Below are 72089 nucleotides of genomic sequence, written 5' to 3'. Positions count from 1 at the left end.
TCATTTTTTAAAAACAAAAATTATGTACTTGTGCTGTATTAGTGTTGTTTGCTTCTCTCCCAGTGTGCATAGCCCTTAAGTGTAGTTCAGTGGCGTAGCTGTCAGCCATGGGCAAAAATCCTGATCCGTTCTGACACTAGCACCCCCCCCCCCCCCCCCCCAAAAAAAAAAAATCTAGTGGTCTAGGTTAAGGTTTTTCAACACTTCCAAGGTTTTTCCGCAGGGGTCTCACTGGTATGAACACTTAGGGGTTGACATGTATGACATCATATAAACCCTGACAGCCCAGACACAGCTGTTATTTGGCATATAACAAGTCAGCCTTATGCTGGCCCATCATATTATCTTTAGACTGCATTTAGTCTTAAAGCTGAGGGTGAATAGAATGACATTGCTGCTCAGATTACTGTTACAGTTATCAGTTTTTAGCAGCCTTCAGTTTTAGCATTTAAACATGTCATTTATCCCTAATTCTACAAAGTTTGAATCCTTTATTGAACCAGTGGTGGGCATATTTTCTCTACAGTTTTCTTGGAAAAAATAATTGACTTCTTGACATTATAGATGACGTGCCCAAAGTCTGCTCATTGACCGGTTCTGTTAATGCCTGTCTGAAGTGAGTCCTGCTGTCATACAATTTAATGTATTATTACTTAACCAACTGCAGGAGATATCTCAGGACCAAAATGGCTCCTGAAGGATCATATCTAGGGCCTTACCAAATTCATGGTACATTTTCATAAATTTCACGGTCATAACATTTTAAAAATCTTAAATTTCACGGTTTCAGCTATTTAAATCTTAAATTTCACGGTGGTATAAGAAAGTATGTAGTTAAAAATGACAAAATATAAACATTTAAAGCCCTGAAGTTAACAAAAGCATGTGACTAACAAAGCAGAAATGCTAAAAGAAAATAAAACTGAAATTCAGCGGATCGTTTTATGATTTCTGCGTTTATATTATTGTTATTATAAAAAAAATAAAAAAAAACCTAAAAAAAACTTTGGTTTTAAACATCATTGTATGCAACAGTAACTCAAAAACTATTCTGAAATGCTGTTTTCCTTAATTCCCTGCCTCTGCGGTGTAAATGCCTGTCTGTATTTCGACACAGCTCTCTCCGCATCCTCTAAGTTTGTTGAAATTGACAGCCGGTGTCGAGCTAGGGGCAGGTCTGTAGATGGACAATATATCCAGAGGCTAAAAAATCTAAACATAAAATCTCTGAAATTACTAAGATTTATTTTATTGTTCTGTGGTGTTTATGTATTTTTCTGCTCATACTACTATTTAGCATCGTCACAAAAACGGCCGGAGTGGGGGACGTCCGACCAGAAATGGGAAAATGAACAAAGAGGTGGAGTTTGGTTGAGCTGAGTGAATGGCTTCGCTCGGCATTTAATGAGTGAACGCAACAGACAGAATATAAACGATTGTATTAAACAAAAAAAACAAAACACAGGGCACGGCACTGGTAGCCAAAATAAACAGACAAACAAAACGGACCAAACAGACAAAAGAAGGTGAGCTTCTTTTAACGATTATTATTATTATTATTATTATTATTATATTATTATTATTATTATTATTATTCTCTTTACCTCCGTCTCCAATCCCATTCTCCACTCACCGAACACACAACCCCGAGTATGTGAAGACATGTTGCTTTTATGCAGCTGTACCGAGACTCGACTGCTAATCAACCATTCAATTGGAGTCGCGGTACAACTGCACGTGAATTAATAAAGTGCAATTCCCCGTGCTCACAGATTATTGTTTTTTACTTGCATGTGAAGTGCTGTGCAGTCCTCATGCCTAAATACAAATATACATTTTTAAACACTTGTGTTACACAGTCCCGTTTATATCCTGTGTACCAATGACTATACACCAACATTTAACACACCACACGCAACATATAACAGAAAATACACACAGGGGTGGGCACTTTGTCACAAGCATATATTTGGCTTCCAAATTATTTTACATGATCTGCTGCAGTAATGATTGTAACACTTGATTTATTTTGGACACTCATTTTAAAATGTAGGTCTAATGGTACTACCAGTTGAGATCTATAGGAAATACTAAACCCGCCCCGGAAGCCAGTGCCTACAATCAATGAGTAGAGTCCAGTTTATGGCTTTTGTCAAGTGTCAATTAATAAGTCCTGTCCAGTTAATGATGAGCTTTTTTTTCAAAATTGAAACAAGCTAGCAATCCCAAGGTAAAAAGTACACAAAACAGACCAGATTTCACAGTGCTGGATGAATTTCATGGTCAGTGTCTCGTTTTTCATGGCCGTGAAATGGGTAAGGCCCTAATCATATCCCTTGGTCAGGTTGGAGAACATTGTGGTTAAACTCACAGATCATATACACACAATTTCCATAATTTGCTGACAACAGTTGTTCCTTCAGTAGCCACAATCAATTGGAACATCAATTGGAACAGCTAACCAGTGGTGTGTGAATCAAACCATAAGGCACAGCCTTAATAAAAGAATGGTTTGCTTTAAAAAAAAAAAAAAAAAAAAATATATATATATATATATATATATATATATATATATATATATATATATTATATATATATTTATACCGGGTTAATTAACCGGGCACACACTAATTACTTGCTAAGACTAATTTATTTCAATCTTCATAATCTTTAATGTAGTGATTATCTAATCAGCAGCTAGCCTTTCGAGTATAACAGATCTCATTAATTAGTGCTCAATTTCCCACCCTACCCTTCAACCAGCACCTTCCTGTATCCAATTTGGCTTTAGATTTAGCTTTTATCACACATCACATTTTCAGTCAGGCAAATCTTGCGTTAAATAACCACCATTATTATAATACAAAATCTTGCAGATTTCCAAAAACACTGAACCCAAACAATGGGTTAAGAAAAATAAGTAGAATCAAAATAGTTGGAGCACAGCCTCATCCTTCAGAGCACACTGGTGCAGCCTGCTAAAAATAAAATAAAATAAAGTAACATAATAAATCTACGTGACCTGTTCATCCCGGTGAACAAAAAATATTAGGCAAAGAAGCATCATATACTCCCCCAATCTGGACGAGGCTGGGAGCGAGGTGGTGATGGATGGAGAGGAGGTGGTAATTTGAAAGCACGGCAAGACTGAGTCTGCGAAGTAGGTTACATATATACCTTATAGGTTAATGGGAACTTGCCTGTAATAAGCTTGTAGATTAACCAATTAATGTACTAGGCACTTTAAGGAGGCAGTGCGGTCTGGTATTTAAAGTCCAGGGCTTGTAACCAGAAGATCATCAGTTTAAATCCCACCACTGCCACTGACTGACTCATTGTGCGACCCTGAGCAAGTCACTTAACCTCCTTGTGCTCTATCCTGCAGATGAGATGTTTAATCAATGTCCTATTGTAAGTGACTGCATATAATGAATGCACAGTTCACAGCCTATATCTGTAAAGTGCTTTGTGATGGTATATGGGTAATATATATATATATATATATATATATATATATATATATATATATATATATATATATATATATATATATAAGATCCACATATTTAAAAAGAAAAGATATGTATATTGTACTACAGATTTCTTGCTTGAAAACCTTGCAAGTTTTATAGACATGACAAGAGATCTAGAAATAGTGCACTTTCCTTGAACTTACGAACATTTTGGTAGTCATTCAATGGTTTCCACTCAGACAGGTAAATGTGTGTATGGTATCGGTGATATTTCAGTGGCAATATTTTCATAAAAAAATACTGTAATCATTAAAAAAAATCTATAAAAAAGCAATTTAGGTATAAGGTTAAACTCAAGTGTTATTCAAGTTTTTTTGTTGTTTTTTTTCTTGGCATTCCTTAGTTTTAAACATATGCTTTACTAAAAGTTCTGTTGAAATGTGTATTTAGATTCTGTGTAATACATCACCATGCCACAGTTTGCAATGTTAATGTGCAATGTGTTAGCGTGCAGCATCTGACAGATTCCCTGGCATACTAAAGACTCAAAAAATGATCAAAGGAGACGACTGAAGATACTTTCTTTGTGATCTAGCACAGTAGTTTCTCATTAGTTTTACACAAAATAATAGAGGAGAATCTTTCATTTTCTGTATATAATCTATCACTGATTGTACACTGACTAAAACAGCCATGTTAGAAAAAAAAAGGGGAGAGTCATATGATATGATATGGCTGTACTATGCATTTACTATAATGTAACCTGGTTTGGAATGTTTTTCAATATGCTTTAGCATACCCTTCTGCACTTTACAATGTTCACCATGTTTTCACTTCACTGTTAAACTTTGCTATGCTTTTACAGTAACACTTTACATGTCTCTAATTACTGTGCATTTAAATAGTAGTCACTTTGTAAATACATGCCCTGCTTACACATAATGTTATTATGCATAAATACAATGTACTTAATATGTAAATCTTTTTGCACAATATGTGAAGAAGGAAATTGTATCAGAAAAGCGTTAGTTAATGTTAGGATTGGGTTGGGATTAGGGTTATATTGTGCAAAAAGATGTACACATTAAGTACACTGTAATATGCATAATAACATTGTAATTATGTATAAGTGCACATGTATTTACTAAGTAATAACTGTGTATATTTACTAAGTAATAACTATGTAAATACACAGTAATTAGAGACTCTTAGGGATAGATGTACTAAAATGGGCCAGTAGGGGTGCAAGTATACTGCAATTTGCATTTTCATTGCGACAATTTGCAAAGTATACATTTTCACGTATGTACTAAGAGAAAATATGTTAATGAAGAGAGACGCAATATACGCATTTTAAAATTTGTTGCGTTCTCTTAGCGAGATCTTAAGTATTGTGAGAGTCGTGTGAGGGTTAGGGTTAGGGTTAGGGTTAGGGTTAGGGTTAACCTAACCCTAACCCTAACCCTAACCCTAACCCTAAACCCTAACCCTAACCCTAACCCTAACCCTAACCCTTCGAATAAATAATGAAAGTCAGTTTAATCCCATTAGATTCTATAGTGGGCCCCCATCTTCACCCCAAATAGAAAATGTTTTAATATCAAAAAGCTTTTCATAATCATACAGTAGCACCTTGCTAAACCGAACATGTTTGTCCAGCATAAGGAGGTGTCAGGTTTAGCACAACTGGCAACCACAAGAAAAAGTGAGCAACAGCTGCCAGTCCCCTGAAAGCACCCAGAGGCAAGATAATGCATGGTGGACAATAATTTGATCACTGCAGGGATAGCATGGCTTCTCTGGGTGACAGGCTCCAGGTCATCTTATAAATTAGACAGCAGCTCAAGAATTATGTGGCTGCCAAGCCTGTACCTGTGCTTAATTTGGTCTTCATTTAAATCGAAGAGGGTAATGCGGGTACAAAACACCCTTTCTGTTATCATCCTATAAATTATTTGTTCTTGCTGAAGACAGTACCTCCTTCTTACTGCAGTCACAGTTAGGGAATAGTGTTTTTCATACTGCCTTGTAAAGGTTTGCTAATTGCGACTGTTTGAAATGTGCTTTCAAAAGTTCTTAACAAATTAATGCAATTGTAAGTGTCGCAATTGCTTTAGTACATCTAAATATCTATATATCATTGATTTTTCTTTCATATCTTGACTTTTCTCAGGTCCGCGATGTATTAAAGTAATTTTCACTCCCGTAACTTAGTTCTATGCTTGCTGCGGTAATTTAGTTCTGACTGTTCGTTTCAAGCTACTTTCGTATGCAAAGATACGACTCTCATTATAATATCGAAGTTTAGAGCTTACCTTTGATGTATTACCATTTTTTCCTGATTTATGACTTCGGTTTGTGCCTGTTATTTTACTCCTGCCTCTCACTGGCGTAGATTCAACCAGCTGTTTGTATGAGAAACTGCCTGTTTAAACATTTACAGGCTTTTAGTTGCTTTAAAATAAAGCACCTTAAAATATAAAATAAACCAAAAAGAAAAAATAAATAAATGTATTTATTAATAGTCTGTATTAAATAGCAATGCCAATAAATACATTTTGTTTTGGTTCCTTTTATATTTTAAAGTGATTTATTTTCAACTTCACATTAATAATGGAAGGAAAACATGGAAACAAATCTTCATGCAGAGTTCTTTAATCAAACACAAACTGAAATATTTTCTTTTATTTATGTAGTCCATAGACAATTGAAATACCTGCGTAGCCTACTGTATGTATTGTATTTTTTTCCCTTTACACAATTAAAATATACATAGACTCAAACAAAGGTTTTCTGTGATATTCTTAAATTAAAGCACTGAAAGCCGGGGGAGGCATGGTTAGGGTACAGACGAGTACAAACATGGTAAACTGTAGAATTACCATCCATATTTACCATGGTAAACCTTCATATATAGAATCAAGCTTAGTTTTAGTTATACTTTCAGTTTTAGGGGACTGTGACAAAAGTGCCCGCCCCTGTGTGTATTTTCTGATATGTTGTGTGTGGTGTGTTAAATGTTGGTGTATAGTCATTGGTACGCGGGATATAAATGGGTCTGTGTCTCACGTGTGTTTAAAAATGTATATTTGTATTTAAGCACGTGGATTGCACAGCACTTCAAGTGCAAGTAAAAAGTAATACTATGTGAGCACGGGGAATTGCATTTTATTAATTCACGGGCAGTTGTACCGCGACTCCAACTGAATGATTGATTAGCAATCGAGTCACGGTACAGCTGCATAAAAGCTACATGTTTTCACCCACTCGGGGTTGGGTGTTCGGTGAGTGGAGAATGGGATAGGAGACGGAGGTAATAATTGTGATCATTATAATAGCAGTAAAATATCTGCTCACTGTGTTTTTGTTTAGTATTAGTCCGCTTTGTTTGTCTCTTTGTTTTGGCAGCCAGTGCCTTGTCCTGTTTTATGTTGTAATAATAAACTGTGCAGCAGCACATCCATTTATCATTTCCTCTCTGTACTGTGTGTTTCTTCTGGTCTGACGTCCCCACTACAGCCGTCTTTGTGACAGGGACCCTTTCTTTTAGATCTACATTTTGGTTTGTTTTCTCTGTGCCCAGGGTCTGCGCTACGTTTAACACATCACAATGTCCCCTGTTTGTTTTTAATTTTCTGCTGCTTTTTCTCTTTTGTAATCCTCCTAAGGTCATGCCATTTTTTTATGTCAAGTGTTTTATGTCATGGACTATGAAACACAGATTGGAGGGTGGGTGTGTCTGTACAGATTCCAGTAGAAAGGTTACAAAGGAAATATATTTAAATGTGAATTTAAACTCTCCCCAGATCATTCAGTGGTGGTAATAAATAATACAAAAGATCTGTATCATTTAATTCTCTGTCAGTATAAATTTCACAAACTGCTAACTAATATTTCCTGAAATGTATTCATCCAAAATGACTTCCCAAGAAACTGTGACTAATTGCAAATATTTTAACTTGTAATTGTAATTGATTACTTTAAAAAATAAATAACTGGCTCGCCACTACTTATTGCAGAATCATGGTTTCTTAGCCAAACTTTTACATGGTACATTTTCGTTAGTGGAAGATTGGAAAATGAGCTAGTTCTGTTTTCTTTCAAACTTTTTCCTCAGCCACACACAGTTTGTTTGCAATGTAGTACCAAACATTATGAAAAGTGTAACAACATCTCAACCAAAAAGAGGTACAGTCCCAAGATTATGTTTAAAAATTTACCACAGATTAAGGTTCAATGGTTGGATTGTACACAATTAGATATATAATTTAAGAAGCTATGGGAACCCATTAAAAAGTAACGTGCTACATATTATACAGTGTAAATAACACAGTGGCATACAGTAAAGTATATTTTGTTCTTGATATTTTGTTTTGCTAATTGTTTCTTTATTCTTTACAGGCCATAGTTAACATGTGGGATGCCTTTATTGTATTGGCTATAGCTATAAAAAAGCTCAAAGTTGTGGTTTTAATCTAACTAAGTGTTAGGCTTGGCTACAATGAATTTCTTTATGTGAAACACATCAGCTGTGTCTGCAAATACTGGTTTACCCAGTGACTTTTAAAAACAGGAGTAAGCACTCTGTGTGGATGTGAACTGAAAACATTTGCTATAAAGTACATCATTAATCAGAGAATAAAAGCTGCTCACGTAATGTTTTAAACATTTCAAATTTGTCTTTGATACAGCAGAGACATTTCCCCTTCCAGTAATGCAACTTTTGCGATTTGGTAGAGTTACAAAGATTATAATTACATTTTTGAGAATGTTAATTTAGGGAAAACTTTACACACCTTTTATAAACAGATCAAATAATTAGGATAATTTTAAATGTAAATACTACTGTCCATGCAAATTGAGTCTTTGGGTATGTAGCCACTTAATATCACCACTGTAAGCTTCATTGCAGAGCACCATAGACTGCATGATTGGGTGGTTTTTAATGTTTCACAGCAAGTCTTTAATGTACAAGGTGGTCTGGCATCAGCTATAGTAACTTCAAAAGGCCTATGGCGATAGTTCTAGAATCGTGTTGCAAGTTGTTTGATGCCTTCCATAAAAACTACTATAGTGAGTACATTTATAGCATCTTCAGAATACATATGCACAGCAGCAATCTAGAAATGCTAATTGGTTGGCGTAAAAAAAAAAAAACAAGTTTTACATTTCCATGTGCCTTAGGTCTACATTGATGACAATTAGATTTGTTTATTTCTTTAAAATGCTGTGATTACAAATGTGAAAAACACTGCTCAGCTAAAGTAAACACTTTCAAACTTTTTTTGCCTTTCAAACTATCTATTTCCTTAAGTATGGTTCTTTCCCTAAAATAAGCTAAGCTGTATTTCTGTCTTTCAACCACAAGAAGAAAACATGCAAGCCCAATCTACAACTAACAGTACATTTTCCGGAATAGTGTGGCAATACATTATGCAACTCCCAGTATTCTTTGGTCACAGAGTTCAGTCGTAGCTTGTTCCTTAGCTGTCTCATGTTTAATTTACAGAGCCCCTTTTATCTTTAAGTCAGAAGTATCAACCTGGGCCAGATGTATTGCACACAAACAAAGACAAGCATGTGGCTTTCGAGCTTATGGGTTATGTCTGCTATCAGACATCCGTGTAAATGGACCAGCTGGCAGAAAGTGAAACACCCAATACCACATATTTATACATTGTTGATGAATTACGGCTTGCTGTTTCTCTCCATGTGTGATAGAGAGCAGCTACACATCAGATTGACTGCTTGGATGTGATGTCACGTTGGTTATATTTCAAAGTATTTGTGACACAACACTGTGCTCTTGGTGACTCTGTGTTCCATGTTTAAGCTACAGAATAAAATTAATTTGAGAAATTATTTTTTAAAAAATTGCAACAAGGGGTACTATCAATTGAATGTAACAAAACTACATTATTAATAAGTGCTTATAAATTAGCAAATACAGGTTAACCATTTAATTGTAATTTATTAAACCAGCTTATCCTTTGGGATATTATCGGAAACAATGCTCAATTTGCAAAGGAGGTTAACCTAAAAAATGTTTAGGTTATACCTAGAAAGATGAAAATAATTAAATTTTCAGATCTTAAAAAGACATTCAGGGGTAGATGTACTAAAATGTTATGGCTGTCGCAACAAATGCAAACCAGTTGCAAACGAGTCGTAAGTCTAGGGTGAAATGTACTAAACATGCGCAATGCTGTTAGCGATTTTTTAGGGACTGCTTTTTGGCAGCAGTTTTTCTTTGTAGTTCAGCCTTAGATGAACATGCAGAAATTCACAAAAAGAGGGTGGAGATAGTGTAAATGAGGGTTCTCAAATATTTTAATGAGATGTACTAAAGCTGCGTGCAATTGCGACACGTACAGTTGCATCAATTTGTTAAACTTTTGAAATCATGTTTTAAACAGTCACAATTGCTGCTGGCATTTCCCAGTCCACTTTTTCTCGTGTGTTGCCAGTTGTGCTCAATGCAATTTTGAGGCAAACACCCAAATACCTATTTTTCCTAAAAGCAGTGTGTACTTACAAGCCTTGAAAACAAATTTCTATGACACTTCATGTTTCCTCAATGTGTTGGGAGCAATAGACTGCACACATGTGCCACTAACCCATCCAGCTCATTCTGAACATCTATATAGGAACAGGAAACACACCTATTATATTAATGTGCAGGTAGAGTTTGTAATTGTGCACAATTTAGCACTGCACCTCTGAATCATTTAGATAAAAACTGACAGTATACACTTGGCGCTTAGGCTACTCATGATAATACAAATTAGTAGCTTGTCCCTTGAAATTTGTATTAATGAGAATTGACTGTCCTCCTGTAAGTATCATAACTTGTCAGTGTGGCACCATGATCTATCTTCTGTTAATTGTCTAGGCTACTAAATAGCCCAGGTTAATAATAATAATAATAATAATAATAATAATAATAATAATAATAATAATAATAATAATAATAATTAAAAAATGCCAAAATTATTTAGTTTCAATTTAAAATAATCTTTTATTCGCATTGTACACCAATGTATACAATGCAGCAGCATGATTTATTTTGTGCTACCAGTAGTCCACAGGCTAAAGTAAAAAGAAAGTGTGCAAGGTATTCATTTGATTTTATTACTGTACTGTATAAAGTATAGTCGTACTGATTTATATTTGTTTCATGATTTAATTTGTAGCCTACCCAAAACACATTAGTGTTATTGCAGAGCAATGATTTATACATTTAAAATACATTGAGCACTATAAATGTATGTGTGTGCGCTTTTACATATTTTTTTAAACCTGTCACCTCCTTGTGTCGGACAAATATATCTGGTTTAGCGAGGAGCTACTGTCTGATTATGAAAAGATTTTTGATAGAAACACATTTTCTATTTGGGGGTGATGGTGGGGGCCATCTGATGGGATTAAACTGCCTTTCATTATTTATTCGAAAAAATGTTGCACGACTCTCGCAATGCTAGAGATCTTGCTAAGAGGATACAACAAATATTTAAATTTGTATATTGTGTCTCTTTTTATTAACATATTTTATCTTAGTACGTACATCAAAATGTCTACTTTGCGATTTGTTGCAACAGAAATGCAAATTGCTGTATGTTTGCTCTGCGACTGGCCCATCTTAGTACATATACCCCTCAGTGCTATTTGATTTTGCTAAAGTATAATATGATTTATTTGTGGTATAGGGTATAATAAAACAGTAATCTTTTTTTCAGAATGTTTGTTCCAGAAAAATAAATAAATAAATGTAATGTTCACTTCAGTACAGTTACATGCAGATTTAAACAGTTTCAGAAAACATATTGTAATAGTGCTACTGGATTAACTTTTCCAAATTATGTAAACAGAGAAAAGTGCTGTCTTCAGAAAACATTCTGATTTAGTTTTCTGAAGACAGCGCTCTTTAGAAGACCTGAATTGATGTGCACACACTGAGTGTTAGGGAATGTTTTGTTAATATCCCATTATCAACAAAGTGTCAACCTTGCTACTTATTTCTAGCAGACTGCGATTAAGTATGTAATGTTTATAATCTTTAACGTGGCACTAATGCAACTGAGCTAGCGAAGGTCCATGATCAAGCACTTCTGTGTCTTCACTAATCTAACACAACACTAATGCATTATACCAAGGAAAGATCCTCTGATCAAACCCTCCTGTGTGTATGTGTGCGATCCATTCAAGAGGAGCTCTATATAAGGAGGGGCTTGACTTTACTGTTTGACATAGAAGTTAATGTTCAAATAGTGAAATTTCAGTTGCCAGGTGTCAGGGCCAATTTGTCACATACTCATAAAAAGATCAAAAGCCTCAATCAGTCTACAGCTTCAACTGGGATTGCAAAAGGCACACTCACAGCCTTGCATCGTCCAAACAAGTCATACTTAAAAAGCAGAATGTTTATTCTAAGATGAAGGAAAGAGAAAGGGGTCAGGTCAAGCTCACTGAAACAGCAGGTGGTGCTTACATTCTTAATGGCAGAATAGTGAAGAGAATCTTTGTGGTATGGGAGCTATCTAGGGGCCAGGGAGAAGGCTTTAGTCTTGCTTGTGATTCTTAATCTTTTACAACTAACTAAATGTATTACAAACTTAATTGTAATTTAACATTAAACACACTCTGTAATTTTAGAAATCAGAGGGCCATATAAAAACTTGACAAAAACTCTTTGACATATATATATATATATATATATATATATATATATATATATATATATATATATATATATATATATATATATATATATATATACGTGGTGTGTGCGCGTGTGTATGTTTTAAGGAAAACAACTTGCACATTTTACAAAACCAGAACCAAACAACTGAGCAGTAAAATTAAATGTTGTCTACTTTAATGATACAAACAATACCACATTCTAATGACACTGTCCTATAAATTCTAAATCTGATTATTATGAAACAGCAATTCCCTACATTTGTATTTCATGTAGTGATGCAGAAAAATCCTGTTTGATTATATTGATTATTATAAAGATCAGCATATTAGAAATACATAACAAAAACAAAACATACAGCTACAGCATCACATATATTTTAAAATAAATTCAAATAAACAATAGCAAGGCTTTTGCCGTCATTTAAATACATAAATAATAATAATAATAATAATAATAATAATAATAATAATAATAATAATAATAATAATAATAATAATTTGCCCTGCCCCCTTTTCATATACAGGGCTCCTGGCCTGTACATACATTTGTAACATTTTTTTAACCTTTATGTAAAGTCAAGATTGTCTTGACTGGACAGATGGAAACATGGCACAAGTAGTACTAATAGTGTTCTTCTTAAAGGAACATTAGACACACATAAGCTAATTAAAATAGGTTACACTATACACACCTTTTGAATCTGCATACCCCTTTAAATAGAAGAACACTTAACTGAAGCCCTGATTCATGCTGCATATGCTTCCACAAAACCAAGAGGCACTGTGGCCACCTTGTGGTTTGAATACATTTTACACTTAAACAGTTTTACATGATAAAGCTTTCACCACATTGTCTAAAGATGATAGCCAGCGTCAACATAAGACCCCCTACTTTTTAACATTTGTTCATGTTCATGACAATGAAAAACTCAGGCAGTACAAATGACTGAACATTGTGTGAAATAACACCGTGTAACAAATTTTTAATTTTTTTGGTTCCTGGGTAGTAAGTGTTATTTCCTAATTGCTTAAGCCTCAGAAGTATAGAAAATGGCTATTATTCCCCACAAACTTTGCTTTTGTGACCAGGACAGTGATATTTTGAAATTTACCTATTTTCCAGAACATTCCAGATAGATTCAGTGCTGAGTAAACATGGAGTAACTTCTAGAACTTTCTAGAACTTTCCAGTAATATAAATAGTAGTATAAATACAGGGGCCTTAAGCCCACCAGTTCAGTTTAGTTCCAGCTGCCTAAGTGGATACATATCTGCATTTTTCTGAGGTGGCATCAAGAGGCTGCAATGGTGGCATTCCTGATGGGTCTCCAAGGTGGTTTTACCAAGTTTCCCTGCTATCTTTACCTTTGGGACAGCAGGGACACCAAGGTGCATTACCACAGGCGGGACTGGCCACAGCGGACCGAATTCTCTGTGGGGAGGAACAACGTCAAGTGGGAGCCACTGGTGGACCCCCGGAAGGTGCTGATGCCACCACTGCACATCAAATTGGGCCTTATGAAACAACTTGTCAGAGCTCTAGATAAGGAGTCGGCAGCCTTTAAGTACCTTCAAGACTTCTTCCCTAAGCTGTCTGAGGCAAAGGTCAAAGCCGGTGTCTTCGTCGGACCACAGATAAAGAAGATCCTGGAGTGCAATGAATTCCCCAAGAAGCTCAATAGTAAGGAGAAAGCGGCTTGAAACAGCTTTGTCGCAGTGGTTCGGGGCTTCCTTGGCAATCACAAGGCCGAAAACTATGTGGAGCTGGTTGAGACTCTGGTGAAGAACTACGACACAATGGGCTGTAGGATGTCCCTCAAAGTCCATATCCTTGATGCTCATCTTGATAAATTGAAGGAGAACATGTGAGCGTACTCGGAGGAGCAAGGAGAGCGCTTCCACCAGGATATACTGGACTTTGGACTAAAGCATCCCCGAGACACAGTCCTTGTGGTGGCATTTAGCTGCACGTCTACAATCTTTGTATGGCTGGTGTTAGTGAGATAAGGCATATAGATGAAAGACCTGTCCAGGGTAACACCCAGGTATTTTGGGTGGGGTTCATGGGTAAGGTGCCTTCCACAGAAGGAAACATTAAGTTCTTTCCCGACAGAGTTGTTGTTCAAATGGAACGCTGACACAACAGTCCTCTTTGGGTTGGGGTGGAGGCACCAGGTCCAAAAGTAGCATTCCAGTAGGTCCAGGTCGCTTGTGAAAATCGTACTTGCTTCCTCTGGTGTTAATGCTTGCATCAGCAGTGCTATGTCTTTGGCATAGGCAAACTTCAAGGACATGGTGCAGGGCATGTCCGCTGTGTAGATGCTGAAAAAGGCCAGTCCACTGCCCTCTGTGGCAGACCATTTTCAGCTGCTTCTGGGACCCTACCTCAATGTTTAGCGAGAGCAAGGACCTGGTCAGAGCAGTTTCTACCCTCTCTGAAGCCCGTCTGCTCATTTGGGAGTATGGTTTCTAAAGCCAATTTTATCCGGTTAAGGACGAGCCGTCCTTTGTATGGCTAATCGAACAGATATTAATAACAAGCTTTAATAATGTATAGAATAAAGTTAACATACACAAGTACTTAGTACACAAGTACCTTCTGATGATATGTAGCTAGTAACCTATTCTATTACATTAGGCATACAAAATTACAAAGCTTTGAAAATCATTAAATTAATGCAATTCAGTAAAACTTTAACACCTACAGTGAAGATAACTGAATACTGTAATTAAACGTAACATATACCAAACTTTGAAAGTCATCAAAGAATACAATTTAGTACAACTTTGACATATTACAGAACTTTAGGAATCATTGTACTTCAAAAATTCAGTAAAATGCTTCTATACTTTGATACTTGCTGTTAAGACATTGTAAAAACGTGCAATTTAAATTACTAAAATAAAAGTTCTTAGCTGCTCAATATCAAGGTGGCTGTTTTAATTTGCTTAACTGCAACAATTTAAAGAACAATGCTCTGTCTAAGGTTTTGAAGGTCTGAACTAATTCTGGTCCTTTTTTTGGCAGCTAAATCTCATAGCCATTTTAGCAGCAGAAGCTCTGTGCGTAATATACCACATGTAATTCATCACGCGATTACAGGTGCGTTTGGTTGAACAGCAAAGTTTCCCGGTCTCCTGGAACCAGATTTCAAGCCACTATTCCAGAAAAAAATGGCTTTGTGTTCCTTCATCTTTAGTTACCATGACAAATAAACTAGCACATACAGTTACCACAACAAAACACTGGCAAATACAGCGCAGTTCATAATCAGTCACACACACAACAATCTTCAAATACAAAACTTTTGCACTGCAGGTCTGTAGGTAATGGTTATAGGTTATAACATGGGCAAAGTCCATTTTTTTAAGCTACTTTTCAAATCACATCTAAGTGCATGTCTTCCTTGGTAGTAACTATTTTGTCCTAATAACCTTTGCCTCATGTGGGAGTCACACTGTGCAACTGGGTTAATTCACACTGTAGGGTTCAGTATGTCAGTCTATCCTAAAATATAGGCACCATTTAGCAAGCTGGAACAGGCTGATCTTTAAATCATATTCCTATATTTCACCACTGGCTAAACAAATACCCTAGTCACACTATATAAATACTGTAATGCAAAATTAACACATGTTAATAACTTTGCAGTTTGAGTCTGTGCAGGTTTTATTATGTGCTTATAATGAGTTTTCTACTTATACATTTTGGCTAATCAAGCACATTTTTAATGAGTAAGCTTGAAATCACTGGTGGGGTTTCCATGGAAAAATACAAATACGTCTCAACTTTTTCTCGTACTATTTTAGTACTACCTTTCAGGAAATGTGAGTTTCCATGTAGTTTTCTTTTAGGGAGAGTGTGGCAGAGCAGAGCTCTACCCTTTATAAATTGGCAGGGATGGGGTTAAATTCCCCTACCTGCCTGGGTTTATTGTGTTCAGGTGGCTGGGGTTGATTAGAGTAATTAACAATCAATCAGCATCCAGCCACCTGTCATAAAAGGAGGCCTCAGCTTCCCATTAGGGAGAGGAGGGAGCTGAAAAAGCAAGCTGGTGTTTGTGCTTGCTGGTTTTTTGGTTTACTGTTTTGTGTTTTTCTTGTGTTTTATGATTCAGTGAAGGCATTGCCCAGCCTGGAAACCTTTAATTTTGTAAGTCTTGTTTTGTGTTTTGTTATTTGTGTTTAAATATCTTTGTTTTTGCCCTTGTGCCCTTTTATTTTGTGTTTATTTATAATAAGTGTCATTTTTTTGAACTGCAGTCTGTCTCTGTGCCTCTATCCACTCGCCAGCCTGTCACAGAGAGAAATTCTCCTTCCAAATGCAATGTAAATTAATTAATATTAACATATGGGACTACTGATATCATGCAGCTTTCTTAAACTGTATTTCCAGAAAATTTTAGGTCGTATTGAAGAACTGTAAGTGCAGCCTGCCTCATTTGCAGTATCATAAAAAAAGCACATGAAACAAAAAAAAATTCAACCCTTTATACTGCATGATTATTTTTTTCCTATTTGGTCAAATATCTCAGTTGTTAATAAATAACTGCTTGGTACAGCCTTTAGTTATAGTAGACATTTGCACAAGATTATGTCACAAACAAGATGTTCACTGCTGAAGTCTTGTGAACATAACTGTCGGACATGTTTCCATGCAACAAAAATGTATGTTTCGGCTAATTTGCATCTTTTTAGCGTGAGGTGGTGATTTACCCCTTTTTAGCTGTACCATGGTTTGGCCACAAAATTCCTACACCATGAGGAATGTGTAAGGTATGTGAGAGCTAGGTTACATTCTCACAAGAATTAAAAGATCATTTGGAGAGTCTAAACTGCATGGAAACCCTGCCACTGAATACTTACATCTCTCAGGCCTGGCCCATGTCTGCTGCCTGGATCTTGAGATACGAGATTGCTCATCCTCATGCTAGGGTAAGTTTTGTAAAACAGTAGGAAGAGCTTGACAATGGGGGGGGGGGGGGGGGTTAGCTTGAGGTAGCTTGAGGGATGACTGAATAAGCAAGGCCTACACGGTTGTATGATCATGTAATCTGGCACTCAGTTTAGAAAATAAATAATAATTATACCAAGGAAATACTTTTGTGACTTATTGAGAGAAATATTAAGAAATACATTTTTTTTTTCCACCTTGGCATCCTTGGTGTGGTTACACCACCTGTTTTTATAAGATGATTAAAACAAACTAGATATGAGTGAACAAAAACAAAACATCCCAAGTGGCACTGCTTAATGTGTAACAACATTGCCAAAACTATCTTGGCAACAATTTTGTTGCATTTAACTTAAATCCCTGAACTACATAATGGTTTGTGAGATTTTGCTGTTTGACATCCAAAAGAAACATAATGCTAATGGATGCCAAATTGTACAGTTTTTATTAGATAATTCTGTAAACCAATAAGTTAGAGGATCACAATAGTCCAGCCATATTAGATCAAGGTCAAGATTACAAGATTTCTACAGGGATGTATAAAAACCTGCAAATATGAAGTCTGCATCTCAAATGGCTCTAGATTTAACAATAAGCTAACCAATCACTTTTTTATTTTTTGGATTGTGGATTTTGTGTGTTTATAAATAAAATTCAGAATGTTTTCTTAAATTTGGAAGGGATCCCTGAAAAGCAGGTGTGGAATGTGGGCAGCCCTAAATTGATTAGGTGATTGCCAATTAGGCTCTGGCCACATTGATAAAAAGGAAGTGAAAGCCACTCTCCATTGTTCCTCAGCTAGGCTGAGTAGGTTTGGTGAAACTGAAAGACTGCTGAGCCCTTTACCCCAGTAGAGTGGAAAAGAAAGCAAAAGAAAATAAATAATTTATTTTGGCAAATGGTTTATCATGAGCAAGTATATGTTTACTGCAGAGTAGCTTTCCTGTTGGGGGTCCAGCGTAGGTCCCAACTAGACATTCTTTTATATTACAGCTTTGTTTTCAGTGTTTTGTTTTGCATTGTTGTATGCATTTGTAGGTAAAACTGTTGTGTGTAAACCATAGCCCTGCTGAAGGAGCAGCACCACCCTGAGTGGCACCATTGTTGGTAGCTCAGTGGTGGTGCATGGTATTGCACCTGCAACTTTGTGTTGTAAAATAATAAAACCTGGATGCCTGTGCTTCTCCTTCTCTCCCTCACTCTCTATCAGCAAACTACCACAAGCTTTAACAGAGGCATATACCTAAAACCTCAAAGCTGACTTGCTGCCGCTGCAGAGTGAAATATAGGTTTGTTGTTATATACTGCTTTATTTTTAGTCAAGAGCCTAGCCGCAGCATTTTGAAACACACTTATTGTATGAATGGACATTAAAGAGTTCCACAGGCTTGCTCAGTTCATGATCAAAGACAAAAGAAGCTGCATGTTTAAGGAGCTGCCAACAAACATCTCTGACTTACCTGCAGATTTATCCAAGCCTATGTCAGTGCAACAGTCTAGTAGTTTTCCTCTGCCGGCTTTCTAACCTGGCTTGTCACTTCTGTGACTATATATCTCATTTGCACTGAGTGTCTCAAATGACTGTGTATTTACATAGTAGTTAGTAAATACCTGTATATTTACATAATTCAATGTTATTATTCATAATTTCAATGTACTTAATGTCTACATTTTTTTGCATGATATAACCCTCACCCTAACCCTAACCCCAACTCTGAACCTAATCCCTTTCATTTTTTTTGAGAACAATTATTTTTATTAATTTTGAGTTAGCAACAGTTTGCACAATTCGTGCTCGCTTTACTGAATACATTGCAGTTTAGAGAGGTGAGTTACAAAACCTGACCTGCCTTAAAGTGTCTCGAGATTCTGGAGCTTGTTGACAACACTACTCTCAGATCAGGTGACACAGGCTGAAACGTCAGAAAATAGAGGGTTATGGCAAAGATGCAGCTCTCCTTTCTTGTAAAGTTAAAGTAAACGGTTCTGTATTTTGACGTTTCTGTTGTGGGGGGAGGAGGCTAGCGGTAAATTGTGTAAGTATCAAACTGAAATGTTATTCAGGGATATATTTCCATTCAGTAATAAAAATAATATTAACTAAAAGACTCAAAACTATAGATTGCACGCATCCCTTGTAAGTAGTCTTGTAAGAAGTCTGTTTTTCATTCAACAGTTTCCTTCAGTCTTCTTGACAGCTTTTGTAGATTTGGTATTTGGTTTGGTATTCGGCCAAATCTTTTGAGATGGATTCAGTATTTGGGATTCGGTGCATCCCTACTAATTAGAGTACATATTGTTACCAACTATAACATCAACGTCACAGAAATTAACAAAGACATTAATGTCAAGAAACAGCAAGTGAAAATGTGCAAACATGATAGGTCACTGTCAATCATAAAAGCAGCAAAATGTTTCCACTTCCATACAGGGAAAGGAACAAAAAAATGGTAGTCCTTAGCAAAGTTAGTCCATCGATACCGATGTTCCATCTGAGCTAAGGGATGTGAAACGCACGTCGTATCCTGAAAACGCTGAGCAAAGAAAGAAATCGACCTCTTCGGGAGTGGTTAAAGACAGATGCTCTCCTCCATGATTAATCTTCAAAACAGCTGTATACACCAAGAAATTGTCCACTCCCTAGGAGCAAAGCTTTGCTCTCACTTCACCAAAGGACCTCATTGTTGCGGAGGTGATAGCAGAGTAATCCACATAAAAAAAGAGCTTTTGCCCCTGTACGATGACCAGAGCAGATTTTCAAGCAGCCTGGAGGAGTCGTTGTCGATCAGTATAACAAAGGCATTGAAATATCATAATGTGTGATTTATTGGAATCCTGGGGGCCACCTGCGTATATTCAATGCGCTCTATTTAACTGCAGAAAAGGGTGGTCATCAGTGGGTTTCAGGGTCAGATACAATTGCAGAATTTTCTGCTGAAGAAAGTGAATGAAATCATTGTCTTCAGCCCTTTCAGGAAGCCCCACTAGTCTGATGTTACAGCGACGATTTCTATCCTCAAAGTCTGCCATTTTATCTTGCATAGCATCAGTACAAGCACTGAACTGACTGATTTAGTCTTTCTGTTGTCGAAGCTCAGCTCTGGTGATATCCTGCCAGGCAGTTAGCTGTTTCATAGAGACAGCAATATCAAAACACCTCCTGTATAAGAGCGTTGAGGATAGTAGCCGTTTCGGTTGTGTTTTGAATCACAGGCCGCAAAGCCGCATTAATTGCTTCCTGAGTTGATCAACAGAAAGTGCGTGCAACCTCTGCCAAGCGGATTTCCCAATCATCGGGGCCCAGTGACCTCTTCATATGCTTTCCCTTCGGTGTGGATTTAGGGCAAGCAACGGGTCCAATATGTGAAGTAGCCATCCAAAAATGGTAAGTAAACAATGTTTATATCAAAAATAATAAAAAAGATTTGCAAGTACATTAGAACTATGTATAACAACATTGTAATTATGTACATTTACCTGTTTTTACTTTGTAACTACTACTTTGTAACTACACTGTAATTTATTATGATGGCAATATATATTACTTTATGATAGCATTTATCTAACAAAATATTCTTTTAAAGAATGTAATATTTCATTAGGAATAATATGCCATATTTGTAATAGAGTACACCCTTGCTACAGTGGCTCTTAAAAGTATTCATCCCCTTGGACTTTTTCACATTTTATTGTGTTACAACATGGAATCAAAATTGATTTAATTAGGAATTTTTGCCACTGATCAACACAAAAAAGACCATAATGTCAAAGTCAAAAATAAAATCTACAAATTGATCTAAATTCATTACATTTATTAAACAGAAAATAATTGATTGCATAAGTATTCACACCCTTTGCTATGACACACCTAAATAAGCTCTGGTGCAACAAATTGTCTTTAGAAGTCACATAATTAGTTGAATGGAGTCCACCTGTGTGTAATTAAGGTGTTTCACATTATTTCAGGATAAATACACCTGTCTCTGGGAGGTCCTACAGTTGATTAGTACATTTCCTAACATAAACTACATCATGAAGAAACATTCAAATCAAATCCAGAATAAGGTTATTCAAAAGCACTAATCAGGGGGAGGTTATAAGAACATTTCCAAGGCAGTGAATATCCCCGGAACACAATAAAGTCCATTATTAAGAAATGGAGAGAATGTGGCACAACTGTGAATCTGTCTAGAACAGACCATCCTCAAAAACGGAGTATCCGGGCGAGAAGGGCACTAGACAGGGAGGCCACCAAGAGGCTTATGGCAACTCTAAAGGAGTTACAGTATTCCACAACTGAGCTGGGAGACACTGTGCATATTGCAACAATAGCCCAGGTGCTTCACAAAGCTGGCCTTTATGGGAGAGTGGCAAAAAGAAAACCATTGTTGAAAAAAACTCACATCAAATCTCGGCTAGAGTTTGCCAGAAGGCATGTGGGAGACTTTGAAACCAAGTGCAAGAAGATTCTGTGGTCTGATGAGACCAAAATAGAGCTTTTTGGCCTCAACGCTAAGCGTTATTTATGTTTGGCGCAAGCCTAACACCGCACATTATCCTGAGAACACCATCCCTACCATGAAACATGGTGCTTCTCTGCGTCAGGACCTGGAAAGCTTGTTAATATAGAGGGCAAAATGGATGCAGCAAAGTACAGAGAAATCCTGGAGGAAAACCTGCTGAAGTCTGCAAGAGACCTGGGACTTGGGAGAAGATTTATCTTTCAGCAGGACAATGACCCCCAATGTACAGCCAAAGCCACACTGGAGTGGTTTAAAAACAAAAAGGTCAATCTCCTGGAGTGGCCCAGTCAAAGCCCGGACTTCAATTCAATTGAGAATATGTGGAAAGAGTTGAAAATTGCTGTTCACCAAAGGTCCCCATCCAACTTGATGGAGCTTGAGCGATTTTGCAAATGGGCAAATATTGCAGTGTCCAGATGTGCAAAGCTGGTAGAAACTTATCCAAATAGACTCATGGCTGTAATTGCTGTCAAAGGTGCCTCTACCAAATATTGACTCAAGGGGGTAAATACTTATGCAATCAATTATTTTCTGTTTTATAAATGTAATTAATTTAGAACAATTTGTAGATTTTATTTTTCAATTTGACATTATGGACCTTTTTTGTGTTGATCAGTGGCAAAAACTCCTAATTAAATTCATTTTGATTCCATGTTGTAACACAATAAAATGTGGAAAAGTCCAAGAGGGTGAATACTTAAAGCCACTGTATAACGGCTTTCATTATATCTAACATTTGGCTATAACCAACCTGCCCCTGGACCCCAAATAAAATGAAATTTAAAAAAAAACACAGTCAACATCCCGGTCTGTAAGCACGGGATGCCACCTCTTCAGTGGTCAACTCTTGTCTTAATAAAAAGCGCAATGAAAATTATTTTATGTTGCAACAGAGCTGGAAACTATATTGATCGTTTGGAAAAAAAAGTAACGCAGGCATATCTCTGTCGTGAATGTAGGTTGTCAAAAAACACTTTTTTTGTTTCTTCAGCAACCATGTGGCAAAGCAAAATTGACTAAAGAAAAAAAAACTACAACAAAAAAAAAAAAAAAAAAATCTTGAGGATCTGATGAACTTTTCATGTCAGGTTGATTTGGAATAAAAGCTCAGTTTGGGATTCTTGCATGCTGGATTAATGTCTGATTGATTTTGAATAAAAGTTCAGCTTCAATTCAGAATCTTTGCTATTTTGTACTGTGTTTTCATTTTTTAACGAATAGGATAAAGCAAAGGCAGAATAATGTATAAATTAGACGAATATGTACATGTAATTCGACGACTTTCACAATCTCATCTCGTTTTGATTGTCCTTTCACTATAACAAACCTACCCATATAGCAAGGGTGTACTGTATAACAGAACACTACTGGAGTTTGTTATTATTTTGTTAGGGTTCCATTATTTGAACACAGGTAAGGCCTTTTTTATTGAATGTAATGTTTAGGCCTATGTGTAATGCATAATTTCTCAACAAAAAGAAAGACAACAGAATGTTTTTCTCTTCGAATAAACACACAATAATGATGCTAGGGTGAAACTGATAGATTGTAAAAAGGCTAATAAAACTGTCTTAAGTTTTTGTATAAAGGAAGAGAAGTGAAGCAGCTGAATGCAGAAAATAAAAATACATGAAAAGCAGATTATTAAGGAGTCTATGGCTTGGAAAGGAAATCAATGACTTGCTTTATTACATTGTCTTCTGTTTGTATTTATATGAGTTTACATAAATACAATACAATGCATTATAGTTTGGACTCAATTTACAAATACTCACACAAAATACAGAGTGTGTGTGTGTGTGTGTGTGTGTGTGTGTGTGTTTATACCCATCATGTCATGCATGTCCATTCTAGTTATGTTTTTAATAATGATGTTTACATAGTTATAGCTCACGTGTAACTGGTTATAATAATATATGGTTGGGATATACTGTAACTGGACTGTATTTATAACAAGGTGTGTTGTACAATAGCGTAAACAAAATAAGATTACAAAACAAACAACGCATATGCAGGTTGGAGTGATAATCAACCTGATTTATTACTTTCTAGTTTTACATGAATATTATCACGTCATGTTAAAATCCCTCACATAGAAATTTAAATAAATGTGTAAACTTTGTAGCGGTGCAAACATTTAAAAACAATTGCTGCAGAAGACAATGAAAAACAAAACACATACTGTATATATAAAAAATGCAATGGGAAATAAATATTATGATACAGCTTCAAAGAGATGACAAAATATATGTCTTTTTATCGCAGACACTGGTGTTTATAGTGTGAATTGAAAGTGTTTCTATTTTAGTTTTTCACATTTTGTCATTGAACCCTTTTCCTTTACAAGCTTCTCGAGCTGTGAACCAGGCTGCCATTGCCAAGTGGTTAGTTAATGAGCCCTGAGCTGCAGTTGATGATATCATGACTTGGGTAGATACCATGTGGAATGCTCATTTGTTTAAATATCTTGATCATGACTTTACTGTTTTTGGAAGGTTGCCTAAATATTTTACATAGCCATATATATTAATGAAAATATGTAAGTGACTACAAGAGTACCTTACAGAGAGAATTGGAAAATATCTGCTGGTGGATAAAGAGAGGCCAGAGAATTCTTTCTTTTGTGAAATGTAGCAGACCGGCCATTTTTTTTTTTTTTTTTTTTTTTATTTAAATCAAATCATTAAAAATATAACACTCATTGTGAGTGTGAGAAATCCTTGAATACAGCATTTACATGACAATGTTGCTAAAGTTATTGGTTGTTACAATATATTTCAATGTGTTTTGTTTTAACCAACCAGTTAGTCTTGAGACTAGAATGAGCGCCTTTGTCGTAAAACAGTAATGTGAAAACAAAGTCATAATGTAACCTACCTCAAAATACAGGAAACCTTGCAGGTGTCAATATCAATGTATTTTAATTGGCCTGCCTCTGCATCGGACATGTACTTTGAAGAAAACTTTTTGATATATGACAACAGTAGTTTAGTAATGAAAAATGCTATGGAAATCAAATTACTAAACAACAGCTGAGTAAATGAGTATCTTCTTACAAGGCCCTGTGATAGGTTCATAATATAATTGTAAGTGAAAAATAAAATCATTTACACTTTTAACATTTATGGAAATGCAGGTAATACATATTCAGTGAATAGCAAACATTTATAGACAGCTGGTTTTGAATCTGAACCATTTTAAGTCGGATTATTTTTTTCCCTGTGGAGTTATAATTTACCTTCTTCGTTATATTAAATAATGCAACCACGCAGCTACCGTTGAATTGAATTTGTTGAATATAGGTTGTTGAATATAAGCCAACATCTAGAACATCAAGTGAACATCGTCTGAATCAGATTATTTCAATTTAGAAAATAAAACATAATAAAATATATATGTACAGCACTGTTGGTATCTATTAATGATTCTGTGATTTCTTTATTAAGACCCAACTCCACTGAATTGCTAGGACCTTTGATTCCTCTAGAACAGGGCTTCTCAAACTATGTCCTGGGGACCCCTTGTGGCTGCTGGTTTTTGTTCCAACCGAGCTCTCAATTACTTAACTAGACCCTTAATTGAACAGATAATTTGCTTAATTAGACCTTTTTACTTGTTTTCAGCTCTTGAACAGTTGCATATTTCAGGTTAGCTATAAAATGTATAAGTAACTTGAACTGGAACTGTTTAAGAGCTGAAAACAAGTAAAAAGGTCTAATTAAGCAAATTATCAGTTCAATTAAGGGTCTAGTTAAGTAACTGAGAGCTCGGTTGGAACAAAAACCAGCAGCCACAGGGGGTACTCAGGACTGAGTTTGAGAAGCCCTGCCCCTAGAAGGACAGGGTATCTTTCAGACTCTTAATGTGTCCGTCTACTGAGTGGACATTGTGGGTAATTGGGTTGAAACACAAACAAAAGCCCTAAATTGTGTGTGTGTGGGGGGGGGGGGGGGGGGGGGATATAGGGTTGGCAGGGAGGGGGTAAAAATGCTCTCTACCAAAATACATGTGGGAATGTGGCTGTGGCTTTAATTGAATGATTGATGATTAATTATGCATCAGCCACATGGTATAAAAGGAGAGAAACCCTTTGTTAGGTGGTGTAGAAGGATAGGCCAGTGATGGCATGGCATGGCATGGCATGGCATGGCATGGCATGGCATGGCATGGCTCACCCTGCTGTGTGTACGTTTCTGTTCTCTATATAGTCCTTGTTGTGTTTTGTTAAACTCTTTATTTTGGCCATCGTGTCCTGTTTGTTTGCTCCTGTTTAATTGTTATTCTTTTGTTCTCATTTTGGGGATTTATAAATGTGCACTTAACTACAGCTTTCTTGTCTCTGAGTCTCTCTTCCTGACGGTAACAGCTTGGGCCGTGACTTTAGCCTGTTGCACTGAGACAGACTGCAATCTTTCTTCTTGCAGTTGTACGGTAAAAATCATAAAATTAAAAGTAAAACAAATGGGGTTGATGAAAAAAGGCTGTGCAAAATTAAGACTTACGTTGAATGTTGAAATAATTATTTTATAATCGGTGAAATATGTATTGTTATCACATGCAAAATAAAGTTACCAGATTTTTCTGTAGCTCCCAATGTTGTAATCAAGTTGCCATCTTCAAGGGCTTCAGCAATGTTTATTTGTATTATCCTTGTGGTGTCGACTTCATTTAACTGTAACTGGTAAAACCTGGATCCTTTCTTGTAGATTTGCCTTCCAGTTCTCTTTTTATTAAACAATTCCTAATTTTCTCACTGCCAAGTTCTTTGAAAAATAAACCACAAGTTTAGAGCAGTTGCCAAGTAAAATATATAGTTAGTCCCAGGCCACAATATAATTTCTACAGTTGGTACATTGGCCATTCCTAATATGTCACTTGTCATAAAAATACACTTTTATGACGTTATATTAATCAGTTTAGTTGTACAATATAATATCTGTTTTTGTTTATACATTTCTGTTTTTTACTCTTGGCTGCCTTTTTAGGTCAACAGCACCTTTTTAGTACACATCTGGGTAATGTATTTATAACAAGCTGAAATAAGGTGCTTTTCACCAGAGAATTACACACTGCTGTTAATTATAAAGTAGTTCACCATACTTCCTTTCCATTGCCTTAAAGCTTCTGTCTTTCAGTGCAGGCCAGTAGTGATGTAATTCTTCATTCTGTTCCCTTGACAATTACTGATATGCTTCGTAAGCAACAGTTTTTTGTCAACATGCTGTTGCTTTTCCCTGCAGTCTCCCTATGTTGTAAAAAAATACAAATATAAAAATAGGCCAATATTACATGTTTTAGTACATTTAATTAGCTAACTTTACCATATAAACTCTTTTAGAGCCATCCTAAATAGTAGACAGCCCTGTTTATACTCACTTTTAGATGCTGATTTTAATGTAATTATGTGTACAGGGCACTATTTAGCAAGTGTTTCACTATTTATTTAAAAATCCAATAATTACTTAACATTGCAACAGCTAATTCATATTGTTATCAGCCTACTCCATTGAACTTGTATGTGTTTGTGCCTATGTTTACAGGCCACAGAGACAACAGAAACATGATGGGTGCTTCTGTGATCATACCTTTTCATCCAACTTGAGCCGCATCAGTGACTTAAGTTATAATTAGGGATACGATTGTGTCACGAATTTGAACAAAGGTCCATGAAATCTTGGAAATGGATGTAAAAACACATTTGGTTAGGCACTTCCTTTATTTCCTTTAAAAATACAGTATGTGATGCAGTGAAAATACAAATATGCAAGTATCTGTAAATTATTTACATGTAGCTATGTACAGTAGGTCAGTGAATGAGATTTGTGTTTTGTAGCTGAGCGAGCATCTAAATGAACACAATCATATGTTAATGTAAACTCTAAGTAGTGATCTTCATATATATATATATATATACAGCGCTTGTTAATTTAGTTTTTTGAAACACAAAAGTGGGCTTGCATCTTCAAAAAATATTAATACTTACATTTTATTTCTTGAAACTTTTTTTCATACAATGTAGTGTGTTGAAAATAAATACTCACTTTCTCTAAACATAGCTAAACAAAATACTTCAAACTGCTGTTGATCTTTTTTTTTTAATTTCCTGCAAACTGTAGATAAAACAAGAGGTTTATCTTTTTTTAGTCTTTTTTTCTGATCTTTGTGATGCCCCGCTTCTTGGACACGATGCCTGCCTATGTGATTTGACTTTTGTTGGAGGGATATGGAGAACCACTTCCGCCAGTGCAATTAATTCACAGCTCTCAAAAGGACCCCCTGGATGATAGTGTGCCCCTCTCCAGCAGTTCCCGGTAGGGGCACCCATGGAGAGTCGGGCTATTTGCCCTTGGCACCTTCCCAATGTCAGACAGCGACAACTGTTTTGTGCTTTGTGCTGGTGGCGAAAGACTACTTCACCAAGCGGACTGAGGTGTATGCTCTGCCAAACCAGAAGTCGGACACTGTGGCAAACGCCCTCATCGAAGGCTTCTTCTCCGGTTTTGGGGTCCCCCAAGAGCCAAGTTGATTTTACGGAATTCAGAAAACCTACAAGAGCAGATTCTGATGGTCAGTTGGTCATTTTCTGTATTCAAAATTGTCAAATGTTAGGGAAAATACCAAGAAGGATTGGTTAATGTGAAGCAAGAGTAAAGGAGCCTTATTTTGCACCCATGTTTGCTGTTTTCCAACGATCTGGATCCAGGACAATGCTGGGCTGGAGCATTGCCATAGCCATCCGGGTCCTGCGGCCTTTGGATAGGGAGCAATGAGGGACCTATGAGAGGGAACACACCCCAAACACCCTGGAGGTAGGTGTGGAGTTGGTCCTCTGCTACCTGGAGGCAGTGATAAACAAAACAGCAGCCCAGGTAGCAGGGTCTCCATTGCAAGAGAGAGAAGCCCTGCTCTCTCCAGCATCCAGAAGGGGGGAGCATGAGCATCCAGTGCCCAGATGGGGGGAAGCACGGGTTTCCAGCACCTGGAAGGGTGGAGCATGAGCGTTCAGCACTCAGACAGGGGGAACACGAACATCCATCACCGAAATGGGGGGAGCATGAGCATCTATCACCCAGACAGGGGGGAGCACGAGCATCCAGTGCCCAGACGGGTGGAGCACAAGCATCCAGCACTCAGATAGGGGGAGAGCACGAGCATTCAGCACCCAGAAGGGGGGAGCACAAGCGTCCAGTCCCCAGAAGGGTGGAGCATGAGCATCCAGCACCCAGAAGAGGGAGCTACCTCTGCCTCCACCACCAGAGGGAGAGCAGCAGGAGCTGCCTCTGCCTCCACCGCCAGAAGGAGATGGGCTATTGTTCCCACCTCTACCACCAAGGGATGAGGCAGCCTTTCCGCTACTGGAGTGTGCCACCCGCACACAACAAGCCATTGGATGAAAGGAAGCAGACAACAGACAAATCTCAAAGACTTGCAAGTTAAAAAAGTGACTTCATGAAAGTAGCTACTCAGCAGAGTGAAGACTATAAGTATCCAAGCAAAACTAAACATTTTGCACTCCACATCAAATGTTAACCGAGGTGCTGTCACTCTGCTAAGCGAAGCTGCAAATCCGGGACCAGAAACGGACCCAAGACGGGACTCTGCCTGAAAACAGGCAAGTGAGTCATTACCACAAGCAACGAGACTGAGGCTTGGCTGGAGGACTGCCGTAAAACTTACAGACACTGTTATCAGACGATAAGTCTGGGTTTGCTGTACACCTACTGTGTAACCACAGTATCCAAAAGAAACTGTGCCCTGCTACCTACACAGGTAAAAGATTCAGCAAAGAGGACAGCGTGGACAGGCGCTGTTGTAGATCCTATACCAAGGACTGAAGACTTTGTTGCAGCTGTTTGTTGATTCAATTGAGAATTGAAAGCTTTGTTGCTTAGTTTGATCCAATGTAGGATTGAAGACTTTGTTGATGAGAGGAGAGCTTTTTGTATTGGACACTTCAACAGATTGAGTTTCCAAACTAGCGGACCAAAAATGTAAGATTCAAGGAACCGTTGAGTATAAATCCAGTTGCATTTTTCTTTCATAGAACTAAATTAATTGTAATACATAGAATTTAACTGTTAAATATTTAGTTTGCACACTTTGCGTGTGAAATAACTTTTAGTGACACTTTATGAAGTAACTATAAGTAATTGACCTCATATTGTTGTATGCATCATTTCTTTAAAAGTAAACTTGCCATATCCTTAATCTATATACCATTAATGAGCTTAATGTGATATATTCTAAGATTGTCTGCACTATTTCAGTTAGGTTCCCATGACAGTGAGACGCAATTCTAAGCATTGTTTGTTGCCTTCATCTACAAGTGTTTTCATATTTTTCTGCATTCCAATAACAGCAACAACATTGCCCTGCCTGTGTCTTTTAAGCAAACATTCTTGAAAATCTGTACATCCGCATGTATGTTTTTTTTTTTTTTTTTTTTTTCAGGTATTACTATCAATGTGGGACAAAATTTGAAAAAATGTCCCCAAAGACAGTAACTCCTGAAAAAATGACGACGTGGGGATGTCCCAACTTTGTAAAACACCTTTTTAAGAACTAAATATGCCTTTAAAAAAAAAAAAAAAAAAACTAAAAGTGCCAAAATATTTTGTTTGTTGTCGACTTTCACCCTGTGTGGAATTTTGTCTGACTGTAGTTAGAAATAGTAAATAAAAATATAATGAGAGTCAATGAGAAGTCCCCACAAGTATAGGAATTCAAACGTGTGTGTGTGTGTGTGTGTGTGTGTGTGTGTGTGTGTGTTGCAGAACATTTTCTTTTTATGCAAGCAAGCATTTTACGATCATTTTGCTGAAGTGTAATAGACTACCATGAATATGCATGTCTGTGTCCCTTTAACATTCTGCAATGGGGATTGGTTTTATTCTTAATGCAAGGACTGTAAAACGTGACTGGCGTGTATCTGAGTGCTGACTATAAGAATTGGCATGGGTTATTTCATTACATAACACATTTCTTTCAGAAGAAGCCAACTCTAGGTAAGAATGTTCAGTGGTTTTATTTCTTCTTAAACAGTGTATAAGAAGAAATAGTCCTCTGCAATGCCTTTCCCCTCCCCCAATATAATAACGATTCATAGCTGTTAGTTTTTAGTACTTTTCACGTATAGTATTTTTGTGCGATGTCGCCCCGAAGTCATGGACTGGAAAAATTGGAGGTAATTATATAAATTAATTCACCGTTTGGTGACAGCAGTTTTTAAAAAATATATATTTTCCTAATGTTTTCTTTAGAGGAAAAAAATCCAGAGAAATATGTTTTTAATACTGATGTGTTGTGAAGAAAGTGTATATCGGGCAGTTGAGTTTGCTTTATTTAAATGGGTTTATTTATTTGTCGTCACTTTAACTGCACACTGATGCTCACTCTGGCTTACATTTATAGCATAGTAAATAAGCACTGGCTAAGGGCCATGTGTAGCGCACTAGCTAACTCGCTACAGCACTGGAACTGCCTGCAACCTTTTCCCTACTTGACACTGTAGCTGGCGGTGCGTCAGCCTGTCTTTTGGAGTTTTTCAGTTGGTCCACTTTGTGTAAATATCTGTGATCGCTGCAGCGCTCGGTGGGTAGCTGGTTGCTGCCTGGTATGTTACTGTGCTTAAATTTTTAGTTTAAAGAGTCAATGTAGTATTTCGGCTATTTTGTGGTTTTGTAGTAGTTTACGTCATATTTCCCTTACAGGTACTGTACATCTATTGACATGTTTTAGTTGCAAAGAGAAAATCTACCACAGTTGTCACCTAATTACTTGCAGATGCATCAGCAGAATTTCTTGTTCAGGCTGAACACGCAGAGGAAGAAGATGACAGCCCAGAAGTGCTAAAACACCTGAAGTTAGCCATGCAAGTTAGTTTGAAATAGCTTATTTTAAATTCCTTGATTTTTGTTTAGTGATGTATTTCTTGTAAACAGAACAGGTACTCAGAGTAAAAAGATTATAGTTATGTGTCTCTGGTTAAAATGGCACGGGGCTCTTAAGATGAAATCTCACTGAAATCCATTTAAAAGGTAGGCTACCTATGCAGTTACAGACAATAAACAGACAGGGAAGCATACGGGAGGCACAAATGAAATGAATAATATTAGAATACATTTTCAAACAATATAAACAAGCAGCCTAACTGGTGTTTACAAAATGTTGGGATGAAGTTGTGTTCTTGCTGGGTTGTACCCCTCTGGGCTGTGCCACATAGTTATTACATGGAGCACTTACACAACTGTCTGATTTAATATAAGTGCAGAAACCAAAGCTCTGAACTTTCCTCAAGCTGTTACTACACATAAATAAGACAATAAGTCTTGTATTTCTAAGACATATAAAGGCAGAGTGAAAAGAAACCAGGAGGTAATGCTTGGTATCATAGACACTATCATATTCATGGGTAAACGAAACATTGCATTACAAGGGACACACATGCACAGGAAGAAGACAGCAACTTTGCAGCTGCTTTACACTGGAAAGCCAAGCTTGAGCCTGTTCTATGGCAGCATCTAAACAACATAACTTCACCAAAAAACGCAAAGTACACAAGCCCACAAATACAGAAAGAACTTATACAGCTGAGTTGTGCTGGACAAACTTACAAAAGACATCAAAGCGAATCAGTACTTTAGCATTATGGCAGACAAATGTACAGATGTTTCCACCACTGAACAGTTGTCTGTTTGTATTTGATAAGTGGATGTGACTAGCAGCAGTGAACCTCCAGTTAAAGAAGAATTCATGGGTTGCACTGAACATAAGAGCTAATCAGAGAGGTAGAGAGGCTCAGACTGAGCATGAACAACTGTCATGGACAAGGGTATGATGGTGCCAGTGTCATGGATGGAAATGTATCAGGTGTCAAAACAAAAATACAAAAGAAATACCCCAGGACAGAGTATGTACACTGCCATTTCCACAACCTAAGATTAATTCTGTCTACATCTTGCACTCAGCTATCAGATATAAGAAATGTATTTGACCACATAGAAAAGCTTACATGGTTTACTCTAGCAAGCCCCAATAGAAAGGGAATCCTCTTGAGACATTTGCATGAAGATGACATTGCTGACATTGTCACCGAAGAGGATTCTTTGAGCAATGACCTTGTTACCGGAGCATCCAAGAAACTCCCTGGTTGTCTGTGCGCTACAAGGTGGACCTCAAGAGTCAAAACACTTTCTAGCCTCATAGGTACATACAAGCTATTGGTTTTCAGAATATGATGGAAAGCAGCACATTCATTGTCATTACTGTTCAGTACATTCTGAGCTTCACTTACCCACTAACAGCGGCACTGCAGAGGTGTGATTGTGACATTGTGAAGGCTTACAGTGATGCACATTTATGCAAAGAAACCATTCAAAGTCAGCGATCTGAAACTGTGTTTCATGTTCTGTACCAAAAAGCGGACTCATTACATCACTGTAGAGCTTTCCAAGCCTAGATAAACAGGGCGTCAGATGCACAGACCAAATGTTGGAACTTCAGACCAAAGTGCAGAAGAATATTTCAGAGTAAATGCATTTATTGATCATTTCATTAGTCAATTTGAGCTCCGCTTCTCTGTGAAGTCTTAAACATTGATCTGTGCGACCAAGCTCAGCACCAGTCTTACCACTTGCAGCAGTAGCAGCACCAGTCTTACCAGTTCCAACAGTAGCAGCACCAGTTCCAGCAGTGTCAGCACCAGTCTTACCAGTTCCAGCTTTAGCTTCAGTGTCATCAGTCTCAGCATTAACTTCAGTAGCAGTGAACCAAACTGAACCCATGAACCCATCTACGTCTTCATATTCTTCTTGTCCTTTAAATATCACATATTTCTGGCAGTGTGGATTTTAGGGAAATTTTAGGTTGGTGTGGTTTTGCTGGGAGACAGCTTATTTTAAAAAATATGGGTCATGAAATTTCAAACATCATCCATGATGACGCTAAAATGAGTCAGCAACTTGTATTGCTTTGCAGTTGACATTAATAGGCTCCAGGCTTTATAAGATTATACCTTTCACCTTTGTAATATGAACAGTATATGCAGGATTTTTTTTTTGACAATTTTTTTTTATTTTTGCCCCTGTAAAAATCTGTTCCTAGCTACTCCCCTGCTGATGGGATTCGATCTGTGCAGGAGTCTTCAAAGTAACACTTTTAAGAGCTTTGTATTTGATTACAAATATTTGTATAGAATTACAAATACTGTAGCGACCGAGCTACAATGCCTTCCGATGTTTGGCAATTATTTTCTAAAGTAAGACGGCAAGAAAGAATAGTAAAGAAAGCAATCCTCGCCATTGGGCCAGAACTGGCATTTCATCAGCACTGTCGGCTCATCATCGCCGTTGACGACCAGTAATCGGGCCAGCACTGGGCCACTGTCGGTATCGTTGTATAATCAATTAACGTTCTCAACATTATCGGGACAGTTCTGGCCCGACTCTGGCGAACCTGTTGCATTTTTTTTTTTTAATATATTTATTTAGAGCTAGTACACACAAATTTATTTTCATTTTGAATTTTTTTTTTTTTTTTTTTTTTTTTAATATACTAGATATCATTGATTCTGGCCCAATACTGGCCTAGAGTTTCTGGCTCGATGCTACTCACCGGAACCGGCCCAGTGGAACCTACCTGAGCCTGGCCAAAAGAACGCCCTCATTCAGTGAAACCTGTTTGAAGTAATAGCCTACAAATGGTACAGGATTATTGTGTGCCTTAAATGTGCATTTTTAAAAAGCATACCATCTCAAAATCTACGTTTTTACATATTTCATCAAAATAGTTATGTTATTTTCCAGTGTAACTATTTCAAATTAACAAAGTTAGTAAATTTATTTGTTATTATTTTACTTTGCTTTGACCCCCCAACTACAAATCAACACGAATAAGGTACATAATTTACATTTTTTTTTTTTTCATTATAAAAATTAATGAAATACGTATTTGACTACATTATATATATAATATAAATATACTATAATATATATATATAGTATATATATATATATATATATATATATATTATATATCAATAATGTCAAATACGTATTTCATTACTTTTTCATAATGAAAACAAAAAATACAAAATTTTATATATATATATATATATATATATATATATATAATATATATATATATATATATATATATATATATATAATAGTTGTAAAGCTATGTAGCATTAGTGAAAAATTAGGCATCGCCCCAGCCTTAACAATGCTACGCTTCAGTGTGAAGCAAAGGATCAGCTCAGGTATAGATGCATTTTTTCAGACGGTCGTCAAGAACAAACTGTCGCAGATCTACAGGTTTGCGCATATCTCCACAGATCTGCAAGAATCTGCGTGGCTGACCTTTGTCTTGCCCATAACAAGAAGCCTCCTATCCTGCAGCATTGTGGGGGATGAAGAAACGCCTTCCTTAGCAACGTACATTTGTACTTCCGCAATTTCTATAACTGTTTTGGCTTCATCTTCCTATAAATTTATCGCCAATATTATTTTTTGTAATCATTGATATTATTGATACAATTTTCAGTACTTAATAATGAGCGAGATGAAAGCAGCAGATGATTCCGTGATTAACAAAGCTGTGGGTAACAAAGATCTGAAGGAAAACGAACACGACTGGGCTGCGGCTAAGGCTTTCTTTGATAACTTGGGGTCTAAAAAAAGACCCAGACCTGTAAGTTTAACCTACATTAAGTTATTAATATTTTAGCTCATATTTTGTTGTTTGTTTGTTTTCTTTAATTCAAAACGGTGAGGTTTTTAAAGGAAAGTATATTGTAAAGTATAACTTTTGTGTTGTTGTTTTTCCAATTTTTCCTACACAGCCCAAACCCCAAAATGCTATCACGATCGCTGTATCTTCACGGACACTGTTCAATATGGTGAAAGAAAGACAATTCTACGAAGATGAAGGGTTGGAAAAATATGTACAGTACCAAGAGGAGCACGAAAATGAGCCCCTGATGCCAGGAGCAGCTTTCCCGTTTGTAAAGGTAGGTGGGTACAGGACTATTAAACGATGTGATTCCTGTATTTCATGGATATCGTACATATCATTCATTATGTGATTCTTGTCGTGTATTTGTATTATCTTTCACATTCGTCTAAATGCTTAAACTGACACTGGCATTTTTCTATCTTTTAATAAACTGCAAATGTGCATCGCCAATAGTTTGTGTTACACGGGAAGGGAGTAATGAAAACAAAATGGCCCGGCTTTTGACAGATCTTATTTAAACACTTTCGTTAAAATTCGGTTTGGTTATTTAAAAAAAAGCACATGTTAACAGGGCACTGTGTTGAATGCATAACAACTTACATGTTTCATGTAAAATAATATCTGCATACAAGAATGTGTTTGTACTGCAAAATATGTACTCTGAATACTGTGATTGGTCAGCAGGAACTGAAAGTCCACAGAAGCTAACTGTACAATCATATCAAAACATGGGAAGTAACCTTTCATTTATCAATCTCCATAAAAATGTAAAACTACTGGGATGAAAAAGTACTATGCCTGAAAATAGCACAAAATCTAGTGAGATACAAGTGCACCATGAATATGAACAGTACTCTACTGCACTCTGCATGAATGCAGTCACCTTTCTTTATTAGGAATCTAAAGGGATGATACAAAATGGCCATATGTATTACATTTTTGTGGGGAAAACAACAAACAGCAACAAGTCATTCCAGACAAACTTAGAGATAAGCATGGGCAGCTTTAAAGAGCAAATAGTGGGGTTCCGATAAATATACTGTTACACGTACCCATGTGTTGCTACAACTGTTTAAATAATGTACCTGTCATTTTTTTCTATTTTCATCGATAACATCCCGACAACATTTTACACTTATAACTTTAAAGTCTGTTTCAAAGCTATTTTCAAACTGGCTGCTCTAGTGCACTGATAGTGTAAGGATTATTGTCCACATTGTCAAACAGGTAACAACGCAGTAACGATAAATGATGTGGTACGGAACAGAAAAGCCAGAGCACTTTTATGGGTTTTTTTTTTTTGTTTGTTTGTTTTTAGTCGGTCTTCCTGCAGTGATTTAGAGGACAGATCTCAAACCCCAGTGCACTAGAACAGACATTTTGAAAAGAGCTTTGAAACAGTGTAAAAATGTGTCAGGATGTTATCAATCAAAGTAAAAATTGCAGGTAGGTTATTTAAACAATTGTAGCAACACGTGGGGACATGTAATGCGATATTTTTCAGCCCCCCTCTACTTACTCACATGGTAAGGATTCTGTATTTGTCTTTTTCACAGGCAATAATGACAGTTAATGCCCGCCTACGGGAACTGTATCCTGATAGCGAAGAATTGTTTGATATAGTTCTGATGACTAATAACCATGCCCAGGTTGGAGTGCGACTCATTAACAGCATCAACCATTATGGTATGTATATTAATCAAAGGGAAAATACTTTAGGTGGGTCTGTTCAGTTAATATAAATAGTTGCTTTTTGCTTTGCAACATACACCTGATTAATTGTCCAGTCTGAAAGTTTGTTAGTAACAGACTTTGTCTTAGAGCCACCTCCTTATTTAGCTGTGTGGTAAGGTCTGTATAACTATAAGCAGTCACTTAAAATATTATATTTTCATACTAGTTAGCCCTTTGACCAATTGTGTAGCTTCTAGGACTGTATGGCAACAAGGTCTGCACTTACTTAACAAGTGTCAAAAATGTGCAAATCATATTAGTCTGGTCCGCACCTTTTTCACAAAATATGTCATAGGTAACACACAAGGTGAAGGTGCACAGGTTTCACAGAGGGTACAAAAACACCATCCCTTGCTTAAGCACAATAATTATACAAAAAAATACATAAACATACACCAAGCAGCTAAATATTTATAAAGACTATATGATGTTTGCAAACACAATCTGTAGCAGCTGATTACTTTGTCTGAAAGTGTGACTATGTTTGCTTACAAGCTGATTTTCCTTATGTGTAAACAAAACAAATTTGCTTCTGTTTTGGTCCTCGGGATGGAGCTGTGTGTCAGCAGTTCAAACAATACTGCCACCTATACGTGTTTTATAACAACTTTCAAATGTCTGAAATAATTTCAAATTTCTATTGTTGTTTTGATTTGGACTCTTGATTTTCTTGAACAAGTTTAGTCAAGAAATACCAGTTACCTATCTGCCTGCGTCTGACTTGTCCAAACAGCCTGTATGTAGCTCTTTCATTAGTACTGGTAACGGCAGGAAACAACAGAGTTTAGTCAAGAAATGCCAGTTAGCGATCTGCCTGTGTCTGACTTATCAAAACAGCCTGTATGTAGCCTTTTCATTAAAATTGGTTAAGGTAGGAAACAGAGAGGATGTAAATTCACAGATTAAGCTCAAGGTTCTATCTAAAGACAGTTGGGAAGAGGCCATAAACAGGGTTCAAAATGTAGTAGGGTTCATGTCGAAGCAAAGTCTGTTGACAACGAAAGTAAAGATCTGCCAGGTAAAATAATCCCTGAATTGATTTTATATATATATATATATATATATATATATATATATATATATATATATATATATATATATATATATATATATATATATATGCTATTTATTTTAAATATATGCTTGTGGTATAACCAGAAAAGTGAGTGATTGTCCTGCGGTGAATAAAAACTGTATACCACGAACGATCATTCAGTATCCTCTATATATTCTTCTTTTTCTTAAGCAATGGAATAAATTGTATAAAATATATTGACAGCAAACATAACAGTAGTGTTAATGGAAAGATAATGTGGTTCTTCTTTATTTATTTATCTGTCCAGCTTGAGGAAGGCCTTGTGAATCACTCCTAGCTCTCACCTTCTAAAATGACCATTTGTATGGTCTTGGAAGACAGAGGGATATTTTGAAATGTTTTCCATGTGAATTTGGCTATGAAAGTAATGTGATGAGGGAAAATGTTTTATAAATCATCAGTATGTAGTACAGTAAAAAAAATAATAAATCAGCTATATTGACTCCAGCCATCCTCTTTTGTTTCTCATATAAACCACATCAAAAGAATAGTAATTTTAGTATCTGTTACTACTGATACAAATGTATCTTTGTTTTGTCTATTATAGATTTAACAATTGAGAGATTCTGTATGACTGGTGGAAAAAGTCCCATTGGTTACCTGAAGGCTTACCTTACCAACCTCTACCTCTCAAAGGATTCTGAAAAAGTACAGGAGGCGATAGAAGAAGGTATGAAAAAGTGTCATGTTGAGGTATCCTTTTGCAGTATTCCTCAGGCAAGGTCTGTTAAAGGGCATCATTTGTAGAGACTATAATCCTGCTGAAACCAACACAATGTTGTTCTTAATGTTATTCTTCATAAAAAAGCCATATACTATTGAAATAGACCAAAAAGCATATATATTTTTATAGTGTAAATAGGAAATAATCTGACAGACCTGAATACTACTACACCACAATCGATATATCGTTCTCCAAAAAAGCTGATGCATCGATTCATCAATGTTGTGAAAGGGTAAACAAAAAAAAAATAGTCGTAATAGTGCATGCTTTAAAAACTATTCGGCATATTCAATTCTACATCGGTTTATGCATATAGTCATTTTATTCGTGTTGATTTGTACGAGTTGGGGGCCAAAACAAAATCCATGAAAAAAAAAAAAAGTTGTTTAAGTCCATAACAAGTCAGAGTAACAACCAATCAAGAGAAAAAAAAAATAATTTAAAAAAGTTATCACTGTCCACAGCAGTTTAGTAACTTGTCCATGGCTTATATTTGAATTGTGTTAAGGGACATGATAGTGTCCACATTTTGTTTTAGTTTAATTTAAGCGATGACTGGCACTTGCTTACAATCTGCACAGCATTACTGAATACCTGCTCACTAGGGACTGACGTTGCGGGGATGCTAAATACTTCTGACTAGGATTTGGAACGGTCTTGGTTGTTTTTCTTAATTTTTACTCTGAGGTAGTTCAAATGAATAAGTGCAGATTTTGTTTGAAGTTTTGTAGGGTGCCATCTCCAGTGCTTCCAATGCTCCCTGCAGCCTCTATTAAAAAAATAAATAAAAAAGAGGTCTCAGTATCCTACATAGCACTGTGCACGACCCTGGTAATAGAGCGACTAGGTAATTTGTATCAGAGACACTCGGGCAAGAATTTGGACAAGTAAAACACACGGTCAAAAAAATTGGGTTTTTACTGAGAACTATTCTGACATCTTTCCTGCTTTCGTGAAACTGCAGCAACTGCAATTACGATACCTGTATCTTGTGTACCAGCAGAACAGGGTTTTAGCTGAGTGTCAGAACTGAGTGCAGACCAGCAAACCATTCATGTTTATGTGAGGATCATCTAAAACTAATGACAATTCCAGTGGAAGCCTTTAATTAAGACTTTAATTTTGGACTTGGGTGCTAAAAGGAATATGTAAAGAACCTTTAAACAGCAAAACTGTAAACAGATATGATGTTGACAGCTACCTGCAGAGACACTGGTACATGTTCTACAACACTGAATTTTATGTCGTGAATTGGGGATTTTCAAAAGAAAATGTTTCATGGTAAGCTTGTCTTTATGTCTATGTCTACTACCATTATTTATACTGTGTACTGTTTTGCATGTTAACTTTGTTCATCTGAAATAGTTACACTGGAAAATAATATAACTATTTTGATGCAATATGTAAAAACGCAATGCTATGGTTGAAAACGCAGATATGAAATGGTATGCTTTTTAAAATTGCACATTTAAGGCTAGCGTGATCTCTGCATCTCTTTAAAAGGTCATGCAAATTAGTTGTGTTACCAGAGTATCCCAAACATTACTTTATTTACTTTTCTTTCTGGACGTCTTACTTTAGAAAATAATTGCCAAACATTGGAAGGCATTGTAGATCAGTTGGAACAGTATTTGTAATTCTAACACAACACTCTTAACTTGCTCTGTTACTTTGAAGACTCCTGCACATATCCAATCCCATCAGTAAACAATCACACAGGGTGGGGCAGGGGGAGAAGGTGAGGTCAGTAGCATGCAGATTCAGTGAGTCAGACCTAAGGGGAGCAGAGAAGCTCTGCGCTTAATGCAAAAAATAATTGCAGATTCCAGCAAGGCTTTCCTTTGCTTAAACCTTTTTCCCCAAAACGATGCACAGGCTTGGCTATCAGTAGTTATCAAATGATACGATGCATTGATAAATTGATGCATCACCTCAGCCTTACAACACAAGACTTGTTGCAATGCACAAGCAGATACAATAGTCCGTTGCGTATCTGATTGCGGTGGAACCAGAGTAAGGGCGGATATGTAAAAAGTCGGCTAAATGTATCCTGTTTCAAATTCCATTATATACTGTTGTAGCAGTTGCTATATTCACATAATTATTGGTTTGAGATTCTGCTTTTATAAGGGCGCACCCCCAAATCCCCTACGATTAATGCTTGTGACAGGTTAGCCGTCTGCTGTGTAGGAGCGTGCATTCGCTGCTGAGTGACAGGTAGGAGATTGAGATGGAGGTTGAAGTTGATATGCCTTGCAGGCGAACAGGATTTATTTACATATCAACACAAACTGAACATGTCACATAACACTACCAGCAATGGTAGTGCATGGATTACATACAACACAGTGTACCAAAAGTTTGGTGGGATCTACAGTCTCTGAAATAATCTTCTCATTTCAATAATAAACAAACTTCGGCTAGTCGCTCAGGTATTGGCGGGTTCGACTTGCTTACTCACTCATCGGTATCCAACCCTGGTTCTCTCTCTCTCTCTCTCTCTCTCTCTCTCTCTCTCTCTCTCTCTCACACACACACACACACACACACACACACACACACACACACACACACACACACACACACACACACACACACACACACACACACACACACACACACACACACACACACACACACACACACACACACACACACACACACACACACACACACACACACACACACACACACACACACACACACACACACACACACACCTGCAAATTTCAGCTTCTTTAGCCCAGTTGGCTTTGGTTTTGCAGCAATAAATGGGACCTTTTTATATCTGACACCCCACTGGAACACACCTACCTGTTGATTAGATTCAACACCTGGTACTCACACACAGCAGGAGCATCAGGTACTTCATTAATTAATTACAATAAATACACACTGTTTACAATATACATTTGCACAAAATCCCCTCTTCATGCGCAGTGCTCCTATCTGTCACAGTGCTATATATACTTACATAAGTGTCAGGTAATTTACACAGTAGCAAAATGCATAGGTTTACGAAACAAACAACTTTCAATTGGAAGTACAATTCTTTTTTCACTTTCCTGTAGCCATATTGCAGTAGCACTGTACATGTGGGTGATGTTGTTGAAGAGCTTTGCGGATATGTGACGGGCGGATACACGATGGATTTCTGTATTGACCTACGTGATTAAGCAGAAATGGTATATAACCTCGCTTTAGCCACTTCATTGTCACTGAATGTACCACCTACCTGTACATCCTCCTCAATTTAAGGCAAACAAAAAGTTGCAAATTAATTAACACTTTACATGACTACTAATTGTGCAACCACACCAAACGGTGTCCCTTCTTAAATGTTACCTTTGTTTAACTCCTCTCCTGTCAGAAGCAACAGAATGTGAACACAGCAAAAGTAATGAGTGAAAGGTTCAACAAGAGGGATTTTAATAATGTATAGACTGTCCTCAAATGTTGTTCTTTCTGTGTTTTACATTGGTGAAGTGTAGGAAGGAAGGAAAGGCCTCAGGAGGGGACTGTGATTACACCAACAGTATGTAGCAAGACAGCTAAATACTGTTTCACAATTAACAGTCCCTTTACAGTCAGCACTGAAGTAATCAGCTAACTTTTATAATTAGCACTAATGTCTCCTCTGAAGTACAGCACCCTAACACCATTCTGGGGTAGTGGCTGAGATGTGGTCCCTACTTTCCAACACTTCCAGCAACACCAAGTACAGAGACTATGGCAGTCACCAGTCATTGCTAAGCTTCTGAGCTATACAAGGCCAGAATCTATGGTCAAAATGGCTGGTAAATGGCCTCATGAAAAGTAACAATATGTCTCTGTTTTTTTTTTTCCCCAGGTATCGCAGCTGCCACCATGTTCAATATTGAAAAAGAAATCCAACTGTGCGACAACCAGCTGAGGGTTGCTTTTGATGGGGATGCTGTTCTTTTCTCTGATGAATCAGAACAGATTGTGAAGGAACATGGATTAGACTCATTTTTTGAACACGAGAAAAATTTTGAGAACAAACCTCTGGCACAGGTAGAGTACATTTATTTTTATTCAACAACATTAAACACATTGGGCCAGTAGCAATGTTGCTTTTATATATATATATATATATATATATATATATACCAGTAGCATCTATTGCTTATATATATATATAATATATATATATATATTATGAAACATAGACTGGTTTCAAACAGGTCTAAAGTAAACCAGTTAGTCGGTCTTGTTCAGGCACTTAATTGGCTTATCTGTTTAGACCTGTATAATGGTCTAATTGGGGTAGAACTAGCCTTCAGTCTAGTACCAGGATAGTAGTCTTAAGTCAGTGGAACATTGTAATTGAACCTGAGGCATTCTGTCTCACTATTCAGTTTTCTCTTATCAAGACTTTCGCAGGGTTTAGAATACAATGAAAGCAAATAACCTCAGACTGTAATTTCAGAAAATAAACAAATAAACAAAAAAAAAATTTAGATGGAGTTATATGTTTAACTAAAGACATTTTCAATTTGTTCAGGGTCCCCTGAAATGCTTTTTGGAGGCCCTGGGAAAACTCCAGCGGAAATTTTACGCAAAAAATGAGCGTATGGACTGCCCAATCAGGACCTACCTGGTGACTGCAAGGAGTGCTGCAAGTTCAGGGGCCAGAGCCCTGAAGACCCTGAGGAGTTGGGGCTTGGAGATTGATGAGGCACTTTTCCTGGCTGGGGCCCCCAAGGGGCCGCTTCTGGAAAAGATCCGCCCTCATATCTTCTTTGATGATCAAATGTTCCACATTGAGGGTGCTCAACAGCTGGGTACCATTGCTGCACATGTGCCTTATGGAATTGGTCAGATGTACAACAAGGGCAAGCTTAAAGAGGAGAGTCCTAAGAAGAAGTAACAGACCAAGGGTGTGGGTTAATGTTCAGGGGATTGGTGGAAGCTGCAATTATATTCTCTACTGGTTTTAAATGGAAAACAGCTGTCTTTCTGTGGGAATTTCCTATTCATATGCAGGTGCTGCTTTTAAATTCCATGTTATCCCCCTGATATTTTGGTTAACGTACTTCGGATTTAAGCACAGAACCATGACAAGATGATTGCCAAGATGATTTAAATGATTTAGCTGCCTTATCTATCTGCATTATAAAGCAAAAATATCCTTTGGAAAGCCTATGACAGACTTGTCTTTTTAGAGTTATTTCAACTGTCATGAGGTTGTTTCAAATTAAGTAAAATATTAGATTTGCAGGTAGCCAACAAAATACTATTTAAGGACCATATAAGTTGTAGAAGTGTACCAAACCACAGTGCAAGCAACAGTTACTAAGGCGTTTCTGCATATTACATTTGCAGATCCTCTGTCTGTGATGTCTAGCACACAGGGGTATGCTGCTCCTCTATTTGGAGGTATTGTCATTTAAATATTGGGTAAAATAACTTGTACATGACATACACAAAAGGATATGTTTATTCTAATGATAGCATATGTTAAAATCAAAGTAGAGTAGTCGGGCTGTATTATGTTTAAAGCACTGAGGAACTTGTCGAAGACAGCCTCAATCTTGAATTCCCTTTATTCATTGTAAGACTCTTGTGCCTACTTTAACTTTATAGCCCCATACCTACAATAGTAAGAGAAAAAGATATAATCCTGCTGTTCATGTGTGCTTTAGTGCAAGTTGCACTGCACAGTGCTGCAACACCTTGCTTTTTAATATAGTCAGCCATCTGTTTGTATTAATAGCCAAAGATAAATCAAGAATAGTTAAGGTGAGTGGAATAGATTCCATGAAGTCTATACTCAGATAGCCTTCTTTCACTGTCTATTCGTTGCCTTTTTGACATGTGTGGGTGACATGTTCACAGAGTTTAAGAATTTAATGTTAAAATATAAGTAACATAATTATTTTGCAGTCAGTGCAGTACCTCATAAAAAATGTACTGCGTCGACAAAGAAACTTGTAGAACACATGTGTGGTTGTACAGTAGTTCAAAGTAACATTGCAAAAGGGCTCTTTTTTAAATGCCTACCCCACTACCATTTAAGATTGTACAGTATTTATCGAGATTACTCATGACTTCAAGGTAATGTTGCATTTTACCCCCTAAAAATACATTTTACTCTTTTGTGTTAAAATTAAAGGGTAAGTTACTCCCAGACCCAAAACCTTATCTGGAGCACTGCGTTTAGTGCTGATAATGATTAGACCACCCATCCATGGTAAATTACTTACTGGTGTGTGTGTGTATGTGCCCTTAATTTTTGTCTTTAGTTGTTCAGAAGTTCAGCTAGTCTGCTGTATATGAAACAAAGGAAAAGACTAACTGATTTCAATTAATTTTAGTTTTTAAAGTTGTTTTTATTGTCTAAAATACATTATAATCTGTTCATTTCTTACTATACTACACTACACTGTTCTTTGCGGCCTAATTTAGTAAACTGGGTGAATCTTACCCCATAATGCTGAAAAAACAGTGATTTAGTTGGAAGTTTGAATTGTCAGGAGAATGATACAAGTAGATTTCAGTACATGGTGGTATGTTGTACTGTATGTCTATACCATGAAAATAAATGCAAAATGGATACAGTATGTCTACATTTTCTTGTTAGTAAATGCAAATTGTACAGTTATGGATGTATTTATGCGCCATGTGTTAATGTGCAGTTTCTTTGCCCCTTTCAATTTTTTTTTTTTTTTTTTGCTAAAAGTTGTAAAAATGTTCCATCATTTTGTTTAATTATATTTTAACAAACTGGAGGCAAATACTTGTAAGTTAAAAACTGATCGGGGTGGAGAAGCTTTTTGTTATTGTGACTGTCAAGAATTAAGCCTTTATGTCTACATGCTGTAGTTTTATTCTTTAATGAATTGAGTGTCAAAAGCCCGATTAGCATGGGACTAAAAATAACCACATAAAACAGGTGGTTTTGGAATTTGTATTGACATAGGTGAGTCCTGTGCGAAACCATCCATTTAATTTTATCCCAGATCATTTTCTCAGAGGTGGTCTGATTATTTTACAGGACATCGGGACCTTGTGTACTTTGTGTTATGTTAGAATTGATATAGATTTCTGGGTTATTCGCCTCAAAGCAATAGGAGTCTTCGCAATAAACCATAATGTAATATATAAAAATTGGTACAATCTGTCCTGAGATTCAACGGTTCAGTAGAACACAATGATTGGACATAACCAAATTGGGGATGGGCGAAAATACAAAACATAATGGGTGATATATATATATAAAGCAAGCTTTTAACATTAACGATCCATTTGAAGATAAGTATGGAAATGCATATCACTCAAAGGACGAAATGGTTATTGTAGCCTTCTCTGGACACAGCATTGCATCTGCTTTTGACCAACTCTGAGGACATCTGTGTGTTTTTTTTTTTAGTCCCATGCGAATCATGCTAAAGACACTATTTAAACAAAACATGCACTTACGTTTCTTATAAAATATTTTAAAACCGTTTTTCATCAGTGTTTTTTTATTTTTATTTTATTTTTTAGAATTAAATCAACACTTTATTTTTCCAAATCTTGTAGTGGCTTGGTGAAGAATGTAATGCTCAGACTCTGAATATGTGCTGGATTAAGATTACCCTGCATCTTGCTGTCATTTTTATTTTTTCCTAATATTTCATTTGTACTGCAATAAAGCTGATTTGAAGTGCAATCTGTAAATATTATTTTAATCAGTTTTCAGTGTTATCCCAATATGTCTGATAAATATCCATGGTGCCAAGAGAACACACAAGTCATACAAGTACAGTGTTACAGACTTCGCTATTTGAGAACCGCTCAGCCAAGTTATTAAATATTTCTATAATCCACTCACCGGGATAAACCAGAATACGATTTAAAAGCACTGGGGAGTCATCTTGTATTGCTCCAACCACCGATGTATTTATCCTGGGATTAACTTTAAAATAAAACAAGAGGTTAATACAATCCAGGGGATTCTCCAGTGCTGTAAAATGCTTTTTTTTAAAAAGCCAGCCATATATATTTCTAGAAAATTGTTATATTTTGGGGGGTATCGCTATTGTACAGTATTTGAAAAGGGACGTTCAGCTGTATACTAAATACAGTATACTGTATGTGTACTGCCTGCACAGAGCTGGATTATCTGACCTTGACATATATCGTATGGCAAACCTCAAATAGGTGGTGTAATCTTTTTTGCGACAAGTTCAGAACGTTTGTCAGTAAGTCCTCGCAAAGGCTTTTGGGGGTTGTAGTTTTGCGCAGCTGTTTTTTTCAGACTGTTTTGCTTGCAGCAAGCGGAGTCCCAGCTAAGTTAATTTCTCGTATTGATGTCCACAGCGGTGCTTTTGGCCGCTGTTTTGGGCGGCGGAGTAATTCTCTTCGCTTGCCGGTACTTCTCTAGAAGTTCCACTCAAATCATACGTTATTCTGCCGGGATGATGCGAGGCAAGACTGTTATCGTGACTGGAGCCAACAGCGGGATCGGCAAGGCCACAGTAGCCGAGCTACTGAAGCTGCAGGCCCGTGTGATCATGGCGTGTCGAGACCAGCAGAGGGCCGAGGAAGCAGCCAGGGAACTGCGTCAGGAGGCTGGGTCAGATCAGGGGGAAGTAGTTATCAAACTGCTGGATTTAGCGTCCTTAAAATCTGTTAACAGTTTCTGTGAGGAAGTTATCAAGGTACAGTGCTTGAATGACCAATCGACTTATATTGTTACTACTGTATGTCGAGTTTACCACGTTATTGTTACTGAAAAGTAATGTACTAGTAGTAGACTACGGTGTACTCTGATTAAATTACATAATGGCCCATACTTGTGAAACATATTTATATAAAACGTTATTTTGCTAAGATTAAAACATTTTATTTAGGTAAACTGGAAAACCTGCATTTCCCGTATGCATCTGCTTATTTATTTGTTCTTTTTTTATTTATCTTTATTTATTTTACTCATTCTAGTCCCCAGAGACTGTTCAGGGAAATGACTAATACAAGTAGCATTCCCTTCGAACTTTTTGTCACAGAAACTAAAGGTCAGCTCCCAATTGCTAATGAATTTGCTTTTAAAGCAGAAACTTATAATATATATATATATATATATATATATATATATATATATATATATATATATATATAATATATATATATGCTATATATCAATTTGAGGGAATGCACTATAGTTATTTGAGGGGAATGCACTTGTAGTTATCTAAATAGCATTAGTCGTACACAATTTAATATACTGTTTTAAAATGCTGTGTATCCGATAGAAAAATACAGGTTTAGGGAAAAAAAAAAATCATCATAACTGTGAATTAAAGAAGAAGAAGAAAGCCTTATTTAACATGGTACAAAGTGCTGCCCTGCCCTTATTGCTTTTCTGTTTTCAGATCAGATACAGTATCAATTTACTTGTCACAGAAAAAAAAAAAAAAGGAAGTGTTTTATAAGGACGCATGTTAAAGGCCATTTTGATTAAGTAAATCAAGTTGGCAGTTCATGAAACCCGTTTTCAAAAGCACTGTCAACTCTTAAGAATGTTTGTAAACATTTCTTAAAAACATTTCTTAAAGTTTTGTGACTAGAGCCAATTTTCTCTGATGGTACAGTACAACAATATAGAGTACTTGCACATGCAGACAAAAGTATTGGCACCCTGCACTTAATAATATAAGATTATTCAAGCATTTAATGAACATTAGCCACTAATTAACATGTCAAAGACCAAAATACACATTTTAACACAATTAAGCTGCATTATAATGTCAAATGCCAGACAAAGGTGATTATGTCCAACATCTGTTGAAGAAGAACACTTTGGCAACACAGCAGATGTTGGATTCATGTTTTGAGAAAAGCACTAGTAGAAAATTACAACAACGTAAATGGCTACAGAACAAACTAAAAGAAATTTGGAATACCAAAATCTGCAATCGGAGCAATGTCCAAGAAGCACCACAGAACAAATTCAACTGAACTGCTTGAAGAAGTGGATGTCCAAAGAAAATTACAGGAACGTCATCCAAGCAGCTAAATAAATCCATGATTAAACAGCCAGGACTTAAAGAAAGATTTAGAAACATCAGGCATAATAGTGCATGAAAGAACCATACAAAGTCACCTGAATACAGAAGAGTTGTATGACGTAGACCTCACTGCATACCACTTTTAAAGAAAATTGATAAAACAAACCGTCCAAATCTTGCCATAAAATATGAACAGGAATCTGAAGCATTCTCTGTTTGTTTTTTGATAAATGTGTGCTTTGCTTTTCGTTTTATAAAAACGTGGTTAAAGTTTACTAAATGCTTGTCCTTAATCTGTTACCTTGAATTATTGTATAAAGTGTAGGGTGCCAATAAAGTACTTTTGTCTGCAATGTTATTCCTTCAGTTTTGGTCTGCAGGTTTAGGATCCTGTCATGTTTGCAATGCTGAAGTAATTTTCCTATTCTGCAGTTTTAGTGGGAGTTCTTACTGGCATAGGGGTATCTTCTGGGATTAAAATGTTTGAAATGAATGATACATATTTTTTAACGTTTTGTTATTCTGGGCCCAGCATTGTTTTTTGCTGTGATGAGTCATAATCACAAATAACACAGATTATATATAAACATGCAATGTAATGAAAGCCACAGTGCCAGTTGCATTACAGTCGAATGAGTAAAGCTGCTAAACCTTTAGGTCTGTGAAACCAGTGGTAAAATAAACAAAAAAGTACACAACCATTTCATCCAATTTAAAGTACCATCTTGATATATACAAGTTTAAGCATCATATATAACTAATGTTTCATTTGATTTTGTTTCTACAGGAAGAACCCAGGTTAGATGTTCTCATAAACAATGCTGGAGTCTACCAATGTCCATATACAAAAACAGAAGATGGATTTGAGATGCAGTTAGGTGTTAACCATTTGGGACATTTCCTTCTGACCCATCTTCTCCTTGATCTCTTAAAGAAGTCTGCCCCCAGCAGAATTGTGGTGGTGTCTTCCAAGCTTTACAAATACGGGGAGATCAACTTTGATGACCTAAACAGCGAGCAGAGTTATAACAAAAGCTTTGCCTACAGCAGGAGTAAGCTTGCCAATTTGTTATTCACTCATGAACTGGCGAAACGCTTGGAAGAAACCGGAGTAACAGTAAATGCTCTGACTCCGGGAATAGTTAGAACAAACCTGGGTAGGCATATTAATATTCCTTTGCTTGCCAAGCCTCTATTCAATTTAGCATCTTGGGCATTCTTTAAAACCCCACTAGAAGGTGCTGAGTCCTCCATTTATTTGGCCTGTTCTCCAGACGCAGAGGGGGTCTCTGGTAAGTGTTTTGCAAACTGCAAAGAGGAGGAGTTATTGCCAAAAGCAGTAGATGATTCAGTTGCAAGGAAACTGTGGGACATAAGTGAAGTTATGGTGGGACTGACAAAATAAGAATTACAAAGTTCCATAATTGTGTGTTGCTGGCAAAAAATAATACAGATCCATCCAAGTGCTGTTATATTTCAGTGAATGAGGTAAATAATGATTGCTTTGTGCATTACATAATGTAGTTAGGATTTTTTGAAGTGTAAAAAATAATACTGTGCTAAATTTGAGTTAAACCAAATGAAGCATTAACTAATTGTGTTTTGTTTTTTTTTTTCAAAAGGAATTTTAATTATTTGAATGCCTTGAATTGAAAGCTAACCTAATTGGAACCTTTTGAAAAACCTATATATATATATATATATATATATATATATATATAAAATATATTATATATAGATATATATATAATATTATATTATATATCCCTAAGGGATGCATCGAATCCAGGATTTGGATTTGGCCCAAATACCTACTTTTTGAGCAGTGTTCGGATTCGGCTGAGTACTTAATCTACCCAGAAGCACGTTCATTTTTATACATCCTTCCAATGTGTGCAGCTCTTCTTTAAATAAGACACGAATCCGGTATTGAACATAAATTTTGTATTTAATAACAAGAACACGTTTGATGAACTCTGTCGCAGCTCTCAACTCCGTAAATTACTGGTGGCACATGCACTAAATGCGTCGCGCAGCTGCTGAATGCAGACATACCCCAGTGCAACAGCACATTCACATCACACTTTCCATGGAGTAAAGTTAAGCAGTAAACCTGTCATATATAGTAACGGCAAAGTGTTGTAAACTTTTGTGCTTTGTTGCTTTGTCAACTTGTTAAAAAATAAAAAAATCAAACTTTACAACTGTCAGATGTACAAGACGTTGTTAAACAATGTGGTTTGGTAAATTACACGTTTTACGTTATTGTAGTACAAGTTGAACCATTTGGGAACTTCTGTGTTTCATTTATATATATATATATATATATATATATATATATATATATATATATATATATATATAAATAGCCTATTTGATATGTGTTACACACACACTGCATTTAAATCAGCGTGGGTTTTATTTCGCAGGGAGATTCAGGTCAGATACATATTTTGTCATGGTCTAAAAAACAAACAAATTAAAAGGCATTCATAGGACTTGGTTTGAACCACGGTCTGCAGTATATATCAGCAATGTGTATGCAACAGAAGCAGCTGGTAGATTACAAAAATGATTAATTAAATAAACTTAGACAAGGTAGTTATCTTAGTATGTTTTTATTCACTATTAATTAAATTATATTCATTGAAAGGCAAGAGAGAACCAGATCGTTACTATTTTTTATTGTTTTGGTTTCATTTAATATAGCAAGCTAATGTTCCAATTGAAGTAGGGCTACAATATTTTTTTCATAAAATTGTTGTTTGTTGAAATTAATCAAATTTCATATTTTGTTGTGTAGTACTCATTTAATCAAACCAAGGAGTGTAAGAAGCTGCTTATATCGTTCGTGATGTTTTTTCTAATCAAGTAAGCTTATTTGTGTATAAAAACCGACAGTAGAGGTGCAACCAGTGTCATCTTACTTAAAGGCACTCGAGCTGAAATCGTAAAGTAATTTAAAGTAGGCTACAAATGTGGCAGCAGTCTCTCTTTAGCGCACACGCAAGAACTTGCAGACTTGATACAGCTGTGTTGAGAATTTAAAAAGAAAGCATTTTGAGGTTGTTAACTAGAGGTACTGAGAATGTGACTGCATGCCCAGAGGTTCCATTAAAAAATAAAAATACTGTTAACTGAAAGGCTCAAAACTATAGATTGTGCGAGTCCCTTGTTAGTAGCTGCAGGTCTGATTTTCATTCAACAGTTTCCTTCAGTTTTCTTGACAGGTTTTGTAGATTCGGTATTCGGCCAAATCTTTTGAGATGGATTCAGTAGTCGGCCGAATCCCAAAAACTTGGATTCGGTGCTTCCCTTATATATATAAAATGTGTTGTTCATTGCATGCAGTATGTATTTTGGATGAGGAGTAACATTAACGCTAGACAGTCTAGTATTCCTACTTCTGCAGTGATGTATAGTATTTGCCTTGCAGTGTATGTTCAGTATAAAAACAGGATTAGAATTAATTAATTAATAAGGAATTAAATGTGAGGATGAAACTCATATATTGATTGCTTAATACCAGCTACGGCATTGATTAAACATGGTAAAAGTTGAACTATCTTTGGTGCAATGGACCTATTTTCCAAGAAGGATTAAATAAAGCAAGTCAATCTTGCATTAAGGTTGTTTTGCCCATGTCTTTTATTTTGTGTGGTCTGCATTTGAGGAAATATGGTTCGTTTACAGATAGTTTAAGTATTGTATTTAAGTATTTAAAAAAATGTTGGAAAATAATGTAATAATTTAGAGAATAGTGGCAAACTTGCAAATGAACTAAAATTAATTCTTAAATTGATCCGCCCAGGGACACACAAAATAGGTGGTCCTGGCATGTTTGGTCAATTGCTTTTGACTTGTTTATGTAATAAAAGCAATGGCCCGAGGTACATTTTCTCGTAATCTAATTTAAAACAGTGAAACTGTTATTATCAAGTCATGCTTATTTTCTCATGAACATTAAAACAATCAGTGGGAATTGGCACAATCGCTTCTAATCCAAAGGATATTCCAGGTGGCACAGTGCAGTATTTAACCCTGTATTTCATTAAATACAATAGATAAAATATATGTTTAATTAGGGGACATACCATTCCTTCCATGCAATCCACTGTTGGTTGCTGCTGTGTAGAAGCTTCAGCAACTCATTTTCATTTACTGGTGGCGTCACATTTAGCACAGGATCCTATTTTCTTTTTGTATTTGTTATTTCAATGAAACACATAAATACGATGTGCAGGACAACATTGCTTGTACATATTTCAAACAATCTAATCAAAATGCCCGACCAGCATTGAGCAATGAGCTGAGAGTGTAAATGCTCCAAAAATGGAAAGAAAATAAAGAAAAATAACAAAGCCTCTGAAGAGCAGTAGGTTGATAAATGTTAAAAGATGAATACTTTATGTTCAGTAAGCACCCTCAAAGGAGAAGCTCTACATTATTTTAAAAAATGCTCTTAAACTTTTTGGACTTTTCTCAGGATTTAATAAAATGTTTGGATTAGTTTTTTTCAGTATTAAACACATGGTAACAGTTATGCATGCAACAGAAAAGTGCTGGTAAGGCTGTAGGCTTCAATAAAGACTCCCATTGATCTGAAGGACGTTTCTGAAATCCAGTCGGAGAACAAATACCTTTGCTTTTGAGGGGGGGGGGGGGGGGGGTGTTTTGTTTTTTTGTGGTTCATGGTGTTGGCACACATCCAACACACTGACACAAGACAACACTAGGATTAAACCTTTCTGCTGCCTCCTATCTCTCCTGTCTTCAGACTATTATTTCTCCCTACACCCCCTCTCATCCCCCCGCTGTACCCTCCTCTGCTCCCACGCTACCAGATCCCGCTCCTTCTCCACCCTTGGCCCTCAGTGGTGGAATGACCTACCCACGGAAATCAGGACTGCCCAGTCCCTGACCACCTTCTGGCGCTACATCAAGACACACCTGTTCAGGCAGCATCTGTAAGCCTCACAACTTTTGACTATAATGGACTTTGTCATCCAAATGTACCAGTACTTCCATCATCTTGTGCTTGTGCTGAACTGCTCCATATCTTTCTGGATTATATTACTGCTCTTAATTATAACTATTTTCCATATCTTGTACTTGATTTTACTCTTAAAGGTATTCATATTTGTTTTTTTTTTTTTTTTTTTTTAATCTTTCTTATCCATTTATCGTGTTCATTAACTGCTCTTAGTCGAATTCGCTCTTAAATACAATTATTTACTGTATTCTTTTTTATATTGTTTGAACTTGATCTTATTTTCTACTGATTTTACTGTACTTTATAACTGCTGTTATCTGTAATGTGATATTAAGTAATGTGATCTTGTGTAATGCGATATTTTGTAATGTGATATTTTGTAACAATTGTAAGTCGCCCTGGAAGGGTGTCTGCTAAGAAACTACTACTACTACTACTACTACTACTAATAATAATAATAATAATAATAATAACTAATAAATCTGTAACTTCAAAAACACTAAATTATAAGGCAAAGCATAAGGTAAACTAATTCAAATTGACACATTTTGGTTGCCACATACGATATGTGTTATAACTTATACTAATTATTATCTGATTGGCTATTGGCTACAGTAGTGGCATTCTAGAAGGGGGACCACCGGCTGTCACTTCATCACACAAATTTCACCCATCACTCCACACTAAAATGTACTGCTAAAAATAAACTCTTAAAACGATTCTTCTACTGCACCTCTACTGATGCCCTGTCTATTTGTAACTTTAAGCATTTTAGTGCTAGGGAAATTGACACAAGACAGGAGTGTTTGTCATCTGAAAGGAGGTGTGTGACTGCCAATCAGAGCACCATTATAATAACCATTTACAATATAAAAATGTCTACATCACACACACACACACACACACACACACACACACACACACACACACACACACACACAGTGCCTTGCAAAAGTATTCAGACCCCTGACCAGTACTCTCATATTACTGAGTTACAAATGGTACATTGAAATTTCGTTCTGTTTGATTAAACACTGAAACTCAAAATCAATTATTGTAAGGTGACATTGGTTTTATGTTGGGAAATATTTTTAAGAAAAATAAAAAACTGAAATACCTTCCTTGCATAAGTATTCAACCCCCACACATTAATATTTGGTAGAGCCACGTTCCGCTGCAATAACAGCTTTAAGTCTTTTGGGGTAAGTATGTACCAGCTTTAGTGTCGGAGTGATTTTGGCCCATTCTTCTTGGCAGATTTGCTCCAGGTTGTTCAGGTTGGTTGGATGACGCTTGTGGACTGCAATTTTCAAATAATGCCACAGATTCTCAATGGAATTGAGTTCAGGACTTTGACTGGGCCACTGTAGGACATTCATCTTTTTATTGTTGAGCCACTCCAATGTTGCTTTGGCCTTGTCCTTGGGATCATTGTCCTGCTGAAAGGTGAATTTCCTCCCAAGCTTCAGTTTTTTAGCGGACTGAAGCAGAGTCTCTTGCAGTATTTTCCTGTATTTTGCTCCATCCATTCTTCCTTCAATTGTAACAAGATGCCCAGTCCCTGCTGATGAGAAGCATCCCCACAGCATGATGCTGCCTTACATAGCCAGTTGTCCTCTCCCAGGTAGTTGGCCTACTGTCTTCTAGTCCAGAATTTATGATAGTTATAACCACCCTTGTGAAGAGCTTACATATTTTTATCCACCAGCCAGCAACCAATGCTACTTCAACTGGTATCTTGTAATCCACACAAATGCAGACTTCATATTTTCAGTGTTATGGAATCCCTGTCCTATGAAATCTCTTCTGTTTAAATAGCAACATCTAGTGAGGTTTCTCTGGCGACTTCCTGCTTTGTGGAGTTCGCAACACTGGAGAGAAGTTGCTCTTTTTGGATTTACACACAACAGGAGGCTGTCTGGTCCTGTGATTAAAGAAAAACGGCTTGTAACTAGGAGGTCCCCAGTTCAAATCGTAGCTCAGCCACTGACTCATTGTGTGACCCTGAGCGAGTAACTTAACCTCCTTGTGCTCCATCTTTCAGGTGAGACGTTGCTGTAAGTGACTCTGCAGATGATGCATAGTTCATGCACTCTAGTCTCTGTAAGTCGCCTTGGATAAAGGATTCTGCTAAATAAACAAATAACAACAGAGAACAGATCGCTAACACTGCTCAGCTACTAAATGCTTGCCGGTTGTCATCGATTTGGGAATGAGCACCATTCCACTGAGCCGAGGTAGGACGCACTGTTATTGAATAGAATACTATGGAGATTACTAGTATACACAGGAGCTCTGATTACTCCATTCTGTAATTCATTTAGCATACATAGATGGAAAGTCTGGCCATCGGTTTTGTACGCAACGTGATTGTTTAAAATAAAAACAGTAACCATAACTGACCCTGAAGATCTTTTATGTTGAGCTAGCGAACAAAAAATGTGGTTACACGTTCATGGATAGTTTTTATTTAATATTTATTTAATTTTTAAATGTTTTTTTTGTACAAAAGACGGATTTATGAAAATATCACAAAATTCTGCCACTACATAAAGAAAAAATATATTGGGGAGAGGAGGGAAAACCCAAACAAAACATTCAGAATATATATATATATATATATATATATATATATATATATATATATATATATATATATATATATATATATATATATATATAGATAGATAGATAGATAGATAGATAGTTGTTTATGGGTCAAAGGAAATTCACAGAGGTTGTGGAGAGGTTAAAACATGCCCTAGATCCCTACCCCTACCTAATTTTAAAGTGGAATATAAAGGCTGCCATGCAGTATTAAATCTCTCAGTAGAAACTTGCAGGGTGTACTTTATTTTTTCAAGTTTAAGGAATTGTTAGATATCCCTGGTGAGTAAAAGAGGGCAGGCAGCTTGACTCCAGTTTAGCAATATGAGGCGGCTGGCCATGGTAGCAAATGCCAAGGTGTCTGCTTGCATCTTTGTCAGCAAGACACTGCTGGGAATTACACCAAATAACACAATATGGAGTGAGGGATCAACAGATACCTGTTTTTTTTTTTTTTAGCGTGACTAATGAGGGGCGGTGTAGAGTGGAAATAATGCTGTATATTAAATAATTATAGAAAACTGCTTTACTCTATTTTGCACGAAGTTACAAACTTGTGAGTAGTGATAAAAATGTGATCTTGGTAAGTTGAATTTTTTGGAGAGCTGGTCAAAATGTAGATTTTTAAGGGAATTAGTAAAATCTCTGTGCCAGACACGAAATGTAATATCCGCAAGAGAGGGCTGCAACAAGTGATTGGCGTTAATAGGAGAGAACATAGAAATGGACTGCAGGCCAAAATGCCGCCTGAACTGCGACCCAATTTTAAGATATTGCTGGACTGTGGGGTTAGCACTAAACTTAGAGGTAGAAAGAGGAAGGGTGAACATGAAAGCGCAGATAAAGGTACTGACACACATGAAGCCACCTCTATTTATAGCCAAGAAGAGACCTCTCCATAGGCTGAGCATGGAGCCAGTAAGCCACAGTGTGGATGTTAGCTGACCAGTAATAAAACTGGAAGTTAGGCAATGCTAGACCCCCCAGGGTTTTTGGTCTTTGTAGGAAAGCCTTAAGAATATGCGGCATCATTTTGTTCCAAATAAATGCAGAGATAACTCATCTAAAGTGCTAAAAATAAATTATTTATGATTGGAATGCACTGGAAGAGATTAAAAAAATTAGGGAGCATATACATTTTAATAGAGTTGATACAACCAGTTAGAGAGAGGAGGGGCAGATCAGACCAATGTGCCATGCTAACTTAGCTAGCTTAAAGTTTGATTTAAAAAGATCTGAGTGTGAGCATGTGATTGAAATGCCTAAGTGAATTTGTCAGAGCAGATTTTGAATGGTAGAGTTTTGAGAGGGTACTGTTTGACTAATGCATTTATGGGGAATAACTCGCTTTGTTTAAGTTTAGTTTATATTCTGAAAACCTAACAAAATTATTCAATATGGAGAAGACATGTCAGAGGGAGGAAGCAGGATCTAAAATGTAAAGCAAAATGTCATCTGCCTAAAGTGAGACCTTGTGCTTCCTTCCCCACAGGTCACACCCCGCACAGCCCGATTACTACGCAGAGAAATAGAGAGGGCCTCAAATAGCGAATTTAGACAGTGGGGTAAAGATTTTGGCCAGGATTTTAGTACCCTCATTAAGGAGTGAAATCAGGCAATGCGATCCTCAATCTAATGGGACATTATTCTTTTTGAACAGTAGTGAGAGCGAGGCTTGACTAAGCGTTGGCAGTAGATTTAACGACGTAAAAGATTCCAAAACATTGAATGCAAGAAGGGGGGTAATTCCAGGGAGAATTTCTTATAAAATTAAATGGGGAATCCATCTGGCACTGGAGACATGCCACTGCATAGATTTAATTATATCATCCAAAGAGAAGGGTTTTTCCAAACCAGCTTTAGACTGTTGATCAAAGCAAGGAGTTTCAAGTCGCTCAAAGAAACAGTTAATTAATGAGGGGTCCGAGGAACAGTCAGGCCCATAGAGGGTGGAACAGAAATGTTCAAACTGATTATTGATCTCCTGCAATTCAGATGAGAGAGAACCAGACGCTGTGCGAATCTGGGGGATTAAACGAGATGCAGAAGACTGATGAAGTCGATGAGGTGGAACTTTATCAGCCTTGTCACTATGCTCATAGTATTTATGCCAAGGTTTTTGCAGGAGCTGCTCCTGCTGGCAACTGGAGAGAAGATCTCACTCAGGTTGAAGTGCCAGGCGCTCTTTATACAGACTGGGGGAGGGGGTGTCTGCATATTTTTTTATCAAGATTAAAAATGAGGTCAGTCAACTCAGACTCCTACTGCGGATGTTATTAAATCGGGCTGTATACAAGATTATTTCTCCATACAGATAGGCCTTTGCCGTTTTCCACAGTGTGGAAGTTGACACTTCTGGGGAAGAGATTGTTTCAACAAAAAAAAAAAGCTATCTGTGCAGACATGAATTCCGCAAATGCTTTATTGGAGAGCAGCAGAGCAGAGGGTACAGTTAAAGTCACCCCTCAAAATAAGATGATGAGAATTTAAGTCAGGCTTGGATGCCAGAAATTTTGAAATGTTATCATTATCATCCCAGTTAGGAGCAAAAACATTAGCCAGGGCCAAGGGCATATCAAAATGTTTTTCAGTTACAATCACATAGTGACCATTTGGGTCTGCAGTCACGCGGGAGCTAACAAAAGGGATTGATTTGTGTATCAAAATGGCTGCACCTGTGGACTTACAGTGAAAGTTTTAATGGAAGAGGTGTCCAACCACTTCCCCCTTATACGAAAACATGTGCAGATGTGTCTCCTGCAGGAATGTATTGTTTACTTTAAGTTGCTGGAGATGTGATAATACTTTATTATGCTTGACTGGATGGTTGAGTTCCTTAACAAGTCCGGGGATAGCTTTAATCTTACCAGACATCATACAAAGTGACAGTCCATCAGCACTATCACATGTGTAGTATTATGGTAGGTATCATATCGTGACCAACATATTGTATTGCTACACTCCATAATGAATGTGACACGTATGTATGCGATAAATACAGTCTATTGTATAGGATAAATATTCTATGTCATATCTCTTATTTTTATATTGTAAAATGAAAAATGGGTATGGCATCTTAAAGTCACTAACTGGCAACTAAATTCATCCAGTTGCAATAACATCTGGAAATGGCTCCACCCTGGCAATCACCTACCGTCTGTCTGTTAATGCAGGTCAACTTCTGAGGTCAGCAGCACAATGTTGCAATTTTCATTTAAATAAATACAGCTGTTAGAAAACATTGCTCAGTGATAATTGCTATAGAAACACATTTAGTCTGTTTTAAAATTTTCTTTTCATAACCAAGGAAATTGGCAAGAAGTATGATGTTTTACTGAATTGCTGACCGAAATGCAACAATGATGGTGGAACACTGTGGTATTTAACAAGTTGTGCACTGTAAGACTTGGTTTTAACATACAGTATCACAGGCATACAGTGCATCAGACATTGACATGAAAAACACAACATGCACTTGTTATTGTTATTGGAAGTTGAAGGTGCAGTATCACATGACTGACCCACAATGATGTCAATAACAAAAAGAAAATGTGGCACATTATAAGTTAACAATAAACATCAAAGTTGTGTCCAAAGTTCTCTTTTGTTGGTAAAACAAGAGAATAGCTGAGGGGTGAGTAATACTGAACATTATGGTAACACAGCCAACATCAGTTTAGCTTTACAAATAGCATGACTAATGTGGCCAGTTATTTATCTCTCTCTCTCACACCCCCTCTTCTAAGACAGTCTGGTTGAGGTCCAACCTTGAAGCCAGAAGAAGAAAAACATTCAGTATTTTCTTTGGATGAAGACTCTGTGTATGTAAAGTTTAAAAACAACAGCGGTCCCACTGAACTTTTAAACTTCAATATCTTGATCTTTTTTTTTTTTTTTGTGTTTGTTTCAAACAGAAGTTGACAGCTTCTGCTTGCTAACAATAAGTGATCAATACTGCTTGCATATTTTTTTTGTGTAGCTATTGGATTCAAACCCCCATCAATATAAAATCAATTATTGTATTGAGGTACAGAGACATTTACCAGTCACTTTCATTATAATGTTAAGAATGATGATGCAATTTTTCATGATGACTTCATTTGTTAATCCATACAATATCTATCTTGTTTATCGTACAATTACAATAAATCTGGATGTTATACTGCACCCAATTCATATCTGTGTCCTGCAATAACTGCAATAAACTTAAACCATCCTGTCATGACTGTTATTCATTTCCAGAATTAAAAAAAAAAAAAAAGTGATTTCATTCCATCCCAGAGCTTTACTTGTCATGATTCACTTTCGGGAATGCGTTATTGTTTGTTTTAAACGGCTGAGGGTTTTAGATGTAATGTATTTGCTGCTTAAACCAAGGATTCTTTCCATGGCATGTTGTCATGGTGATTTTAAAACAACATTGGCTAACGTGTCTAAAACATGGCTGGTACAGTACAAGGTAACCCTACACATTGTCCTGGTTCAAGCGCAGTCACTGGCTTGAAATGAGATTCAGTTTTATCTTTAGGGTTGTGTTCATATGCAACATTGTGAATCCTTATCATATCTCCCTTATTTTATCCAGTTTAAAGTGTGTTCAGGTGTATATAAACAGCTATGTTTGATGTTTTTAGTAAGAACCTCATGTAAATGTTAACAGACAATGTTTTTTTTTTTCCTCAATAAAAACGGAATGTTGTCATTTGAAGTAGATGGGGGTGACCATTTTAAAAGCACAGCAATGGAAGAAACTGCCTCTCGGATCCAGAACTATAAGAGCACAGGAACCAGCTCCATGTAGTAGGTGTACAAACCAAATAGACCTGTTGACAGATATTACGAAGTGACAGTATTATATTTCTTATTATCCTATGTCTGTTAAGTAGAGAGGGATTTGGAAGTACCCTACAGGGAGAGTTTAGCTCAATGGTGGTCTATTTGCTGTTGCACTGTATATTCTTTGCAACTGAGCGCTAAGGACACACTTTGAGGAAGAGCATGTCAAACCACAGCTGTGAGAAAAAGCACACATATCATCTGGAACAGTCTGCTGTCAAGTAGCAGAACAATGCAGTTCAACAGAAAAGAATTCAGGTTTTTTTTCCACCTGGCAGACTTTTTTTTTTTTTTTGTTTGGTTTAACCAATCCAAGCAATACTGTGCTAGAGACATTGTTCTAATAATGACAGTAGTTTTATTTGAATACCATGTGCTATTACACCTTACTTGGTGCAAACAGTGAAATTATGTGTATGGTATGTATGACCTGCTGTTATGAGATTAGGCATGTTTAAAGTTTTTATTAAATCAAAGTGATTTATTTTACAGTCTACATATTTCTTTATATGACTCAGTACTGAGGATAAGGGTGTCGTATAAGATTATTGGATGTGAAACAAATTGATATCCGTATAATGTACATGTTTCCAATTATAATAATGGAAATTGAAATATATTTTATTACTATTTTTTTTAAGCTTGTACTAGAGCAAAATCTTGTAAAATCTGGAGTTATAATCTGTATTTCTAAATGCACACAACATCCCTTTTGTTTGCTGTGAAAGAAACAAGACAAGAAGATCTAAAACTGTCAGCATTTATTGTAAAACTATATAGATTATGTGATGTTGCACAAAAACTTTTTAAGACATGTAATTGAGAGAGTGTAGATATTGGTAGACGAGTACCAATCATCATCAAATGTCTGCACTACAGGAATGGGAGACGTCTTTTAACAAGACAACTTCAGAGCACACTTGACAACATCTATGAGCATTACCCTGCAGCCCATGGGAAAGAACATTATTATTATTATTATTATTATTATTATTATTATTATTATTATTATTATTATTATTATACACATAGTTTTGAGGTAAAAGTCTGAATTTGTGTATGTATGGCATTTCAGCAGATTAGCTTTTTGAAATTATATACAGTGGCTGTGAATTGGTTCACATATGTAAATATGTCAGGATCTTATTTACCAAAGTCATTTCTTAGTTACTGAACTAAGTTTACTGCACAGTTGCAAAAAGACTAAGCATGCTTTCTTGAACAAGAGATGATATGGTATTTTGATGATCAGATCAAAACAATGGTAAAACATACAGTAAATCATTATGGGATACCTATATATACTTATAAAGATGGCTGTGTATTTACAGTATATTGTCAAACCTGAGAACCATTTGATGGTCCAAGAATACAATTTAAAATAAAGCAAATTAAAAGTAGTGTATGAATAATTGTAGGTTAATTAACTGGGACAAAACCATTGCTGGAAAGGGAGAAAGGGTTTACTCTCAACACATTAACTGGATGGCAAATGTCATGGTATGCAACATGTGCAAGGATGCACTTGTGGTTGGATTGCATTGAACCTTTGGTTCTCATTATTGTCAGTATCTTCATTTTAAATCTATTTTGCAACTTTTCACCACAAAAAGTTTCACAATTAAGATCTGCTTAGTAGAGGTTTAGTTCCCCCTGCTGGAGAGCTTCTGCATTGTAAGGGCTTTTCACAATAGGTTGTCAGCACACACATGAGACTGATACCTCTGAATTGCAGCAGGTGAATCATTTTAAAATAGCAATCCATTGTATAAAATGCATACCTAAGACAATCAATACATTCTGTTTAGTTTAGACTCCCTGTATTTATCTGTGGAGATTGATAAACTGTGCATGTATGGTCAGACCTAGGATTAAATCTAATTAGTAACTTTTAGTCATGGCCAGACTGTCCCATTCTGAGTAGAAATAGATTGAAATTACTGTCAGTTAGCTTAGATACTCTGTTTATGAGCCTTTTCTTTAGGTTATGGTTTTGTGGAAACAGCACCCTCTGTCACCCTGTGTGTATCAAAAGAAGCAGCTAATAATAGTGGCAACTAGCAGAGGATCTTAAAAAGGAAATAAACATCTCTTTATTGTTAGAGCATGTAGATTTATCATGGCAGTGACATGGGGAGGTGGGAAAGTGGGTGTGTGGACTTTCACCCTCTCTGAATGGCTGAGAGGCGAGTCTTGGGAGATTGTTAGTCCTATAAAATAACACTCTGCTGTTTCCTCAGATTTTCCCTTATAGATGCGCTGAGAGTGCGGAAAAGCTGGTCGCGGACCGAGAACCAGCCAGAAGAGAAAAAGACACAAAAGTGTCACAGTGAGACAGTGAGAGCGGGAAACCCTTGGGCAGACCCCTTAAAAAAAATAACAGAGCAGGCTAGGTAGCTGACAGCGTAGGACGGAGATCCGGGTCGCACGGGCAGCGGCGACCGAGATATTGCTGCAGAGTGCATCACCTTTTATTTGTAGTTTTGTTATTGTGTTATTTTTTCCCTTGTTATTTTTGCCTTATGTTTTTCATTATTTTTTCTTTGAGCACCTGCAAGGTGCCGGTATTGTGTACCATCGCTTGGTATGCCCGTGGTTCTGTTTACCATCGTTGGTAAATCAGACCACGGACCCACAGCGCCATCTGCGGGATAAACTTAAAAATAGCACCCGAGAATAAAACTGGGCACCTGTGCGGTGTTGCCAAATCCACCTGTCTGCCTTCTGTGTCAGTGACTTACCCACCACCCTTCCACAGTACTCCATAAACTAGTCAAGATATGCAAATGAACCAAAATCTAATTACACTGTTGTGACAGTGTGCCCTGCCTCTTAGCGTATCTGTATGTTTCATGATGTCTGTTATATGTGGATATAATGGCGCACGGGATATAAATAGGTCTGTGTAGCATGAGTGATTTAAAATATATAGTTGTATTTAGGCACAGAGATTGCACAATCACTTCACGTGCAGATAAAGTAGTTTGTGATCACGAGGATTGCACAAATTAGTTCATGTGCTCGGATTCAAGTGAATAATTAATTAGTAATTGAATTCCAGCACAACAGTACAGAAACGTCCTAATGCCAATTAAAATAAAATACATAGGACTTCATATCTTCTACGTAAGACTTTTTTAAGTAGTGGTTAAAAAGTTCTAGGTAGGCGATATAATGTACTACATAGGAGATATAAAGTCCTATATATATATATAGTTTTTTTTGTTTGTTTTGTTTAAATTGACACTAAGACACTTCCGTACAATTGTATATATAGATGGACCAGTCACTCACTCAGGGTTGGGTGTTCATGTGTAGAGAACGGGAGAGAGCGAGAGGAGAAATAATTTAATAATAATAACAATTGCTACTGGTGCTAAACCACCTCAGCCCGGTACTTGTTTGGGTCAGTATTTTGTTTGTCTATTTATTTTGGTCATCACGCCGTTTTGTTTGTTAAACCTTTTTATTTTGTTTATTTAATAAAAGAGCTTGCGCCATTGCGCCTCAGTTTGGCCCAGAGTTGCTGGGTGTCATTTCCTTGCCTGACGTCTCCCATACAGCCAGCCTGTTCACACGTGGTGTCAGAACCTGGAAACCAGCACTCCAGGACACAGGCCAGGAATAGTACTTAATTTTCCTTTTCTTTTTTTCAAGAAGAGTGGGAGCGTTTTGATGAAAAATGATTATTATTATTTTTAAAATGGAGAACTGGGTGTGCTGGGACAAGGACAGTGGCCAGTTCCAGTACGATGGCGGACTTCAGGACCTCCTTGAGGGCCTGGAGGAAGAAGGATGGTGCCTGGCTTGTGGGGAGTTCGGGCACACAGTGGCATGCTGCCCCTTCAAGAAGAGGAGGAGCTGCCAGCTAAAAAAGAAAAAAAGAAAGAGTGACTGGTCAAAGAGGCTGGCTAAGGAGCCAGAGCTTCCAGAGCTGCACCACTTCCCAGCAGCCAAGGGAGAGCTACACCAGTTTACAGTCACCTAGGGATGCCTGTTCGCCATCAATTGGTGGTCGTTTGCTGCTGACCCTGGGGGATTTGCTGTGGTCGATAGCGGAGTATTTGCCACCACTGTTTGTCTTTCTACTGCCAGCATTGCCACTGGCAGGATGTTCACAGCCACACCTGCCGAGGCTGGAGGAGCCAGCCTATGCACTGTCAGCACGTCTGCTGACAGCCTCGTCTTTGACAGCATTTCCGCTGCTGGAATTGCCCAGGCTGAAGGAGTCAGCCTGGGATCTGTCATCATTGCCCCTGGCAGTCTTTCCTCTGCCAGGGGTACCACGGGAGGAAGCAACCTTTCCGCTGCTGGAGTGTGCCACACCGCTGTCAGCATTGCCAGTAGCAGTTTTTCTGCTGCCAGGACTGCCGCGGCTGGAGAAACCACCCTGTAAGCTGACAGCATTATTAATGCCTCAGTTTTTGGCCCAAAACTTTGAGCAAGACTTTTTGGTTTTTAAGGGGGGAGGTGGCCTTAGAGGTCATGTGTGCTGCGCACAAGGGGGGATAGATGTGGCAGTGTGCCCACCCCTGTGCGTATCTTTGTGTTTCATGTTGTCTGTTATACGTGAATATAATGTGGTGCACGGGATATAAATGTGTGGTCTGTGTAGTACGAGTGATTTAAAATATATAGTTGTATTTAAGCACAGGGATTGCACAATCACTTCACGTGCAGATAAAGTATGTATGTAATAGTATGTGAGTACAGGGATTTCAGATTAGTTCACATGCTGGTACTCAAGTGACTAATTTATTGGTAATTGAATCCCAGCACAGCTGAAAAAAAAAAAATATATATATATATATATATATATATATATATATATATATATATATATATATATATATATATATATATATATATATAGATGCACGAGTCACTCACTCAGGGTTGGGTGTTCATGTGTAGACAACGGGAGAGAGTGAGAGGAGAAATAATTTAATAAAAATAACAATTGCTACTGGTGCTAAATCACCTCAGCCCGGTACTTGTTTGGGTTAGTGTTTAGTTTGTCTATTTATTTTGGCCAACATGCCATTTTGTTTGTTATACCTTTTTATTTTGTTCATTTAATAAAAGAACTGAGCACCCCAGCGTCTCAGTTTCGCCAGCAGTTGATTTGTGTCTTACATTGATTTCCTTGCCTGACGTCACCCATACAGCCAGCCTGTTCAAAACTGTGCACTCAAAAGCAAGAATGATATGGTGGAGAATGATCTGTTAATCATGTATAGATCAAAACCAAACAAACAGGCCTTATTCCAACAAAGCCAGTAACATTTCTAACAGATCTAACAGAGAAATAATCACACTGTAGCTCTCAGTATACTCATATTGCAGAAACAGTGAGTTATCTATATTAACACTGCAGTATCACCCCAGTTATTACTTTGCACAAATGCAAAGCTATTTCCCATCCTTTCAAAAACATAAACAGGAAAATGAATGCTCCATCTTAAACATCTGCTCCATACATAAACAGAGAACTCCCCCATTAGTGTGAGTCAGCGTGCCCCACAGAGGCTAATATAAAGTGCTCTTTAGCACCATGACATTACATCACAGATTAATGGAACTGCAGCTTTCAGAATAGGTTAAATTTGCTATTAATACCTACCAGGAAGTACACACATTTAATATGCAAATGCTGCCTGCTGTCATTCATTCTGTAAACATAGTTAAAATATTCCAGTGGAGGAGCTCTGTTTATCTTCCAATAGTGCTTCTTTCATGAGACACTACAGGCAAGGACTGAATGCCATTTTGTACAATGGTGATGCTGTAATAAAGTAATGAGGACTAAGCTGTTTTTGTACCATCAGCTGTAAAAGTGAAATATGCTGTCCACACACACACCCATTCTTCTGTTGTTAAAATAACTTGAGAATAATTCATTGTATCACCAATGCAATGTTTTGAAGTATCAAAATGTCAGCCATTTAAAAACTCCTAATGCTGTGTTGAAACTCACTTTGAGTGGAGTTTAGACAGCAGTGTTCCTCAGGATTTGGTCTTATATTCTTTTTGTATAGCTATTATTTTTATGTAACTATTTTTGAATGATGTGACATCTTTATTGGAACACCATTTGTAGATTTTACACAAGTATCTGCATTCTCGTTTAGTCTGTTTCATTTCACTTGTATCAGCAAAATGAGAAAAGCAACAGCAATATTGTGTGGGGCAATGTGTGATATGAGAATGTATTGCCCATTCTTTTCAATCAGAAAAATTCATTTTCCCCTCTGAATCTGTGCCGGAGTGAGCAGGTAGGATAGGTGAACTAATCAAAATGCTGAACTTTGGGAGAGGCATTGGAAACCAATGAAATGTTTTTGATTAAATAGGTTGGATTGAAGCCGCTGATGTTGTGAATTCAGAAGACATTTTGATGCAGAGACCTGATGCAGAACTGAAGTGAAACAAAAACAACTGGTCAAAACTGATTTATGACCAGGGATATGTTCATAAAAATATCGAAACAATCGTGGCTATGTTGAAAAAGATATTGCGGGAATATGTACACGACAAAGCAGAATGCTAGGGAGAGTAATGCGTTGTTTTATAAACCCTACAGACTGGTCAATAACACTTCAAGCAGTCAACTGTGTTCAGGCTACGGTTTTTTATTATGATTTGGATTTAAAATCAAGTGCCTGTTATGTTCAGGGATTTGCACTATATGTTACATTACGTGAATCAATCTCACATACTTTCCATATTGATTTTGTCGTATTTTATTTAACGTTGCCATCCACATAGAATAATGGATAATAATAATAATAATAATAATAATAATAATAATAATAATAATAATAATAATAATAATAATAATAATAATAATAACATTAATTTTGATCCACAGGGAGGTGGAGGAGAAAGGCTTACAGAGCAAGTAGTGGAAGGTGAGCCTGGACTATATAGGTTGAGGAACCAATAGGATTAGTGTAGAGAGCTGAGCCTCGCTCCTAGGACTACAGCAAACCTCTGTTTGTACCACTTATTTTGACATAACATGATAGACAATAGACTGTTTTGTAATTCTGAGTGCTTGGGTCCGGAGGAAAATATAAACAGTAAATTATACATTTCTTCACAAATGGATGTTTTCAAAGATGAGGGAAACCAGACTGACTTTAGAACAGTGCTGAAAAGTAAAGGATTACACCACCTTTATCATAAGGAGTAACGGTTTATGAGAACGCCCTGTCCAAGGGATAGCGTAATGTGTTAATGAAGTCCAGAACCCCATTACACAATCATATGGCACAAACCAATAGCCTCCAATGCACTGAAGTAATGTGCATGTTTAAACTTGAAGAGAACCCAAGACAGAATGTGTTATTGACTAAAGCAACCATCCTGTTAATATAACACTTTACCTCCCTTATAGCTCAAGAACATGTTGTATACTAATTGCATAAGAAGGAAGTTATGGTTTTAATTTATCTCTATAGTATTGTAACACATAACAGTACTGTATATCTACGTAATTCTAAATAGTGATGGATGGATTGCGATTCAAAATTATTTGTTCATTTTGTTTAATTATAGGGAATAAGTAGATTTAAATTAAAGATAAGATAAGTTATATATATATATATATATATATATATATATATATATATATATATATATATATATATATATATATATATATATATATATATTAAAAAAAAAACATAAAACAAAAAACTTTATAATAATAATTTGTACCCAGCAGTACTTGGGGTAATGAGGCTGTAAGTCTATTAAGAGACATATAAACCATAAGAGTGCTTGTAGTGTTGTCACTGTCACCAGAACCCCAAGATGAAATGACAGACTTACTCTCAAATTTTCACGACACTCCTATAAGTGGTTCTCCAGAAATATGCAGCAAAATTGTGAAATTCCGATGGACAGATAGATACACTGTATCTACAGAATCTAATTTTCTGAAAAATTTAAGCTAAAAAATAAATACAAAGTTTCATGGAAATTGGATAACGGTTCCCAGATGTTGCTTTGTTGTGTACCAGTAACAACTGAAAATTTTCAGTGTTATGAACTTAAGTGGTGACATTAAATTGTATGTGGATTGACAAACCGACGCCTCATCAAATATAATAAGACAAAACAAACACAAAAAGTAATGCAGTACATCTTATATTGTCGTGGCAGTATAATATTGATAAATTCCAAAAATCTGCTGTGCTTTAAAAAGTTGACTGTATGTTGAAACATCTGGGAGTGATGAATTTTCAACAGAATACTTTAAAAAGCCCTCTGTATTTTCTCTGCATTTTTATCTGACCAATGTGAAAGGACATGATGATGTATTTTTGTCAAAATATTTTATGGATTGGTACTAGAATGGACGTAAGCATACATTGTTGACCAATAGTGGCAATATAAATGTTGACAATTGTTAAATTTATAAATACGTTACATACAACCCCATTCACTGAGCACTGATGTAACTGCTATTTAGAGCTGGCAAGATACATAACAAAATGGTACTGTCATTGTAAATTATAGTAACAATGCAGCATACATATATACATAAAAGGAAAAGATATTCATCATCATTAAAAGACACATTTTCACATAATTTTTATATATAATATATATATATATATATTGATGCTGGGGTGAAAATAAATACTTAGTGCCTACAAAGCTTACTAAAACACATGAGCTAAAGTCAGGGTTTTTGTTTTTTTAACCAGAACTATTAGAACTCAGGAAATTATATAGACTATTAAAAAATGTGCCACTGCATTTGTTAATTGCCAAACATTTCCTGACAGATCCTAAATATTACCTACAGCCAGTAACTTTCTTAAATGTTTTTGTACACCATACAGCTATTCTCAAAAAAAATAAAATAAATAAAAATACTGCTGCACTGGCAGGGTTCTCACAAGAAAAATAACCATTCCGCTCTAATGACCTCTCTAAATCCATCACACCGTTAATGATTACATATACATTTGCAGGTTTGTATGGTAATGGGATATAAAGCATAAGCTGTAGCAGGGATGGAAACTGTAACTTTGCCCAATTCTGAGTGTTTTGTCCTTTAGTAATTTCCCAGTCAAGCTTTGAGCGAGCACATAAAGCAGCACAGGAAATGCGAGACATCTGTAACAAAACCAGCGAACATGCTATTCATTTGTTTCTCTGGCTGATGTGGAACTGGCATGAGTATATTTCTCCAGAGAGTGGTGTAAAAGAAACAAGCCCTCTACCGAACATGAATTTCACTTTCATTCATCTTTATTTTCCTTGTTTTGCTTGCACCACATTCTGCAAATCCCTTGCTGGGGGAGCTTTTGGATCTGCTCTTGAAAATTTCTGGTTCCTTGAGGAGGAGACGAATCAGAGCTGGCCAGGAATTTAAGTGGAGGCTGATGACAGACGCTGACATTAATCAGCTCTGCATTATGTGCTACCCAAAAGGTTCCTTCTAATAATTCAAATCACTGTAAACTAAAATCGGGGGGGGGGGGGGGGATAGGAACCAATAGAGAACTAGCAAACTTTCGTCCTTTACCACTAAATATGATCAATTCATTATCTACCGAATTCTGCCGGGGGGGGGGGGGGGGGGGGATTGACTCAGACAGGTGTGTAATTCCAGATGTAAGCCTGTATAAGTTTATGTGTTCAGAGGAGCCGGCCAGGTTCATGAAGGGCATAAACAATGTCCAAACGAGATTTCTCCATTCAGTATTCTTTATTTCCTTGGAACAGGTTTGTTGCTTGTGGTAACAATCTCTCTCCCTAGTTCCAAGACGAAACCTAACTCAAAAAAGCTCAGCAGCCACGTCACAGTGCGTAATGTCTTCCAGTTAAAGCTACACTCAGCATAGGCTGCGCAGTACAAAACCAAGTACCAACTAATTTTTGTTTGCTTGCTGTATTAATTCTAACAGCGAATAACATTAATACAATTATCTGAACTGTGCAAATACTGTAACCAGGGTAAAACAATAGAAAATACATTCCAACATTACACAGGTATTATTGCAGAGGGAGCATTTATCATTAATGCACAAAGCAAATACTTCTAGGCAGTTTTTTTTTTTTTTTTTTTTTCATGTGAGTCGCAATATTTCCCCTCAGGCATTATTTTGGCAAGGTTTAAAAACTGAAAACTAATGGTGAAAATTGTACACAAGTAGTGCTTGGGTATGCAATCTGTTTTTCATGGTAACTTGGACCTGGTAACATTGACCTTTTAGTCACATTAAGATATGGTATCGATAATGTTGGGTTCAATGTGTATCTCTTTACCATTTTAAAGCAGGTGTGTAAAACAATGGTTACTTAGCTTCTCAACTGGCTTTTGAATTTGGGTCAATAAACCTTTTGGTCTAGTCAGTGAATTCCTTGATACAAGCCTGAGAAGTTCAAATAAAGATCTACCCACCAGTGCAGAACTGCTTTACTTCTGTCACAAATACCAATCATTTTAAGAAAATACATATTTTATGACACCAGTTGGTATTTCTTATCCTATATAACTGGATATAAGCAGTTGGGTTATTTTTTTAATTTCATAGAAAGTTCATCATGTTGATAAAATAACATGTTTCATGCTACAGTTGGTAAGGCTGTTGTCTTCTTAGATACTGTACAAGAGACAGTTATCTAGTTGACTACTGAATACATCCATCTGTGACCCAAGCCCTGTCTTTCTAGCATCTAT

At 36.7% G+C, this 72089-nt stretch overlaps 2 protein-coding genes across 2 annotated transcripts; both read left to right on the top strand.

Moving 5' to 3' along the window:
- Window positions 1–35032: 35032 nt before the first annotated feature.
- Window positions 35033–46613, top strand: LOC121315597 (cytosolic 5'-nucleotidase 1A-like). Its single transcript, XM_041249825.1, has 6 exons — window positions 35033–35339; window positions 35491–35658; window positions 36941–37070; window positions 38762–38884; window positions 42789–42973; window positions 43464–46613. Exons 1-6 carry the CDS (start codon window positions 35202–35204, stop codon window positions 43827–43829), a joined length of 1110 nt encoding a protein of 369 aa, XP_041105759.1. The 5' UTR covers window positions 35033–35201; the 3' UTR covers window positions 43830–46613.
- A 558-nt stretch (window positions 46614–47171) lies between these two features.
- On the top strand, window positions 47172–50621 carry rdh14a (retinol dehydrogenase 14a). The gene is made up of 2 exons (XM_041249826.1): window positions 47172–47604; window positions 49739–50621. The coding sequence occupies exons 1-2, from the start codon at window positions 47254–47256 to the stop codon at window positions 50354–50356; spliced, it is 969 nt and encodes a 322-aa protein (XP_041105760.1). The 5' UTR covers window positions 47172–47253; the 3' UTR covers window positions 50357–50621.
- The last annotated feature ends 21468 nt before the right edge of the window (window positions 50622–72089 follow it).

Source organism: Polyodon spathula, chromosome 5 (assembly GCF_017654505.1).
Source record: "Polyodon spathula isolate WHYD16114869_AA chromosome 5, ASM1765450v1, whole genome shotgun sequence".
Taxonomy (NCBI): Eukaryota; Metazoa; Chordata; class Actinopteri; order Acipenseriformes; family Polyodontidae; genus Polyodon; species Polyodon spathula.
This window is presented reverse-complemented; position numbering and strand designations above follow the sequence as displayed.

Coding starts and splice junctions, on each gene's coding strand:
- LOC121315597 (XM_041249825.1), top strand. CDS start 35,202: ATGAGCGAGATGAAAGCAGCAGATGATTCCGTGATTAACAAAGCTGTG. Junction 35,340..35,490: donor CTAAAAAAAGACCCAGACCT/GTAAGTTTAACC, acceptor TTTCCTACACAG/CCCAAACCCCAAAATGCTAT. Junction 35,659..36,940: donor CAGCTTTCCCGTTTGTAAAG/GTAGGTGGGTAC, acceptor TCTTTTTCACAG/GCAATAATGACAGTTAATGC.
- rdh14a (XM_041249826.1), top strand. CDS start 47,254: ATGTCCACAGCGGTGCTTTTGGCCGCTGTTTTGGGCGGCGGAGTAATT. Junction 47,605..49,738: donor TCTGTGAGGAAGTTATCAAG/GTACAGTGCTTG, acceptor TTGTTTCTACAG/GAAGAACCCAGGTTAGATGT.